Source organism: Myotis nattereri, assembly GCF_964212035.1.
Source record: "Myotis nattereri genome assembly, chromosome: 15".
NCBI lineage: Eukaryota > Metazoa > Chordata > Mammalia > Chiroptera > Vespertilionidae > Myotis > Myotis nattereri.
In genome coordinates, this window is record NC_138090.1 from 50,532,081 (window position 1) to 50,586,503 (window position 54,423).

At 49.8% G+C, this 54,423-nt stretch overlaps 4 protein-coding genes across 4 annotated transcripts in view; 2 read left to right on the plus strand and 2 right to left on the minus strand.

Annotated features, from left to right (window-relative positions):
• The window catches only part of LOC308530256 (kallikrein-7-like), a gene marked incomplete at both ends in the record, with an annotated part of 4,747 nt that extends 1,176 nt beyond the window's left edge, over positions 1–3,571 (plus strand). The window contains 3 exons of the mRNA XM_081106799.1: positions 1–92; positions 919–1,055; positions 3,422–3,571. The exon at positions 1–92 is cut by the window's left edge and continues 159 nt beyond it. Coding sequence (XP_080962925.1) covers positions 1–92; positions 919–1,055; positions 3,422–3,571 — 379 coding nt within the window. The remainder of the gene's footprint in view (positions 93–918; positions 1,056–3,421) is intronic.
• A 15,618-nt stretch (positions 3,572–19,189) lies between these two features.
• LOC308530785 (kallikrein-7-like) lies at positions 19,190–23,402 on the plus strand (the record flags this gene model as incomplete). Its single annotated transcript, XM_081107484.1, has 5 exons — positions 19,190–19,262; positions 19,678–19,867; positions 20,030–20,277; positions 21,042–21,181; positions 23,219–23,402. The coding sequence occupies 5 exons, from the start codon at positions 19,190–19,192 to the stop codon at positions 23,372–23,374; spliced, it is 807 nt and encodes a 268-aa protein (XP_080963610.1). The 3' UTR covers positions 23,375–23,402.
• A 2,936-nt stretch (positions 23,403–26,338) lies between these two features.
• On the minus strand, positions 26,339–30,653 carry LOC308531131 (kallikrein-7-like; the record flags this gene model as incomplete). Its single annotated transcript, XM_081108003.1, has 5 exons — positions 26,339–26,494; positions 28,620–28,759; positions 29,599–29,846; positions 30,031–30,220; positions 30,581–30,653. 5 exons carry the CDS (start codon positions 30,651–30,653, stop codon positions 26,339–26,341), a joined length of 807 nt encoding a protein of 268 aa, XP_080964129.1.
• A 9,896-nt stretch (positions 30,654–40,549) lies between these two features.
• LOC308530663 (kallikrein-7-like) lies at positions 40,550–44,917 on the minus strand (the record flags this gene model as incomplete). Its single annotated transcript, XM_081107359.1, has 5 exons — positions 40,550–40,705; positions 42,816–42,955; positions 43,790–44,037; positions 44,248–44,437; positions 44,845–44,917. 5 exons carry the CDS (start codon positions 44,915–44,917, stop codon positions 40,550–40,552), a joined length of 807 nt encoding a protein of 268 aa, XP_080963485.1.
• Between the last annotated feature and the right edge of the window lie 9,506 nt (positions 44,918–54,423).

Consider the following 54,423-nt stretch of genomic DNA (forward strand, 5'->3'; position numbering starts at 1 on the left):
CGTGAGGACACTCGTCGTTTCTCCCAAATGCACGAGCCCGGGGACCACGTGCTTGGTTTCCGGCTGGGGCAGCACCACCGGCAGCCCCTTTGGTGAGAGGACCCCTGGGCCCCGCAGCCCCGGCTCCAGCGTTCCCTTCCCTCAGACACAGGAGGCCTCTTGTCTCTCCTCCCAGAGACCAAGGCGTCTAGAGCCCCAGCCCTGTCCTAAGTCATGTCCAGGAACCTGGAATCCAGCCCCCCTCCTACCTGAGACACAGTCCACCAGGCTTCAAGCCCCTTCCTTCTCAGAACCGGAGCCCAGACGTCCTGGCTCCCTCACCCCTCAGATCCAGGAGCCCCGGCTTCTGGGGCCTCCTCCCCTCGATCCGGAAGCCACGACACACACACACACACACACACACACACACACACACACACACACAGGTTTCCACCCCATCCCCGCAGGCGTCCAGGATCTCAGTGACCTCCTCACTCAGACCACAGGCTTCTGTCCCGCAGCTGGGTCTGCAGAGGCCTGGGTGTGTCCAAGTTCTAGCCCGTCCTCTCTCAGACACAGGAGTACTGGCCCCAGGGGCCTCCGCCTGCGGACCCAAGTCTCCAGGCCCCCAGCTGCCTCCTCCATCTGACACACAAGAGCCCAGCCTCCCAGCCCCCTTCATTCCTCAGACCAAGGGCCCTGACACCCAGCACCCTCCTCCCTCCCTCAAACCCAGGACTGTCGACCCCTCGTCCTCTTCTTCTTCAGACCCAGGAGTTCCAGACGCAAGGCCCTTCCTCCCTCTGATCTCGAGTCAGAGGACTGGGTCCTTTGCACGGCCCTGGCATTGAGCCCCTCCGGTCCCCCTCTCTCAGGGTCCCGTTAGCAGGTGCGGGCTTGCAGACCAGGCCTCCGACTGTCCCCTCTCTCCTCCTCCAGAGACCTATCCATCGGATCTCATGTGCACAAATGTCACCATCATCCGCCTGGAGGACTGCCGGAGGCACTTCCTGTACCTGAAGAGGCATTACATGGTCTGCGGTGGCACCCACACCAGCAACACCAACGCCTACGTGGTGAGAGCCAGCCCGCCCCTGCCCTGGTCCTGCTTCCTCTCAGCACAGGGCCCGTCTTTCCCACCATCCAGAATCCCCACCACGGGCTGACCCTGGTGCTGGGTTCCCCCTCACACCCCCACACGCCTCACATTTCTTCTTCGTTTCTAAAAAAATATATATTTTTCTTGATTTCAGAGAGGAAGGGAGAGGGAGAGAGAGATAGAAACATCAATGATGAAAGAGAATCATGGATCGGCTGCCTCCTGCATGCCCCACCCTGGGGCTGAGCCTGCAACTCGGGCATGTGTCCTGACCAGGAATCGAACTGGTGACCTCAACTGCTATGCTCAACTGCTGAGCCACACCTGGCCGGGCACACCCCACTTTTCTGACCCTCTCTACTCAGTCCTCTGCCCGGGTCAGCGTGGGAGCCCCTGGAAGCTGGGGGTGGGCACACAGTCCGAGGGGAGGAACTGGAGTAAAAAAACATGGGGAGTGAGACACCGGCTACAGACACAAACTTTTAGGGGACGCCAAGCGCTCAGTCACCGACATAAATTATATTCTAATGGAATGATTAAAAGTAGAATCTGGCCGAAACCGGTTTGGCTCAGTGGATAGAGCGTTGGCCTGCGGACTGCAAGGTCCCAGGTTCGATTCCGGTCAAGGGCATGTACCTGGGTTGCGGGCACATCCCCAGTGGGGGATGTGCAGGAGGCAGCTGATGGATGTTTCTCTCTCATCGATGTTTCTGACTCTCTATCTCTCTCCCTTCCTCTCTGTAAAAAATCAATAAAGTATATTTTTTTTAAAAAAGTAGAATCTATTAAACAAAATCCATGATCAACAGAATATCAGAAATTTCAGCAAAAAGCAATCTGTTTTGACTAGATTTTCCCATCACTTCTGGCTCTAATCTGGTCCAGCACAGCAAGGCAGGAACCCTGTGTTTGTCTGAAGTTGGGATAACCTGTTTGTCATGGTTTTTTCATATGCATTTTCATATTTAAGGGATTGCATTAAAATACTCATGGCAAACCCTGAGTCGTCCCCCCCCCCCCCCCAAGCAAATAGCTTGATTGTTATCTTTGTACCTGGCCCTGGTTCCAGGAATAGGAGCCCCCCTTCCTCTTTGTTCCCCCTTCCCCATCTCTGTATCCTCCTCTCTGAGAATCACCTCCCCTCATCTCTCTTTAAGCCTCATTTTCTCTCTCTCTCTCTCTCTCTCTCTCTCTCTCTCTCTCTCTCTCTCTCCCCCCTCCCTCTCCCTCTCCCAGTGTTCTGCCTGTCACTCTTGTTTTCTCCATCTCCGCCTCTTTCTGCATCCACATTTCTGCGTCTCTGCCCCCCCCCCTCCTTCCCTTTCTTCCCTCTATGCTTGTCTCTGCCCCTCTGTTTCTCTCCCATCCCCAGCCTCTTTGCTCACATCTGCACTCTCAGCTTTCAGCAGCAGGGGCATGGAGTGTGTTAAAAGAGGGGTGTGGCCTTGGCCGGGCACCTCAGCTGATCTGAGCATTTTTTTTTTTTTTTGCTCACCAAAAGGTTGTGGGTTCCATCCATCCCAGTCAGAGCACTTATGGGAGGCAAACGATCAATGTTTTTCTCTCACATCCATGGTTCTCTCTCTCCCTTCCTCTCTCTCTAAAATCAGTACAAACATTCTCAGATGAGGATTGGAGGGAGAGAGACGGACAGACAGACACACACACACACACACACACACACACACACACACACAGACACGCACACACAGGTGATGGTACAGGACTGTGTGTCCCAAAGAACAGTAAGGGCGTTCCCCTTGGCCCCACAGTGAGGCCTGATTCATGAATGTGCCAGATGTTCTGGGACACAGAGCCCCGCCCCACACCGGACCATCCCACGCCTGCCCTAACGCACTCACTCCCCTTGCTGCCTTGAAGTTCATTCCTTTGAATGTGGGGGTCGGCATTTCCATTGTGCACTGGACCCTGTGAACTGGATGGACCACTGTCCCTGCCCCTGGTTTCCAGGACTTCGCTTCCCCCGACCCCTGGGAAAGGGAGTGTGTAGGTTCCCTGGAGACAATGCTCCCTCTCCCACTGGCTTGGGGGAGAGTCTTTGAGGATGGAAAATAGATGAAGCTCTTTCCCGCCCCGTCCCTGTGATTGGTCCCCTTGGCTGGGGCTCAAGTCAATGTCTTCAGAAAACCCGGCTGGTCCTCTGCATGACCGCCTTCATTCCTGCTCTCCCATTGGTCCACAGAGACAAGGAGTGTCCTCCCATTGGTCAGGGAGAAAGACTGTGTTCTGGCAGGACCAAGACCCCATCACCATGGGGTGTAGGAGACCTCGGTGCTGGTTGCTCTGAAGCCAAAACTAATCTGCTCTCTCTCTCCCGTCCAGGGGGACTCAGGGGGGCCACTGGTGTGCAATGGCGCCCTGCGAGGCCTAGTGTCCCGGGGACCTTCGACTCCATCCCTGAACCCCGTTGTCTTCACGGCCATATGCAGATACACCCAATGGATAGAGGACACCATGAGAAGATATTCCTAATCGATCATATGCCCATCTCTCGCTTCCTATGCCCTGAACAGGAAACTCACAGAAATAAAGCATCAATGATATAAAATCATATTGAACTTTAGCATTTTTCTTTCTTTTTTTTTTTAAATGAATTTATTGGGGGTGACATTGGTTCACAAAACCATACAGTAGTGGTTCTCAACCTTCCTAATGCCGCGACCCTTTAATACAGTTCCTCATGTTGTGGTGACCCCCCAACCATAAAGTTATTTTCATTGCCACTTCATCACTATAATTTTGCTACTGTTATGAATCATCATGTAAATATCTGATTTGCAGGATGTCTTTTCAGTGTTACAAACTGAACATAATTACAGCATTGTGATTCATCACAAAAACAATATGTAATTATATATGTGTTTTCCGATGGTCTTAGGCGACCCCTGTGAAAGGGTCGTTCGACCCCCAAAGGGGTCGCGACCCACAGGTTGAGAACCGCTGCCATACAGGTTTCAAGTATACAACTCAATAAAACACCATCTGCACACTGCATCGTGAGCCCATAGCTCCAAGCAAAGTCTCTTTCCGTCCAATTCCCCACCCCTGCCCACCTCCACGTACCCCTACCCCTCTTCCCCCTGGCCATCTCCACGCGGCTATGTCTATGTGTTATGGATATACTTTTTTTGTTAAGACCTTCAACTGTTTTCATCCAGTCCTTCAACTCCCCTCCCCTCTGACAACTGTCAGTCTCTTCCATGCGTTCATGCCTCTGTTTCTAGTCTGCTCATCAGTTTATTTTGTTCATTAGATTCCAAGATAAGTGAGATCACATGGTCTTTGTCGTTCTCTGATTGGCTTATTTCACATAGCATCCAGGCCCATCCATGCTGTTGCAAAAGATAAAATCAACCCCTCTTTTTTACGGCCGTGTAGTATTCCATTCTGTAAATGTACCACAGCTTTTTTTAAAAAAAATATAGATTTCATTCGCTTTTTATAGAGAGGAAGGGGAGGGATAGAAAGCTAGAAACATCGACCAGCTGCCTCCTGCACACCCCCCACTAGGGATGTGCCTGAAACCAAGGTACATGCCCTTGACCGGAATCGAACCTGGGACCTTTCAGTCCGAAGGCCAGTCAGTGCTCTATCCACTGAGCCAAACCGGTTAGGGCACACAGCTTTTTTATCCACTCATCTGCTGATGGGCACTTGGGGTGTTTCCAGGTCTTTGCTAGTGTGGATCATGCTGCCATGATCATAGTGGTGTATCTATTCTTCCGGAATAGTGTTTTGGGATTCTCAGGATATATTCCCAGAGGTGGGATTGCTTGGCGAAAAGGCAGTTCCATTTTTAATTTTTTGAGGAAACTCCATAACGTTTTCCACAGTGGCCGCCCCAGTCTGCATTCCCACCAACAGCGCACCAGGTTCCCTTTTCTCCACATCCTGGCCAGCACTTGCTGTTTGTTGATTTATTGATGGCAGCCATTCTGGGAGGTGTGAGGTGATATCTCACTGTGGTTTTAAGTAGCATCTCTCTGATGATTAGTGACATTATTTTTTCATGTCTATAGGTCATCTGCATATCGTCTTTGGAGAAATGTCTATTCAGGTCCTTTGTCCATTTTTCAACTGGGTTGGTTGTCCTCCTGGGGTTGAGTTGTATAACTTGCTTATATATCTTGGAAATTAACCCCTTATCAGATGTGCCGTTGGCAAATATGTTCTCGCATTCAGTGCATTCCCTTTGCATTTTGTTGATGGTTTCTTTTGCTGTGCAGAAGCTTTTTAGTTTGATGTAGTCCCATTTATTTCTTTTTTTCCTTAGTTTCCTTTGCCTGAGGAGATATATCGGGAAAAATATTGCTATGAGAAATGTCTGTGATTTTACCGCCTATGGTTTCTTCTAGGATTTTTATGGTTTCCTGACTTACATTTAAGTATTTTATCCATTTTGAGTTTATTCTTGTGAGTGGTGTAAGCTGGTGGTCTAATTTATTATTTTTTTTGCATGTACCTGTCCAATTTTCCAACACCATTATTGAAGAGACTATTTTTACTCCATTGTTTGCTCTTGCCTCCTTTGTCAGATATTATTTGACCATTGCCTTTAGCATTTTTTCAAAGTCATATTAACCATCAACAATGTGCCAGGTGTGTAAACAAATCAATATGCAAAAACCCGCAGGCCAAACACAAAGCACAAAACCCTCAGTGCCAATAAAGATGCAATGAGACCACAGCCCTAACTGGTTTGGCTCAGTGGGTAGAGCGTCGGCCTGCGGACTGAAGGGTCCCAGGTTCGATTCCGGTCTAGGGCATGTACCTTGGTTGCAGGCACATCCCTAGTGGGGGGTGTGCAGGAGGCAGCTGAATCGATGTTTCTAACTCTCTATCCCTCTCCCTTACGCTCTGTAAAAAATCAATAAGATATATATATTTTAAAAAAAGATGCTGTGAGACCACAGCCTTCTCCCCCAGAACTGTGAATGGCTACATTTTTATTGGAGGCGGTTGAGCAAGTTGAATTTTAAAAAAGTACCCATCACTTTTGACCTAGGAATAGTAGTAAACCCAAAATGTAAGCAAGGTTTGAATTCACTACACATGGTCGTCGCAAAGCAGTGGGAACTCTGAACTTGTCCCAAAGTATTGGATTGTTTATGTAAACCGTAAACCGATTTAGGACAGGATACTGATAAACGTCTTCAGGAAATAGTGACACGGACTTGTTAGCCATGCCATAAGGTTCAGGCTCTCTGACGTTGACTGAAAATAAAAACATACAAATGTGTAGATGCCTGTTGCCCTTGCCGAGTGAAATGAACTATTCACAGAGTAAAGAGGATGGACCAAAAACCACATCTTCTTCCTTCCATCTCCCTCTCTGTGCCCAGGCACTTTTATAACTGAAAAATACAGGTGGGAACTGGTGAAGGTCGAAGGTTGGAAAAAGGAGGCCTTAAGAGAGAAGGAGAGAAAAGGAAAGTGTATCTGACCTTGAACCCTCACCCTGCCTCTTGACCTCACTTGTCCAGTAATGTGTTTCTCACATTCCCTGGGCCATTTGTAAAATTGGAGAGAAAGAGAGAGAGAGGGAGGGAGGCATGGAGGAGAAGGAGGAGGAGAAGGAGAAGGAGGAGGAGGAGGAGGAGGAGGAGGAGGAGGAAGAAGAGGAGGAGGAGGAGGAAGGAAGAAGAGGAAGAAGAAGAAAGAAAGGAATACGGGAGGAAGGAGAGAAATGCCTACCCCATAAGTGTGCAAAGGGATGAGCGTGGCTCTGAGCGTTTCCCCAGTGACAACAGAAGAGAGGGAGGTTTTCAGGAAGGACAGGCCGGCCACGTGAAGAGGACACGAAGGCCCTACAATGGCCTGTGGCAAGTGAGCTTCCAGGCGCTGGGGTGGGAGAGGCAGATGCGGTGGAAACCCAGAGAGATGGGCACCTGCTCTCGAGGATTTGGGGCAGTGGCCTCTGAAAGGGAGGAGAGAAAAGGAGGTGTCCCTTGTGACTCGGAGCCTGGGGAGGTCCCAGACACCTGGCATCCTGGGCTCCCTGGGCAATCACACCTCACGCCCTGGATCTTCCCCAGGTTCGGACTCACCCCTCTCAATCATCTTTCCAGTTTATCTCCCAGAATTCCCCTCTAGCCAACATTTTCTAGATCCTTCCTCTCCTCATCTTTTCTCCCTCTTGAATCTCCTTTAGTCCCCATACCCCACCTTTCCTGGTATTGCAGAAATTTTGCACCCACCAATACCCTGCACCAACCAACACCCCACCCCCCAAAAAACAGATACAAAATTTCAGGCCCTGGCCTCTTCTCCCTTGGTCCTATAAGTATTAGCCTTCAAGAATCCACCACCCATGTTTTCCTTCAGAAGTAGGCTTTCCTTCAGAAGTGGGCCTGTGCCCAGGCCCTGAATCCTCAGTCCATGGAGTCCAGGCCTCCATCCCCCTTTTCTCCTCCAACCTGGAGTTCAAGCTCCCCAATCCCCTCATTTCTCAGACCCTGGAGTTTAGACCCCAAGAGCGTCTGTCTCAGATTTAAATGTCTGGACTCCCAGCCTTCTCCTCCCTCAGACCCAGGAATTCAAAACCCTTAACTCCCTCATGTCTCAGATCCAGGAGCCTGGACCCCAAGACCCACCTCCCTCAGTTCCAGAACCCTGAGTTTCAACATACTCCTCTCCCAAACCCGGGGGTTAGTGCCTGCAGTCCCCTCCTCCTTAAAACCCAGGAGTGTGGGCCCACAGCTTCCTTGATCCTGCCTCTGGATCAGATACAAGTTGAAGGAATGTGTGGGGTTTGGGGGCACCAATGAGGCTCCAATACCTTCACCTCTCCCCAGCACGCCACCCCAAATTGACATTCAACTGGAACGTTTTAAAAGTAGGAAAACATGGCAGTTGCACTGACTCTGGCTGGAGGTGTCTGGCCTTGCCTCTCAGCTCCTTTGTACACGTCTGGAGGTGGAATTCTGGGCAATGACGTCAGCTCGTCCTCTTGCTGAATTTTTTTTAAGAGTAAAGCCCTGGCCGAAACCGGTTTGGCTCAGTGGATAGAGCGTCGGCCTGCGGACTGAAGGGTCCCAGGTTCGATTCCGGTCAAGGGCATGTACCTGGGTTGCGGGCACGTCCCCAGTGGGGGATGTGCAGGAGGCAGCTGATCGATGTTTCTCTCTCATCGATGTTTCTGACTCTCTATCTCTCTCCCTTCCTCTCTGTGGAAAATCAATAAAATATATTTAAAAAAAAAAAAGAGTAAAGCCCTGATAGCACTTGGATACGAAGCAAAATGGATCGATGCATGTTTCTTTTACAGGCGATGCAGGGCAGTTAACATCTCACACGAACATTTTACCGAGGTGATGCGAGACATGTTGAGGTCATTTCTTTCCAGTATCAACATATTTGATCGAAAGACCTTAAAAAAATATATCATTTTGACGTTTAAAGTATGCTATTATTCCAGAAGCACAAACACAATGGACAGGGCTTGCTCGAGGTAAAGGTTAACCTATTATAAAGGGCGTAGGACGTGACTTCCTGCAATGACCCACTCAATTAGGAATTTTTACAATCAGAACGGCCCCTTGTGGTGACTTTGCGTTCCTGAGCTTGTCAGAGTCAGGAAGTCCCATTCTTGTTCATGTTTCTTCTAATCTCATCGCACTCTCGAGTCTTTCATCCAACCTTCCTCATCTATACTAATAAAAGGGTAATATGCTAATTAGACCTTCCGGACGTCCTTCTGGAAAAAGCCATGGTGGCGGGGCCAAGGCAGAGGCGGTTAGGGGCAATGAGGCCAGGAGGAGAGGGCAGTTGGGGGCAAGAAGGCTGGTCGGGGGGGGACAGTTGGGGGTGAGCAGGCCGGCAGGCAGAGTGGTTAGGGGCAATCAGGCAGGCAGGCAAGCAGGCAGGTGTGCGGTTAGGAGCCAGAGGTCCTGGATTGCGAGAGGGATGTCCTAGATTAGAGAGGGTGCACGCCAGGCTGAGGGACATCCTCCCCTCCCCCGTGCATAAATTTCATGCACTGGGCCACTAGAATTGTATAAGTTCTACAGCCACCGATTCCTTACAGACAGAATATTAAGACCCCTCCTCAAATAAAACATACAAGCCACGTCTCCAAGACCCTGTCCCCTCAGACCCAGGAGTCCAGGCCTACCTGCCCCTAGTCCCACAATCAAGGACCCAGTTCCCTCCTCATTCTGGACCCAACAGTCTGGACCTCCACTGCTGTCCTCCCTTTGGAATCCAGAGAGCTCCTTGCTTTGCTTCACAGTGAAGAAATCAGGGGTCAGCAAGAGAGGCGATGGGATTAATCAGGAAGCTGCAAAATCAGGATTTGGGATGCTGCTTGTTTGACTCTCAGTTCTAGGGAGACCATGGGAAGCTGTGGAGACCCACCTGCTCAAGAAGATCCGTGAAAACCATGGCTCTGTCCCTTTCCTCTGAACAAGTCCCTTCCCATCTCTCAGCCTCACTTTCCTCATCTGGAAAATGGGGGTAACGAAGTAATAGATTTTTAAACTCCATAAGGACATTAGTTATATCTATAGTCTTCATCATGTGTTCCGAGGGGTCAGAATGGTGATCAATTAATATTTGTTGAATGAGTTTGTTGGATGAGTGAGTGATGGAATAATTGGACTTATCTCTCCTCCAAAAGCTCTCGTGGGCTCTCTGCTCCTCCTGTTTGATAGACTGCCTTGTCTCCTGAACGGTGTCAGTCGCAACTCCGAGACAGGATGGTGAAGGTCACAGTAAATAGACTGGGCCGCAGTCAGCACCTGAGCACCAGGTCTGCTTTTAACTCTGGAAAAGTGGGGGTTACTACATCAATGACCCCTTCCTTGACCTCAACCTCACGGTCTATAGGTTCCAGTAAGGTTCAACCCAGGGCAAATTCAAAGGCACAGTCAAGGCTGAGAGCAGAAATCTCGTCGGCAGTGGAAAGCCCATGTCCACCTTCCAGGAAGGAGATCCTGCCCACACTGAATGGGGTGCTGCTGGTGCTGAATATGCTGTGAAATGCACTGGTGTCTTCACGACCTTGGAGGCAACTGAGGGTCCCTTGAAGCTGAGAGCTAAGGGGTCACCATCTCTAACGCTTCTGCAGATTTCCTCACCCATGTTGGCGATAAGTGTGAATCGTGAGAAGTCTGACAACCCCCTCAGGATGGTCAGCAATGCCTCCTGCCACCAGCTGCATGTCATCCATGGACCCCAGGGTACCCATGGCAACTTTGACATCAGAGAGGGACTCATGACCACAGTCCACGCCATCACTGCCACCCAAAACACGGTGGATGGCCCCTCTGGGAAGCTGTGGCATGATGGCCGAGGGGCCGCCCGAAGCTTCATCTGTAGGCGCAGAGCCTTCTGTAGATGCTGCCAAGGCTCTGGGCAAGGTCACTCCTGAGCTGAATGGGAAGGTCATTGGCATGGCCTTCCAGGTCCCCATCCCCAAGGGGTTGGTCATAGATCTGCCCTGCCCCCTGGACAAAACTGGCAAATGTGTTGACGTCAACAAGGTGGTGAAGCAAGCATTGGAAGGCAACCTCCAGGGCATCCTAAGGTAGACTGGGGACCAGGTGGTCTTTTCAGACTTTAACAATGACACACGCTCCCTTTGAACTTCATTGTCCTCCTCGACCATTTGGTCAAGCTCATTTCCTGGTATAAAAATGAACATTGTGCCCTAACCGGTTTGGCTCAGTGGATAGAGCGTCGGCCTTCGGACTCAAGGGTCCCAGGTTCGATTCCGGTCAAGGGCATGTACCTTGGTTGTGGGCACATACCCAGTAGGGGGTGTGCAGGAGGCAGCTGATGGATGTTTCTCTCTCATCGATATTTCTAATGCTCTCTCCCTCTCCCTTCCTCTCTGTAAAAAGTCAATAAAATATATATTTAAAAAAAATAAACTTTGTTACAGAAACAGGATGGTGGATCACAGTGTCCACGTGGCCTCCAGGAGAAAGAGCCCCCTGGCCCACCAGTCCCAGCGAGAGGTGCTCAGCTACTTGGAACTCTTTGTCCCAAATTGATTCATCTGCACACCGAGACTCTCCTGACCTCTAGTTTCCATCCCAGACCCATTGAACAATGGAAGGAGCATAGGGAGCCCTACCTTGTCGTGCACCATCAATAAAGTTTACTAGCCGAAGCCGGTTTGGCTCAGTGGATAGAGCTGGATAGAGCGTCAGCCTGCTGACTGAGGGGTCCCAGGTTCAATTCCGGTCAAGGGCATGTGCCTGGGTTGCGGGCATATCCCCAGTAGGAGATGTGCAGGAGGCAGCTGATCGATGTTTCTCTCTCATCGATGTTTCTAACTCTCTATCTCTCTCCCTTCCTCTCTGTAAAAAATCAATAAAATATATTTTAAAAAAATATATAAAGTTTACTAAACTCAGCAAAAAAAAAAAAGTTGTGGGTGAAGATTAAATGAGATGTAAGCATATAACTTCTGGCACATAGAGGTGCCAGATAGACGTTATCTTTCTCAAACCTACTGGTCAAGCCCTAACCAGTTTGACTCAGTGGATAGAGCGTCGGCCTGCTGACACAAGGGTCCCAGGTTCGATTCCGGTCAAGGGCATGTACCTCGGTTGCAGGCACATCCCCAGTAGGGGGTGTGCAGGAGGCAGATGATGGATGTTTCTCTCTCATCGATGTTTCTAATGCTCTATCCCTCTCCCTTCCCCTCTGTAAAAAAAAAAAAAATCAAATCTACTTGTCAAATGTTAATAAAAAGATAAATTTCCACTTTCAGTCATTAATTTAACACTTACTTGTAAGGCCCAGGGGCCGCATGCCGGGGTGTTATCCGCATCTAGAAGGGTTCAGGAGTCTGGAAAAGGGGCTGTGCATAAATGGATTAAAGAGACTAGACAAGAAATATGAATTTGGAAGGCATTTTACAGGGCCAGATGGAAATAGTTCTAGCGACTAAGCTCCTTGAATCTCTACACCCAGGGCTTTTTATTCACACATTTTGCCCTCTAGCAAAGCAGATATACATATCAAAGGTAAGGCCTGGTAAACAATGAAGGACCATCAGATTGGGGGGACTGCCCTCCCGCTGTCTGGCAGCAGGCGATCAGATGCAGATCTTCAGCCCTGCTGAAGGTGTCCATCAGCCTTTTGCTGGACCTCCTGCATGTATTATGCTAACTTCTGTTCCTAGCCTCCAGCAGCTGCGCTGTGTGAGTTCCTATCCCGATGGAATTGTGTGCTAGCTTGTGAAATTAGGCAGTGAGCAAATGCATATAAAATACATGTTGATGTAGAGTTAAGCGCTGCAATAAAATATTGTGGATGATAAGAAGATGGGGGGGTTGATAGAAGAGTGGCGTTTTATTCAGAATGGTGAGCGAAGGCTTCCAAGAGAAGGTGACATTTGGAAGAAGCAGGATTCAGCAGAGATGGAGAACCTGGTGGTCTGGGAGTAAGAAGATCAAAGAGAGAGGATCAACCTGTCACCAAGGGTCCCCCCCCCCACCTGCCCGCCCCCGCCCCAAGTCCTCCAGTCTTCTGATTGTTAATTTAAAAATGACTCAGCAAGAAACAAAAATGTTTCTTGGTCATATGATCCCACTCTAGCGGAGAAAAGGAAATAGCAGAGGCCTCTGCTTTGTTCCATGGGATGAAAAGGGAGGAGAACCTATCAAATGTATCAGAAACTCCCGGGTGCGGCTGTGGATGAGATCCAGGAGGTGACATCCAGGCAGGTACGGAGGGAAAGGGATGCTTTTGCTGGGAACGTATACCTTTGCCCCCTCAGAGTATTTTCCTAAGGGTCTCAGTTGTGCAGAAGGACAAATCTTTCCCCAGAAGCCACGCGAGGGCATCTATTCTAGACAAGTCACAGAGGATATCATCTTTGCCGTTGGCCGCAGAGGGGCTGACCCAGGCCAGACAAGTGACTTTTGAAACCTCTCTCTTCCCTCATCTCTCGCACCCTGTAGAGCAGCGGTTCTCAACCTGTGGGTCGCGACCCCTTTGGGGGTCGAACGACCCTTTCACAGGGGTTGCCTAAGACCATCGGAAAACACATATATAATGACATATTGTTTTTGTGATGAATCATGATGCTTTCATGATGTTCAATTTGTCACAATGATATGGGGGGCCACCACAACATGAGGAACTGTATGAAAGGGTGGCGGCCTTAGGAAGGTTGAGAACCACCTCTGTAGAGGCTGGAGGAGGGGCAGCGGGTGACTCCCAACAGTTGTCACCAACTGAGGTCTTCCCTCTCTCTACCGAGTGAAAGATTCAGAAGACCTGCTTTCCCTGCGGGGCACTCAGCACAGGAACGGAGGCTGTGGAATGTTTGCTTTGCTGTTCTTGGGAACTCCTGTTAGCAGAATGAGGCTCGGGGAGAGGAGCGTTAACAAGGGCGACGGGGAATGTCAATGGAGGAGAGAGTCCGAGGCTAGAGAGCACACAGCTCCTGCTCTCTTTCTGAGTGTCAGTTCCTGACGTTTATGCTGACTTTGCCATCACGTTGGTTTGGCACCCGACTGGGTTCCCTACCACAGCTGCCTGCTGCTGTGATTGGTTTCTGGGAGAGCAATGCTCTCTTCCCAATTGTCCAGGGAATAGAAACCTGGATTTCCGTGCTCCTTCAAAGATGCCTCCAAGATGACAAATCTTGGGATTTGCTGCTATAGATATAATTCTCTCTCTCTCTCTTTTTTTTTTCTTAAATATACATTTTTTTTTATTGATTTCAGAGAGGAAGGAAAAGGGAGAGAGAGATAGACACATCAATGATGAGAGAGAGAACCATTGATCGGCTGTCTCTTGTATGCCCCCTACTGGGGATCAAGCCCACAACCTGGGCTTGTGCCTTTGACCGAAATTGAACTTGAGACCCTTCAGTCCGCAGGCTGACGCTCTACCCACTGAGCCAAACCGGCTGGGGCCATATCACTCTCTCTTTCCCATTTGCTGCAACTTCAGTCCTCAGGGCTCTTCCTGACTATCTCTCTCTCTCACGGGAGCCCCACTTCCTTTTTCAATGGTCAGGGATAACTCTATGGTGACCTCTCATGGTTGCATTAAGGTTTAGTTTGGCTTATCATTATGGATTTGGGGTTCGAGTTAAGAGTCAAGGTTAAGGTTGGTTGAGGCGTGAGTTGTAGCTTGAGTTGATATTGGAGTCAGGAGCTTGGTGAGGAAACAGGTGCCACGTTGAGGTACAGAGTGAACTTGGTCAAGGATGAAGCAGTACTGAAGGTTAGGAGTAGGTACGATTGAGGTTCCAAGTTCAGACTCAGACTTGTTTAAAGATCGGAGATGAGAGTTGTTCCAAAGTAAAGACTGGATTTGGAATTATAGTTGAAATCGGGGACTGTGGCCTCTCTCACTGTCTCATGAGCTCTTGATCGGATCTGACCGTGTCTTCTCATTGAATGGCACCATGTCCCCCAAGCAAGAGATCTTGAAATCCTGAAATCTCCATCTCCCTCACCACAACTTCCGTTTAACCCGTCACCAGGGCCTGCTGATTTTCCCTCCTTAGTGCACCTGGAATTCATCTACTTATTACCATCTCCATCTCTCACATGGCCTTATCCTAGTCACCATCCTCTCTTATTTGTACAGAAGAAATGGCCCCTTTGTGATTCCGCCTCTGCTCCTTCATAGAGCAGCCAGATTGATATTTTGAAAATACCAATGTTATACGTGATTCCTCTGAATGAAGTCCTAGTTGTTCTTCATCGCCCACAACATAAAGTCCAACTCACCACGACCTACAAGGTCCTTCATTCTCCGGATCTGTACAACCTCTGTCCTTTGAGCTCCGTCTGTAGTCGCCCTCCACCCCAGGACCTTTGCACCTGCTGTTTTCTCTACATGATGCCCTGCAAGTCCTTTACATTTTTCCTAGTTTATGCTTATTGTTCTATCCACGCTCACTATTTGCTACTTCTTAGGTCAAATCCCCCTGGAGATGCTTTCACAATCCTTTGCACCTTTACTTCCGAGCACACACTAAAGTTGTCTATTTGCATTTGTATACAGATGCCTTGATTATTTTTTCTTTTATACTTGACTGTCAGTTTCTCGAGGGAGGGGACTCTCTGTGTCCAGGTCTGTGCACCACTGTATCCTCCACGCCCAGCACAGCCGATATACCGCTGGTCTCTACTGGTATACATATTCTGTAAGTGTATAATTCAGTGGTTCTCAACCTTCCTAATGCCGTGACCCTTTCATATAGTTCCTCATGTGGTGGTGACCCCCAACCATAAAATTATTTTCGTTGCTACTTCATCACTGTAATTTTGCTACTGTTATGAATTGTCATGTAAATATCTGATATGCAGGATGTATTTTCATTGTTCGCGACCCACAAGTTGAGAACCCAATCGTTTACTAAATGATTGGGTTGGAAAGAGGTTGTAGGAAAAGGGCTGGAGGAAGAGCTACCACTGGAGGTAGGGGTGGCTTTGGTGGTTAACTGGGATTCCACATGGTGACCTTAGTTAGAATTTGATTGGGATTTATGACTTGGGATCAAACTCTAAACTGGAAATGAAATTTGCATACAACACGGAGGTCTTAGTAAAATGACTTTGACTCTGGAAAAACCACCACAACAAAACACTTTAAATCAGAAAGGAAGCCTGCAGGGGACATGAGATGAAGGGGCTCCATGGAGCATTAACTCACCAGCTCAGCAACCTCATTAAAGACACTGCCCATCACCATCACTTTCTCTCCGTTTGTCCATCCGCAGAGCTATGGCTCTATCCCCTGACCACTTCCCTCTCCAGTTCCAAGAGGGCTGCCTCCTTTCCATAATTTACACCCAGAAGGGACCCTGTCTAACAGACTCGAGGAGCACTCTTCTCCTGCCTCACTTCGGGAAGAGGAGAGCAGTTCCCTGAAGTAACCCAGGGGTCTTCCCCTCCCTCCTCATTGGCCAACATTGTGTCACATGTTTATTTAGAAACCAATCCCTGGACAGCAGACATGGGCCCCTGTGCTTGGTGCAGTAAAGCTCATTTGTGGTCACGTGAGCACAGCAGGTTGTCCAAAGGAAATCAAGGTTCTGACAAATGGCAGAAGGAGTGCATGCTGGGCAGGCAACACCAATGTCTGTCAAGATGGGTCAACTTGTGGGAGAGAGAAAATGGAATTAAAAGATTGAATTGAGATAACAAGTGGGCTCACACTAAGGAATGAAGCATATTTTGGGGTCTGAGTTAGAAGTGAGGGTCAATTCCACTGTTAGGAATCAACCATCTAGTAGGAATCTGACAATGGTTCCTGTGTTACCCAATGCAAATGCCAAAGTCCTACCTTGGTCCTCAATCCCTGTGTCATCCAAATCCTGTGAGGCTAATATGCTAAGTGTCCGACCGTCCGACCGGTCACTATGACACACACTGACCACCAGGGGGCAGACGCTCAACACAGGAGCCACCTTGACGCGCACTGGCCATTCCCAAAGAAACGGCACCACGGACCTGGCACCCGCAAAGCAACACTCGGCTTCCCCCAAGTAGGACACAGGCCTCGCCACCACCCCAGAGTGACACCCCACCAAATCGCAGCCGACGATGCTGAGACCCGATGGCACAAAATGCGGCCCACAGATTCGTTCAGCTCTAATAAAAAAGTCTTCCTTGTTAGATCCTTCTAGGACACTCCACCTCTTCTCACCTGTCCTTCACTCTGCCCAGGACTCCCTGCTCCCGAGTAGCTACAGGAATCCATCTACCACCTCCTACAAGATTTTATCCAAACGTCCTCTTCACCTGGGGTCTTTCCAACCACCTTTCCCAATATTATAACTGTGGGGGTTGCTGAGATCCAAGGAAACCAATAATCCTTTAGGCCTCCTCTGGTCTTATTTTTCTCCATAGCACTCACTGCCACGTTAAAAAACAACCTATAAATGTGAAGTTCTTGTTTCCTTACTCAAAATCTCCACCTACTGGAATGAGAGCCTCTTTGGAGGAATTTCGCTGTTTTGTGGAAGCTGTGTCTCCCAAGAGGCCAGAACAGATTCTGGCTCAGAGCCAATGCTCAGTGGATACTCCGGGAATGAACATAACGAGGAAAGATGAAAATGCGAAGAAATGCATTCCATCATCATGATAATGAAAGCGGTCCAAATGTACTTCAATGTGAAACAGACGGCATAAGTCAGAATAAAACTACAGTGAAGGACATTACACAACAAGGACAAAGGAAGGAGAAATGATCTAAATGTACGAAGAAGAGCAATTATTCAAGATAATCTAGAGATATACAGAGTAAAAGGTTCCATTAGATAATGTTCAGTACCGACCTTTTTGTTACATATATATAGTATGTATAGAAACAAAAGTATAATATTGAAACAGGAATTTTGGGGGCAAAATAGGACAGGTTTAGAAAATACTAGAAAATTTAGAAGTTAGGGGGATCATGGAGGAAGCACAGAGGAGCAGAAGACATATTTCCATAGAATAGGGGGAGCTGGAAAGCTGCAACACGTACATTTCCATAGAATGAGGGAGCTGGGAACAGCAAAAGCTCTATATTTACAAAATAAAGAGATGGAATCCTTTCATTCAGAAGGAGGAGCAGAAAACCCAAAGGGAACAGGAAAACAATAGGGAAGGAGGGGGAAAGAACCTCACGTGTCCCATGCGAGACTCCACCTTTGAGCCCAGGAGTTACTATAGTAACCAGTCTAAGGGAATAGTGACCAATCAGAGGGGACATCAAGGCACCAGGATCTACAGCCTTTATAAGCCACAGGGAAAAGGAACTCAGTGGGACCCTTTCCCCCTCCCCACCTGGGAGTCTGTACTTGTTCCTCAATGAATCTCCACCTTTGCTATACCCGTTGATTCATCTTCGATTCTGGCGGACAAAGAATCCGTGTTCCAGTCCACAAATTCCCTATCAATATGAGACACCGACTATGTGAAAAACAGTACGTATTTAGTAGGTGAAGTTAAGAAAGCCTTTCTTTAGATCCGTGGTTCTCAACCTTCTGGCCCTTTAAATACAGTTCCTCATGTGGTGACCCAACCATAAAATTATTTTCGTTGCTACTTCATAACTGTAATGTTGTTACTGTGATGAATCGTAATGTAAGTATCTGATATGCAGGATGCTCTTAGGCGACCCCTGTGAAAGGGTCGTTCGGCCGCCAAAGGGGTCGTGATGCACAGGTTGAGAATCACTGCTTTAGATTCATACCCCAATATTAGGGTTGAGTTCAGGCTCAAAGACATGACTGGGATTCAGCCTGACAAGTTCCCACAAGCTGCTCAGAGTCACGGGATAAGGTCTAGGCCACCCCTGAGAGGGGTTGAGGGCAAGAAAAGTGGCCACAGTGGAGGACCCAGGGCACAGTCCATCCTTGACTCCTGTTCCTGCCCCTCAAGGATAGTACCTGGTCACACCCTTCGTAGATGCCAGGGGGATGGTGGAGCTGGGACGTGCTGGGGCCAAGCCCCTGACCTGGCCTCAGGAATGAGGGTGGAGGTAGAGTGCGGGCATATGGGTTTAGCTGCCTCCAGGTTCCAGATAAGAGCAAATGCGGGTAAGGTGACCCCAGAGCTGGGTTCACTGAACTCCAGGACCCTGAGAGTTGGAGTAGGGCGGGTGTGCTATAAGAGAACCACTCTACAAGGGCCGGACACGGTTGAATCCCAACCCAGACTGAAGACCAGACCAGACCAGACCAGACCCCCTGCAGGTGAGAGGAAATCCCATGTGAGGTGGGGCAGGTGCATCTGGAGGGACAGCTGGCTCTTGCTCTTGAGGGCAGAGCAGTAGAGGCCCAATATCTTCTTGTGAGAAGGAGGGGCTGGAGGTTTGGAGTTTGGGATCTTTTACCTAAAAGGAGCTTGGGACATAGAATTAAAATGGGGAGGGAGAGAAAGCCTGATCATTAGGTGCTCGGCATGGAAGGCTGTCTCTGGCCTGGACTTGTGGGTCTAGAGAGGGAGGAGGTGGGTACAGACTGGGGCTCCTGGGTCTGAGGGGGGAGGTGGCAGCTCCTGGGTCTGAGCAAAGAGAAGGGACCTGGAGACCAGGAGTCCTGCTTCCTGAACTCTCTGTCTTTCCAGCCCCAGCATAGGAGGCCCTTCCTCTGTGGCAGCCACAGAGGCTCAGAGAGGGCACATGGCAGGTCCCCTGCTCCAGCCCCTGCTGCTCCTACTGCTGTCCTTCGCCCTGGGATCTGCTGAAGAAGAAGGTGAGGACCAGCCTGGGAGTCCTGCCCCTGCCCCTGGGCCTCACAGTCCCCCGCCTCCCTTCTCCAGGGCCCCCTCTCTCTAAGGAGCCCCTGAGTCAGGACCCTCCGCTGCAGCAGCCTCCTCCCATGGAGACCTGCCCTGGGCTGTGCCCCTTTCTTCCTGCTCCCTCCTGACTCCTGGGCTCTGGGTGCCCTCCAGGCTGCTTCCTGCCCTCAGTTTCTGTCTCATCAGAAGCTGGGGTTGCCTCCAGACCAGCTGCTGCCCTGGGCTTCTGAGCAGCCTCCCTCCGTCTCTCTCCATCTCCGTCTGCAGCAGCCTCTGCCCTGGGCTCGGTGTCTGCCTCTGCCCTTCTCCACGCCTCTCTGTCTGTCTGTCTCTCTCTCCATCACTGTCTCTGGGCATCCATTCCCTGAGGCCTGCTACCCACGCTCTCCCCATGTCTCCATCCAGCCCAGGATACCGGGGAGAGGATCATTAATGGAAATCGATGTCCAAGAGGCGCCCAACCCTGGCAGGTGGCCCTGTACCACAACAATGTGTTCCTGTGTGCAGGCGTGCTGGTCCACGAGAAGTGGGTGCTCACCGTCGCCGACTGCTACTCGAGGTACCGGACAGGCGAGCCAAAGGGATCTCTCTCTCTCTCTCTCTCTCTCTCTCTCTCTCTCTCTCTCTCTCGGCTTCTGTCCCTCTAACTCTGGGTCTCTGTCCCTCTTTCTCAACCCCAGTGTCTGCCGCTCAATGTTGCTTTTTTTTTTTTTTTCCCAAGAGAGTACATTGTGCAAATAGGCACTAATCTTCTAGTGGATAGAAATGCCCAGAAGATCAGGGCCACAGAGTTCTTCCCCCACCCCCGGTATGACGTAACCACAAATGTTCACAACATCATGCTGCTGAAGCTGAGCAGCCCGGCCAAGCTCTCGCCCACCGTGAGGATCATGAAGGTGCCCTCCAGCTGCAAACAGCCTGGCACCACTTGTACCGTCTCTGGCTGGGGCAGCACCACCATGGATGGAGGTAAGGCCGCCCCCTGAGGCCCAGGAATAGCCCAGCCCACGGCTCCCTTTTTGTCTAAGACACACAGGATACAGGTAGCAAACCTAAGATCTCAGACCCACAAACCACTCCTCCCTCAGCCAGACCCAGGAGCCCTGACCTGTAGACACCCCTCCCCCAGTCCCATAAGCCTCGGATCCCAGGCCTCCGTCCCCAAGACCAAGGTTAGAGCCCCACCACGTCCTCATGCAGACCCAGGTGCCCGGGCCCTCAGCCCCCTCCACCATCAGACCAACCACTATTTCTTAAAAAATATATATTTTATCGATTTTTTACAGAGAGGAAAGGAGAGGAATAGAGAGTTAGAAACATCGATGAGAGAGAAACATCGATCAGCTGCCTCCTGCACACCTCCCACTGGAGATGTGCCCGCAACCAAGGTACATGCCCTTGACCGGAATCGAACCCAGGACCCTTCAGTCCACAGGCCGATGCTCTATCCACTGAGCCAAACCGGTTAGGGCCAGACCATCCACTATTGGCCTGCAGATGCCTCCTCCCTTAAACAGAGGAGTCCTGGCCTCAGCACCCCCCACCCTCAAACCCAGGAGTTCAGACACCAGCCCCTTCCTCCCTCAGAACCAGCAGTCCCATGGGACCTTTTCAGGACCATAGTATGGAGTCACCCCGCCCACCCTCCTTCAATAGCCAGGGTCCCCATTCTTTTACATCAGCACCCACAGGTCCACCGGACCCAGCCCCTGACTTCCCACTAACTTCCCCAGCAGTGAGAAACCCATCCGCGCTCATGTGCTCGAATGTCAGGATCATCCCCTACAACGACTGCAAGCAATTTTACCCGACCCTGTTGAGGAAATTCACCATCTGTGCTGCTCCGCCCAGGAGATCCTCCTTCGCCTGCAAAGTGAGTCCCCTCCTCCCCTGCGTCCCCCTCCATCCAGTGTCCCCGGGGGCCAGACCCTGGTGCTGAGCCTTCCCTCACACCTGACCAGCCCCACTTTCCTGGCTCTGTCTACTCAGTTCTCTGCCCAGGTCCCGGTGGGAGCCCACGGGGGGCCTGCATGGTCTTGGGGGCGGGCACAAAGCTGAAGGATAGAAACTGGGGGGTGGGAAATGGGGCTGGGACTAGGGGGAGGGCAGTGAGACACTGACTACAAGCACAAGCTTTAAGGCAGCAGTTCTCAACCTGTGGGTCGCGACCCCTTTGGCGGTCGAACGACCCTTTCACAGGGGTCGCCTAAGACCATCCTGCCTATCAGATATTTACATGACGATTCATAACAGTAGCAACATTATGAAGTAGCAACGAAAATAACTTCATGGTTGGGTCACCACATGAGGAACTGTATTTAAAGGGCCAGATGGTTGAGAACCACTGCTTTAAGGGCACACCAGAAGCTCAGGGACCAGGATACATCATATTCCAATGAAATATATATATATATATATATATATATATATATATATATATATATATTTTATTGATTTTTTACAGAGAGGAAGGGAGAGAGATAGAGAGTTAGAAACATCGATGAGAGAGAAACATCGATCAGCCGCCTCCTGCACATCTCCTACTGGGGATATGCCCGCAACCCAGGCACATGCCCCTGACCGGAATCGAACCTGGGACCTTTCAGTCCGCAGGCCGACGAGCCAAACCGGTTTCGGCACCAATGAAATATTTTTTTTTTTTTTAAAAAATAATAATCCATGGTGAGCAAAGCATCAGATTTTTCAACAAAAAAAGCAACCAGAATGGGCTGGATTTTCCATTTGCTTCGGGCTCCTATATGGTTCAGAACAGCACTGTAATGACCCCGTCTTTATCTAAAACTGGAATAACAGGTTCCTCGTGGATTTTTTGTTTTTTTCGTCTTAAATTTGATTTTTAAAACGTGCTTTAAAAGGCAATCACCGCATGTGCCTGAGGCTCATGTCCTGCTTCTATGTCTGTGTATCCTGTTCTAATTCTGAAGAAAGAAGGAGCCCCCTCCCCTTTGTTCTCCCTTCCTCATCTCTGTAGCCTCCTCTCTGACTCTCAGAACCAGCTCCCCACACCTCTCTTCACACCTGGTTTCCTCTGTGTTGGGATCTCTCTCTCTCTCTCTCTCTCTCTCTCTCTCTCTCTCTCTCTCCTGTCTCTGTCAATCTTTTTATTTTCTCGATCTTTCCCAATCCCAAACAATTCTCCTTCCCTTTCCTCCCCTTCCCTCCCCTTCCCTTCCCTTCCCTTCCCTTCCCTCCCCTCCCCTCTCTCCCGCCTCTTCCCTCTTTGTACCCCCACTATCTTCGCTCACATCTGCACTCTCAGCTTTCAGGGGTGATGAAATGGTGTGTGTTAGGAAGAGAGGTGATGCGACAGGGTTGAATGTTCTAAAAATGGGGGGTTCCCCCTGATCCCCCACTGAGGACCTGATTCATAATTCTGCAAACTGTGCAGGGACACAGAGTTGAAAACTCGGGACAGTCCAGCACTTGGTTTAATGCACTTGATTTTCTTAAACTTCCTATATTTGAACCTGGTGGTTCGAACTTTTATTTTGCACTACAGCCTGTAAATTAGGGCATTGGTCCCGCCCCTGGTTTCCAGGACTACCCTGTCCCCCACCCCTGGGGTAGGCAATGTATGGGAATCCCTGGAGGTAATGCTTCCTCTCCCAGGGGCTTGACAAATTAAATGGGGCACTGACAACCTGGAAGCCCCGCCCCCTTCCTGTGATTGACTAGGGCTCAAGCCAATGTCTTCCCAAAACCTGGTTGGTCCTCTCCTTGATAGCATTCATTCCTGCTCTGCCATTGGTCCGTGGAGACAATGAGTCTCTTCCCATTGGCCAGGGTGAAAGGCTGTTTCGGCGGGATAAAGGCTTGAGAAGCATGGTGTCTGTGGGACCTCATTGCTGGTTATTTTGAAACCAAAGCTAATCTGCTCTCTCCTCTCCAGGGTGACTCCGGGAGTCCGCTGATTTGCCAAGGTTCCCTGCAAGGCCTGGTGTCCTCGGATTATTTCCCTTGTCGTCCACCCTTCGACCCCATCATCTACACGCGTGTATGCAAGTACAGAAAATGGATATATGAAACCATAATAAAAAATTTCTAATCTCTCCAACCCTATGCCCTGAACAGGAAATTCATAGAAATAAAGACATCCATGACTTGCAGCCTTATTGGACTTTATCATTTGTCAAAGTGACATTAAAAATGCCAACAAGCCCTAACCGGTTTGGCTCAGTGGATAGAGCGTTGGCCTGCGGACTCAAGGGTCCCAGGTTCAAATCCGGTCAAGGGCATGTACCTTGGTTGTGGGTACATCCCCAGTAGGAGGTGTGAATGAGGCAGCTGATCCATGTTTCACTCTCATCGATGTTTCTAACTCTCTATCCCTCTCCCTTCCTCTCTGTGAAAAATCAATAAAATATGTTTTTTTTTTAAAATGCCAACGATATCCTAATGAGATAGTGTTTGCTTTCATTTTCTTCTGTGACCTGGGAGATGAGGAGACCTCAGTTCTTAGCTTCTTGAAGGAAAGAATTCAATCAAGAGACAAGGTGCAGCACAGCAAGCAAAGGATTTGTTGGCTGCAGCAAAAGCATAGCCTGGACAGCGACATAAGGAAGGGTTCAACATGGAAGTGGCAGTAGAGCCCAGACTGGGCTGCTCTGGCTCACTGGGAAGTCAGGGCAAAGGGGGGCTTGGAGACAGGCTCTGGGGGGTTAGCCTGCCACTGACCGTTGCTCCCCTGGTTGCAATTCTCATCGGAAACCTTAGAGTTTAGGAGAGTCACGCCTGTGGGGGAAGAAGATGGGAGAGGGAATGTCTGGGGGCATGCTCCCCAGAAGAAGAGGGTACTTATCTACCTCTTGCAGGTGGGAATCTTCTGGGAGGTCTCAGGGGAGGGACTCAATAAAATATTCATCAGCTTTCCAGGTGCGTTCTTTCAGGGTCGTGGTCTCCACTGATTGGTCAGTGCTAGGGCAGGGGGTCCTGAGGTAGCCATGGCATCACTTGTCTGAGTTTTGCTGTTTTTCTGGGCCAGGAACTGAAATACAGCTGAGGCTTAGAAGTTATCCCCAGGGAAGAAAACTACATGACCAGCCATGTGCTGGGGGACCTGGGGGTGGGTTATCCTGAGGGTGAGGTCCTTGTTTTCCCAATTTTGCCTCTTGCTAGGCACCTGGGCTTTCTGCCCTGGTGGCTTTCTGTGCCTGGCTTATTGTCCTTGCTCTGCTCATGTCTGCCTAACTGCCTATCACAGCTGGTTGGAGAAGACCCTCAGTCAGCAGGGTCTGTGGTGATTGCCCAGGGAGCCCAGGGTACCAGGAACCTGCTGATCTTGCCAGGCTCTGAGACACATCGGACTCCTCTTGCCTCCCTCCCCTCCTCCAGAGGCTCCCTCCAGGCACACGTTGAGAATAGGAGCCCACCTACCCCCGTTTCCACTCCCACTGTTCTCTCTTCCTCCGAACTCTGGGTGCTCACTTGTGGCCTGGAGAGATTCTGGTGTCCTGTCTATGTGCCAGCGCCAACCTTTCTGAAAACCTGTTCCCTCTCTCCTCGTTTGTCACCTGTGACGTGCTCAGAACCACTCACACATCTCTTTGCACACGTGTGAAGTAGGCATTTCTGTTTTCTTCTTCTTCTTCTTCTTCTTCTTCTTCTTCTTCTTCTTCTTCTTCTCTCTCTCTCTCTCTCTCTCTCTCTCTCTCTCTCTCTCTCTCTCTCTAACTGAGGGCTGGAAAATGTGGAGGAACACGCCACTGTGTCAGTGGGAGCAGGAGGCAGGGTGAGATTCCAAAATTGGTTCCATTTTCCTTTCCCACCTCCCCCTGTGAAGGTCTCCTCTCCCCAACCTCTGTTCCTCAGAGGTCCCCATCGTATTGCTCAGGTGCTAGAGGTGCACGGGCACAGAAAGGGACATGGAAGGAAGGAGGCACCCAGGACTCCGTCCACAGGCAGTTTGGTACATGCTCTTATTCTGTGACTATTTCTTTTTACACGGTGACGATCGCAGACATATACGATTTTTGTTTCTTTTTTTGCATTTAACAAAAGACAGCATATGCATTCTGACGTGACACTCTCAGTTCTGCATAATTACTATCCTGAACAGCGTCATTAGTCTCCTGGCCTACATCCGTTTGTTGTTGACATGAGCCATGGGATAATTCGGGAGAGATTCAGCATTTCCACTGTTTTGCTATGACAGATAGTGTTGTGTGGGACGCAGATACAGTGTTTGCACAGGTTCAGGCCTTGGACTGAGGAGTGGGCACAGTCCTCTCATGGCCACGTGTAAGTCCCAGCTTGGATGGCAGGGCCCTCCCAGCACAATTATAGCCCCAGCTGTAGTTGTGAGCTTGAACCTATGGTCCGAACACGTGGACCCACGTGCCTGAGTGATGTGGGCTTGATAGAGTTCAGATGCATGTAGTGGAGTGAGATTGAAACCCACAAGAATGTTGTAAACATCTTGACCACGCCCTTACATTGCCTCGTGGCATCTGCTGTAAAATAAAGACACGGCTTGTAGGTGCTGGGGCTGTCTCTCTCCACCTGAGAGGGCAGCGTCCCACCGAGACCCAGCTTTCATCTCTTGTCTGTCTTTTCTAAGCCTTTCACCGCCCCCACTCAGGGTCACTAATGCAGGCTGAGCTCCGCATGGCACATAAGGCGCCCTGGGGCTGAGTATGCCATGGCCGTGCCGGCTCCCCACAATGTTGTGATGAATTCAAACCTTGCCCATGTTTCGGATGGACCAGAATTCCTAGGTCAAAAGCGATGAATGAGATTCCGGACTCACCTTGCCTAACCTTGTGTCATAAAAATTGTTCTCCACTTCTGCTGGAGAACACGGCGGGGGTCTCCCCGCATCTTCACCAGCACTGACGTTTCTGTGTTTGATGTTTAGCTCATAGGTTTTTGCAAATTTTTATTAGAATGTTGTTGACGGTTTCATGTGACTTTGAAAATAATAAAGTCAAATACGGCTGCAAGTCAGGGATGTCTTTATTTCTGGGAAGGCCCTGTTCAGGGCATAGGGACAAAGGATGAAAGCATGGAGAGATTAGGAATTGGCTTTCATGGTTTTATACACCCATTTGCGGTACATGCATAGGCGGGTGTATATCACTGGCTCAAAGGGCGGAGTACAAGGGAAATAGCCGGAGGACACCAGGCCTTGCAGGGAACCTTCGCAAATCAGCGGATTCCCGGAGTCACCCTGGAGGGGAGAGAGCAGATTAGCTTTGATTTCAAAATAACCAGCAATGAGGTCCCACAGACACCAGGTTTCTCAGACCTTTATCCCGCCAGAACACAGCCTTCCACCTGGCCACTGGGAAGAGACTCATTGTCTCTGCGGACCAATGGCGGAGCAGGAATGAATGCTATCAAGGAGAGGACCAACCAGGTTTTTGGAAGGCATTGGCTTGAGCCCTAGTCAATCACAGGGAGAGGGTGGGACTTGCAGGATGTCAGAGCCCCATTTATTTGTCAAGCCCCTGGGAGAGGAAGCATTACCTCCAGGGAATCCTATACATTGCCTTTCCCAGGGGTGGGGGACAGGGTAGTCCTGGAAACCAGCTGCAGGACCAATGCCCTAATTTACAGGCTCTAATGCAAAAGAAAAGTTCGGACCACCAGGTTCAAATATAGGAAGTTTAAGAAAAGTGAGTGCATTAAACCAAGTGCGGGTGTGTTAAACCAACTGTCCTGATTTTGCGACTCTGTGTCCCTGCACAGTTTGCAGAATTATGAATCAGGTCCTCAGTGGGGGACCAGGGCGAACCCCACATTTTTGGGACATTCAACCTTGTCCCATCACCTCTCTTCCTAACACACATCATTTCACCACCCCTGAAAGCCGAGAGTGCAGATGTCAGCAAGATAGTGGGGGTACAAAGAGGCAGAGGATGAAAGAGAGAGAGAGAGAAGGATGGAGAGAAGAAGAAAGGGAAGGATGAAGGTGACAGACAAGCAGAATGTTTGGGGTAAGGAATGAGGCAGGGATGGAGAAAATAAAAGAAATTGACTGAGGTCGGGGAGAGAGGGAGGGGTAGAGGGAGGGAGGAAGAGGAGGAGAGAGAGAGACAAAGAGAGAGAGAGAGAGAGAGAGAGAGAGAGAGAGAGAGAGAGAGAGCTATCACAACACAGAGAGAATACAGAGGGAACCAGGAAATGAAATGAGGTGTGAGGACCTCGCTTGCTTAGCTCAGTGGATAGAGCGTCTGCTTGTCGACCGAAGGGCCCTGCGTTCAATTCCAGTCAAGAGCACATGCCTCGGTTGCAGGCGCGATCCCCAGTGGAGGGCGTGCAGGAGTCAGCAGAGCTATGATTCTCTCTCATCATTGTTGTGTCTATCGCTCTCTCCCTCCCCCTTCCTCTCTGCAATCAATAAAAGTATTAAAAAGAAAAAGAAATGAGGTATGAGGAGAGGTGAGGGGAGCTGGTTCTGGGAGTCAGAGAGGAGGCTACGGAGATGAGGAAGGGAGAACAAAGAGGAGAGGCTCCTTCTTTCTTCAGAATTAGAACCAGATACACAGACTTAGAAGCAGGACTTGAGCCTCAGGCACATGTCAGTGATTGCAATGAACATTTTAAGGCATATTTTAAAAATCAAATTTAATATGAAAAAACCCATGAGGAACCTGGTATTCCAGTTTAATTTTTTTAAAAAGAATTTTCTTTGTTTCAGAAAAGAAATGAGAGGGAGGGAGCGATAGAAACATCAATGAGAGAGAACCATTGAGTGGCTGCCTACTGCACGTCCCCTACTTGGGATGGAGCCTGCTTCTTGGGCATGGGCCTTTGACTGGAATCAAACCTGCGACCCTTCAGTCCGCAGGCCTATGCTTGATCCTCTGAGCCAAACCCGCTAGGGCGGTATTCCAGTTTTAGATAAATACCGATCATTACTGAACGACAGTGTTGTTCTGTACCACAAGGAACCCCATGGCAAATGGAAAATCCAGCCCATTCTGGTTGCTTTTTTGTTGAAAATTCTGATGCTTTGCTCATCATGGATTATTTTTTAAATAGTTCATGGGAATATGATATTTCCTGGTCACTGAGCTTTTGGTGTGCCCTTAAAGCTTGTGCTCATAGCCACGGCCCCACAGCCCTCCCCATAGTCCCAGCCCCATTTCCACCCCCAGTTTCTATCCTTCAGCTTTGTGCTCACCCCCAAGGCCACGCAGGCCCCCATGGGCTCCCACCCTGACCCGGGCAGAGAACTGAGTAGACAGAGCCAGGAAAGTGGGGCTGGTAAGGAGTGAGGGAAGGCTCAGCACCAGGGTCAGGCCCCGGGACACTGGATGGAGGGGGACGCAGGCGAGGAGGGGACTCACTTTGCAGCAGTAGGAGAGCCCGTCAGGGTGAGCCGCACAGAGCATGTATTTTTTCAACAGGGTCGGGTAAAACTGCTTGCAGTTCTGGTAGGAGACGAGGTTGACATTCGAGCACATGAGCTCTGATGACTTTTTTGCTCCTGGAGAAGTTGGGGGGGATGGGGGGGCAGTCAGAGCCTGGGTTCTGTGGACCTGTGGGTGCTGATGTAAAAGAATGGGGACCCTGGGCATGGAAGGAGGAGGAGCTGGGTGACCCAATATGATGGTTATGAAAAGGGTCCTATCTCTTGCACTTCAGGGTCTTCGGAAGGAAGGGACCTGTGTCTGAACACCTGGGTTATAACGTACAGTGCAGAGTGGACCCCTTATAGCACACCCTCCCCGCTCCAACTCTCACGGTCCTGGAGTTCAGGTGAACCCATTCTCTGGGGTTACCTTCCCTGCATTTGCTCTGATCTGGAACCTGGAGGCAGCTAAACCCATATCCCCCCAGTCTACCTCCCCCCTCATTCCTGCGGCCAGGCCAGGGGGTTGGCCTCCGCACGTTCCAGCCCCACCCTCCCTGGTGGCAGCTACCAGGGAGGGACGAGGTGCTGGCATTGAGGGACACCTCCTGGGTAGAAGGGGGCTGGGACCAGGTCTCCTTTCGTCTGAGGGAGAAGGTGCCTGGAGGCCAAGACTCCCGGTTCTGAGGGTGGAAACGTCTGGGACCCTAAACACTTGGCTCTGCGTGAGGTGGTGACTGGGGTTCTAAACGCCTGGGTCTGCGGGATGGGTCCTGGGGGAACCTATGTCTAAAGGTCAGGCTTCCTGATCTGAAGGTGCCGTGCCTGGGGGTCTGGCTTCCTGGATCTGAGAAAGGAGGTGTTTGGGGAGGGATGGGGGCATGTCTGGAACCTTGGGTCTGTCCCCTGTGTCTGCGGCCTAAGGAAGAAGGGAGCTGGGACCTTGGTGACTGGGGTCGCAGGGGCAGCCTCACCTTTATCCCCGGTGGTGACGCCCCAGCCAGACACAGTACAGCTTGTCCCACGGCCTTTGCAGCTGGACGGTAGGTCGATTGTGCTCACAGTGGGCGAGAGAATGGCCGGGCTGCTCAGCTTCACCAGCATGATGTCATGATCATCGGTGCGGTTGTCATACCGGTGGTGGATGAAGGACTCTGTGGCCCTGATCCTCTGGGCATTTCCATCAACCAGAAGATCACTACCCATTTGCACAATGTACTCACTTAAAAAAAAAAAAGTAATGATCACAGGGAGACACTGTGATTGAGTTAGGAGGACAGAAGCAGAGAGAGAGAGAGAGAGAGAGAGAGAGAGAGAGAGAGAGAGAAGGACCCAGGGAGAGAGAGAGAGAGAAAGAGAAGGACCCAGAGAGAGACATGCAGTGGCGCTGTCTCCCCGTCCCATACCTCTGGTGGCAGTGGGCGACGGTGAGCACCCATTGCTGGTTGACCAGCACGCCTGCACATTCGAGCGTATTGTTGTCATACAGGGCCACCTGCCAGGGATGGGAGCCTCTTGGACATACAACTCCATTAATGATCCTCTCCCCGGTATCCTGGGCTGGACAGAGACCAAGAAAAAGCATGGGTAGCGGGCCTCAGGGGATGAATGCCCAGAGGCGTACATGGAGCCCAGGGCAGTGACAGCTGCAGAGGGAGATGGAGAGAGATGGAGGGAGGCTGCTGAAAAGCCAGGGAGGCAGCTGATCTGGAGGCAACTGCAGCATCTGATAGACACTGAGGGCGGGAAGCAGCCTGGAGGGCACCCAGAGCCTAGGAGTCAGGAGGGAGCAGGAAGAAAGGGGCCACAGGCCAGGGGCCGAGTATCCATGGGAGGAGGCTGCTGCAGGGGAGGGTTCTGACCCAGGAGCTCCTTGAAGAGAAGGGGCCCTGGAGAGGGGAGGTGGGGGACTGTGAGGCCCAGGGGAAGGGGCAGGACTCCCAGGCTGGTCCCCACCTGCTTGACCAGCAGATCCCAGGGCGAAGGACAGCAGTAGGAGCAGCACGGGTGGGAGCCGGGGACCTGCCATGTGTCCTGTCTGAGCCTCTGTGGCTGCCACGGAGGAGGGGCCTTCTGTGCTGGGGCTGGAAAGACAGAGAGTTCAGGAAGCAGGACTCCTGTTCTCCAGGTCCCTTCTCTTTGCTCAGACCCAGGAGCCCCCACTTCCACCCTCAGACCCAGGAGCCTCAGTCTCCACCCACCTGCTCCCTCTAGACCCACAAGTCCAGGCCAGAGACAGCCTTCCATGCAGATGAACCTAATGATCGGGCTTTCTGTCCCTCCCCATTTTAATTCTATGTCCCAAGTTCCTTTTAGGTAAAAGACCCAAAACTGAGGACCTCCAGCCCCTCCTGCTCACAACCAGATATTGGGCCTCTACTGCTCTGCCCTCAAGAGCAAGAGTGAGCTGTCCCTCCAGATGCACCTGCCCCACCCAACATGGGATTTCCTCTCACCTGCAGAGGTCTGGTCTGGTCTGGTCTGGTCTGGTCTTCAGTCTGGGTTGAGATTCAACCGTGTCCGGCCCTTGTAGAGTGGTTCTTTTATAGCACACCCGCCCTACTCCAACTCTCAGGGTCCTGGAGTTCAGCGAACCCAGCTCTGGGGTCACCTTACCCGCATTTGCTCTTATCTGGAACCTGGAGGCAGCTAAACCCATATGCCCGCACTCTACCTCCACCCTCATTCCTGAGGCCAGGTCAGGGGCTTGGCCCCAGCACGTCCCAGCTCCACCATCCCCCTGGCAGCTACGAAGGGTGTGACCAGGTACTGGCGCTGAGGGGCAGGACCAGGAGTCAAGGATGGACTGTGCCCTGGGTCCTCCACTGTGGCCACTTTTTTTGCCCTCAGCCCCTCTCAGGGGTGGCCTAGACCTTGTCCTGTGACTCTGAGCAGCTTGTGGGAACTTGTCAGGCTGAATCCCAGACGTGTCTTTGAGCCTGAACCCAACCCTAATATTGGGGTATGGATCTAAAGGAAGGTTTTCCTAACACCACCTACTACATATGCACTGTTTTTCACTTATTATACTTTGATATCCATACATCCTATGAATTTCTAACAAAAAAGTCTGAACATTACCTAATGGGACGTTTTATTTACTCTATAAGAAGTCTTAAAGAGCCCTAGCTGCTCAGTGGATAGCGTTTTGGCCAGCAGACCAACGGGCCCTGCGTTTAATTCTAGTTAAGGGCATGCACATTGGTTGCAGCATCCTCCCCAGCCTGGGCCCTGATTGGGGCTCGTGCAAGAGGCAACCAATCAAAGTGTCACTCTCACGTCGATGTTTCTGTCTTTCCCTCTCTCTTCTACTCTTCCTAAAAATTAATGAAAAAATATCCTTGGGTGAGAATTAACAACAACAACAAACAAATTAAAAATAAATTTAAAAAGTCTTGGACAATTTCCTCTCTTAGAATGATTAGTGCTACCTTTATTCTACACTATAGCTGTCTTCTGACTTTTGTCACTCTTCACCATTGAAGTGCCTTTGATTCGCTTTCATTACAATGATGGTGGGATGAATTTCTTTGCATTTTCATCTTTGCTCATTGTATTCATTCCTGAAGTATCTACCCAGCATTGACTGTGAGCCAGAACCTGTTCTGGCCTCGGACGGCACACCTTCCACAAAACAGCAAAATTCAGTCACAAAGCCCCTCGTTCATTGGGTGGAGACTTTAAATAAGGAAATAAGAACTTCGCATTTATAGGTTGTTTTTTACGTGGCAGTGAGTGCTATGGAGAAAAATAAGACCTGAGGAGGCCTAGGGGGTTATTAGTTCCCTTTGATCTCAGCAACCCCTACAGTTATAATGTTGGGAAAGGTGGTTGGAAAGACCCCAAGTGAAGAGGACATTGGAACAAAATCTTCTAGGAGGTGGTAGATGGATTCTGTGAGGTGGCCCGGAAACGCGGCAAAGAGAACAAAGAGAACCGAGTGAATCAGAAAGAAAAAGGAGAAGTTTATTTGCGTTCTCGGGGGAGACCCACTGACCCAAAAGGTGGGGCCAGTGAATGTCGCACCTCCAGGGAGGGAGGGGGATCTTTTTATTCAGATGTTTGGTGAGGGCGAGGGGCCTGAACTGAGGAAGTCTGCACCGCAGGGATCATCATGACATTCAACTGAGAAAGTCTCAGCTGCAGGGGAGTGGGCAGAATATTCAGGACGAAGTTCTTATCTGTGTGGGGGTATGTGAATTCAGGGAGAAGAAGCTGGTATCTGTGTCTGGCACGTTGATCTGTGAGAAATTCCAGGGGAAGTTCATTATCTCATCACATGCCTGCACGCATCCGAACCTGGGCTCTCTCCGACCTAACAGATTCATGTAGCTACTCGGGAGCCGTGAGTCTTGGGCAGAGTGATGGGCAGGTGAGAAGAGGAGGGAGGCCTAGAATTTTCTAGCAGCGAAGACTTTTTTATTGGAGCTGAACGAATCAGAGGGACAAGGGTGTGTGATGGGTTCAGAGGTTTCACAGGATTTGAAAGACACGGGGATTGAGGACCAAGGTAGGACTTTGGCATTTTTATGGAGTAACACAGGAACCATTGTCAGATGACTACTAGACGGCTGATCCCTAACAGTGGAATTGACCCTCACTTCTAACTTAGACCCCAAATATGTTTCATTCCTTAGTGTGAATGAAAGGGCGAGGACTACGCCCTCCACCTTGCCCCAGGGTAAGGGCTACGCCCTCCACCTTGCCCCAGGGTAAGAGCTACGCCCTCCACCTTGCCCCAGGGTAAGGGCTATGCCCTTCATCTTAACTTGGCCATGTGCTCAGCAAGCTTCTTCCCAGAAGATAGTCAAGGGAAGTGCACGCCATCACTATGATCACATCCTGTGTAATGAGACACCGACTCGCGCCTGGCCAATTGGCAGGGCCCACAGTCCTTTCTCCTCCCCTTACCCCAAACCCCTATAAAACCTCTCTCCACACAGAGTTTTCGCTCTCTCGGCCACTGGAGCTTACCGTTGCATCGGTGAGTGTGGCAGGGGAGCCAAACCTAGGTTTGAAATGAATGACTCTTTGCTTTTGCATCGGACTCGCTGGCTCCCTGTGGGTTCTTGGGAATCATGAAATCTGGGCACAACATGAGTCCATGTGTTATCTCAGTTCAGATCTTTAATCCAATTCTACCTCGGTCCCACAAGTTGACCCATCACAGACATTGGTGTTGCCTACACAGCCTGCACTCCTTTTGCCACTTGTCAGAACCTTGATTTCCTTTGGACAACCTGCTGTGCTCAAGTGACCACAAATGAACTTTACTGCACCAAGAGGGGGAGGGCGGGAAATGTCTGCTGTCCAGGGATTGGCTTATAAATAAACATGTGATACAATGTTGGCCAAGGAGGAGGGAGGGGAAGACCCCTGGGTTACTTCAGAGAACTGCTCTCCTCTTCCCAGAGTGAGGCAGGAGAAGAGTTCTCCTCAAGTCTGTTAGACAGGGTCCCTTCTGGGTGTAAATTCTGGAAAGGAGGCAGCCCTCCTGGATCTGGGGAGGGAAGTGTCTGGGCGATAGAGCCATAGCTCTGGGGATGGACAAATGGAGAGAAAGTGATGGTGATGGGCAGTATCTTTGATGAGGTTGCTGAGCTGGTGAGTTAATGCTCCATGGAGTCCCTTCATCTCATGTCACCTGCAGGTTTCCTTCCTGGTTTAAAGTTTCTGTGTTGTTGTTGCTCCCACTGCCAGAGTCTTTTTAGGTAGACCTTGACGTCATGTAACGATTTTAGTGCAAGTCTAGAATTGGATCCCAAACCATCAATTCCAAATCTAATCCAAGCTGAATCTCCATGTGGAATCCTAATTACCCAACAAGCCTTTCCCAGTCTCCAGGGGTAGCTCTTCTTGCCATCCCTGATATTTCATTATAGCACTTAACTCTGAAACAGAATTTTTGGACTGGAACCCGGATTCTTTGTCTCCCGGAATCGAAGAATGAAACCACGGACAGAAAGTCGCATAGCAAAGGTGGAGCTTTTTTGAAGAATAAGTAGATTCCCAAGTGGGGAGAGAAAAATAGTCCCACAGAATGGACTCCCATGTGGGGAGGAGGAAAGGGTCCCATTGAGTTCCTTTTCCCTATGGCTTATAAAGGCTGCAGATCCTGATGCCTTGATGTCCCCTCTGATTGATCACTAGACCCTTAGACTGGTTACTATAGTAACTCCTGGGACATGTGAGGTTCTCTCCCCCTCCTTCCCTATTGTTTTCCTATTCCCTTTGGGCTTTCTTCTTCTCCTCCTGGATGAAGGGCTTCCTTCCCTTTATTTTGTAAATATATACCTTTTTCTGTTCCCAGCTCCCTAATTCTATGGAAATATACCTTCTGCTTATCTGCAGCCCTGTGCTTCCTCCACGGTCCCCTTCATTTTAAAATATTCTAAAATTTCATAAATCCGTCCTATTTTATCCCTAAAATTCCCATTTCAACTCTGTATCACATTTTGTTTTCTATGCATTTGTGCATTGTCTATTTCCCCACCTTGCATGCGGCTGCAGAAAGATAGGCAATCATAGCCCTGACCGGTTTGGCTCAGTGGATAGAGTTTTGGCCTGTGGACTGAAAGTTCCCAGGTTCGATCCTGGTCAAGGGCATGTACCTTGCTTGTGGGCACATTCCCAGTAGGGGGTGTGCAGGAGGCAGCTGATCCATGTTTCTCTCTCATTGATGTTTCTTTTTTTTTTTCCTCTCTCTCTCTTTTTTTTAAAATTAAATCTTTATTGTTCAGATTATTACATTTGTTCCTCTTTTTTCCCTCCATAACTCTCCTCCTCCCAGTTCACACACACCCTCAGCCCTCACTACCCACCCACTGTCCTCATCCATAGATGCACGATTTTTGTCCAGTCTCTTCCTGCATCTCCCACACCCATTTCCCCCCCAAGAATAGTCAGTCCATTCCCTTTCTATGTCCCTGATTCTATTATAATCACCAGTTCATTCTGTTCATCAGATTATTTATTCACTTGATTCTTAGATTCACTTGTTGATAGATGCGTATTTGTTGTTCATAATGTGTATCTTTACCTTTTTCTTCTTCTTCCTCTTCTTAAAGATTACCTTTCAGCATTTCATATAATCCTGGTTTGGTGGTGATGAACTCCTTTAGCTTTTCCTTATCTGTGAAGCTCTTTATCTGACCTTCAAGTCTGAATGATAGCTTTGCTGGATAAAGTAATCTTGGTTGTAGGTTCTTGGCATTCATCACTTTGAATATTTCTTGCCACTCCCTTCTGGCCTGCAAAGTTTCTGTTGAGAAATCAGCTGACAGTCGTATGGGTATTCCCTTGTAGGTAACTGAGTTTCTTTTGTTATGCCCAGATTTCAAGATTCCCAAGAGCCTACCAGGGAGCCAGTGAGTCCGATGCAAAAGCAAAGAGTCTTTCATTCAAATCCGGGTCTGGCTCGCCTGCCCTCCTTACTGACACAGCAGCAGGTGGCAGAGAGAGACCTAGCCCGATGTGAAGAGGAGTTTTATAGGGGGGTGGAGTAAGAGCAGAAGAGGGGACTGTGGGCCCCACCGATTGGCCAGGTGCAAGTCGTTGTCTTGTTACACAGGATGTGGTCATATTGATGGTGTGCACTTCCCTTGATTATCATTGGTTAGTCCAGAGTAATCCTGGGTGTGGCTAGCAGAGGCTTGGGCTTCCGGGAAGAAGCCTTGCTGAGCACATGGCTCTGCCCAAAAATGGAGGACCCAGGGTAAGATGGAGGGCGTAGTCCTCGCCCTTTCACTTTCTCTTGCTGCTTTTAAGATTCTCTTTGTCTTTTGCTCTTGGCATTTTAATTATGATGTGTCTTGGTGTGGTCCTCTTTGGATTCCTTTTGTTTGGGGTTCTCTGTGCTTCCTGGACTTGTAAGTCTATTTCTTTCACCAGGTAGGGGAAGTTTTCTGTCATGATTTCTTCAATGGATTTTCAATATCTTGCTGTCTCTCATCTTCTGGCACCCCTATAATTCGGATGTTGGTACGCTTGAAGCTGTCCCAGAGGCTCCTTACACTAGCTTCGTATTTTCGGATTCTTTTTTCATTTTGCTTTTCCAGTTGGGTGTTTTTTGCTTCTTCGCATTTCAAATCTTTGACTTGATTCTTGCGCTCCTCTGGTCTGCTGTTGGGAGTCTGTATAATATTCTTTATTTCAGTCAGTGTATGCTTAATTTCTAATTGGTTCTTTATCACAACATCGAGGGTCTCATTAGATTTCTTGAGGATCTCACTATATTTATCGGCGGTCCCACCAGTCTTCGAGGGCCTCACTAAATTTATCGGCAGTCTCACCAGTCTTTTCGAGGGCCTTACTAAATTTATCGGCGGCTTCTAGACAGTTCTTGAGAGACCTTAAAATTGTGGTTTTGAACTCTATATCCTCCATTTCTGACATTTGTGTCCTGTTTCTTTGTCTCCGCATTTTTTATCTTTCTAGGTGCACTCCCTTGTGGTCTTTGTGCGCAGTCTTTTTGTAGTTAAGCCTTGATTGTTGTAGGTAATACTGGGGGGGATTTGACCTGCAGGCCAACTGGCTGTGAGAATCAGCTGTGTCTGCAGTGGGAGAACTTCTGTCCTCTAGGGAGGTGCTAATCTAGCCTTTGCCTGAGGCTATCCCGCAAATACCTCTGTGCAAGACTTGGGCAGGGCGGGTCCAAGAGGATCAACCAAGTGGGCAGAGCGAGCAGTTATGGCTGCTCACAGTCCCTTCCCCAGAGGCTCTGCCTCTCAGAGTCCCTGCCTCTCAGAGTCACAGCAACCGCTGCAAACCTTGGAGAGAAAGCTGGCCTCGAGTTCCGACCAATGCCAGACAGTACCGCTTCTCCCGTTTGAGTCTGGGTCCCCAGAGACTTGCCCAAAACTGGAGCTCAGAGCCTGAGACTCCCTCCCGATTGAAACAGACAACCGTGCCCTCAGCCGCCAGCCCGCTCCGCACGCACATCCGCACCTTTGTATTTTCCTCACTGCGCCTCCTCTGAGTCTCGGTATGCTTTTCTCTTTCCTCCTAGTTGTAGAATTTCCCCTTAGCCAGCCTTCCTGTGGTTCTGGGTGATGTCCATTCTGTCTTTTAGTTGTATTTTTGAAGTGGTTGTGCGAGGCAGCAATCTCTGGTGTTTACCTATGCCACCATCTTGGTTTCTCTCCTCATCGATGTTTCTAACTCTCATTTCCTCTCCCTTCCTCTCTGTGAAAAGTCAATAAAATATGGTTTTTAAAAAAATGCCAACAATAACCTAATGAGATAGCGTTTGCTTTCACATTTTCTGTGACCTGGGAGATGCGGAGACCTCTGTTCTTAGCTTCTTGAAGGAAAGTATTTAATCAAGAGACAACGTGCAGCACAGCAAGCAAAGGATTTGTTGGCCTCAAAAAAAGCCTAGCCAGGACAGCGACATAAGGAAGGGCACAACATGGAGGTGACAGGAGAGCCCAGGCTGGGCCGCTCTGGCTCACTGGGAAGTCAGGGCAAAGGGGGGCTTGGCGACAGGCTCAGAGGGTTAGCCTGACACTGCCCATTGCTCCCCTGGTTGCCATTCTCATCGGAACCCTTAGAATTTAGGAGAGTCACGCCTGTAGGGGAAGAAGATGGGAGAGGGAATGTCTGGGACGTGCTCCCCAGAAGGGAGGGGACTTTTCTCCCTCTTTTAGGTGGGAATCTTCTGGGAGGTCTCAGGGGAGGGTCTCAATAAAATATTCATCAGCTTTCCAGGTTCGTTCTTTCAGGGTTGTGGTCTCCACTGATTGGTCAGTGCCAGGGCAGGGGGTCCTGAGGTAGCCATGACAACACTTGTCTGAGTTTTGCTGTTTGTCTGGGCCAGGAACTGAAATACAGCTGAGGCTTAGATGTTATCCCCAGGGAGGAAAACTACATGACCAGCCATGTGCTGGGGGACCTGGGGGTGGGTTATCCTGAGGGGGAGGTCCTTGTTTTCCCAATTTTGCCTCTTGCTAGGCACCTGTGCTGTCAGCCCTGGTGACCTTCTGTGCCTGGCTTATTGTCCTTGCTCTGCTCATGTCTGCCTAACTGCCTATCACAGCTGGTTGGAGAAGACCCTTAGTCAGCAGGGTCTGTGGTGATTGCCCAGGGAGCCCAGGGTACCAGAACCTGCTGATCTTGCCAGGCTCTGAGACACAGGGGACTCCTCCCTCCTCTCCTCTGGAGGCCCCTTCCAGGCACACATGGAGAATAGGAGTCCACCTACCCCTGCTTTAGCTCCCACTGTTCTCTCTTCCTCCAAACTCTGGGTGCTCAAGTGTGGCAGGGCCTCGATGGATTCCTTTGTCCTGTCTATGTGCCAGCGCCATCTTTTCTGAAAACCTGCTCCCTCTCTCCTCGTTTTTCATCTGTGACATGCTCAGAACCGCTCTCACATCCCTTTGCAAACTTGTGAAGTAGGCATTACTGTTTTCCGTTCCTCCTCTTCCTCCTCCTCCTTCATTTTCTTTTTCTTTTTCTTCTTCTTCTTCTTCTTCTTCTTCTTCTTCTTCTTCTTCTTCTTCTCCTTCTTCTTTCTCTCTCTCTCTCTCTCTCTCTCTCTCTCTCTCTCTCTCTCTCCTCTCTCTCTCCCTAACAAACTGAGGGCTGGAAAATGTAGAGGAATACGCCACTGTGTCAGTGGGAGCAGGAGGCAGGGTGAGATTCCAAAATCGGTTTCATTTTCCTTTCCCACCTCCCTCTGTGAAGGTCTCCTCTCCCCAACCATGGCTCCTCAGAGGTCCCCACCATATTGCTCAGGTTGTAGAGGTGCACGGGCACAGAAAGGGACACAGAAGGAAAGAGGCACCCAGGACTCCGTCCACAAGAGTTTGGTACATGCTCTTATTCTGCGACTATTTCTTTTTACACGGTGAAGATCGCACACATATATGATTTTTGTTCCTTTTTTTTTTTTTTTTTTTTGCATTTAACAACAGACAACATATGCATTCTGATGTGACACTCACAGTTCTGCATAATTATTATCCAGAACAGCGTCATTAGTCTCCTGGCCTACATCCGTTTGGTGTTGACATAAGCCATGGAATAATTCGGGAGAGATTCCGCATTTCCACTGTTTTGCTATGACAGATAATGTTGTGTGGGGCACAGCAACAGTGTCTGCACAGGTTCAAGCCTTGGACTGAGGAGAGGGCACAGTCCTCTCATGGCCACGTGCAAGTCCCAGCTTGGATGGCCGGGCCCTCCCAGCACAATTAGAGCCAACAGGAGTAGTTGTGAGCTTGAACCTATGGTCCGAACACGTGGCCCCACTTGCCTAAGTGGTATGGGCTTGACAGAGTTCAGGTGCATGTAGTTGAGTGGGATTGACACCCACAAGAATGTTGTAAACATCTTGACCACGCCCTTACATTGCCTCGTGGCATCTGCTATAAAATAAAGACACGGTATGTAGGCACTGATGCTGTCTCTCAACACCCGAGAGGGCAGCATCCCACCGAAACCCAGCTTTCATTCTCTTGTCTGTCTTTTCTAAGCCTTTCACCACCCCCACTCAGGGTCACTGACCCAGGCTGAGCTGGCATGGCACATAAGGCGCCCTAGGGCTGAGTATGTCATGGCCTTTCCAGCTCCCCACAGTGTTGTGATGAATTCAAACCTTGCCCACGTTTTGGATTTACCACAATTCCTAGGTCAAAAGCGATGAATGAGACTGCGGACTCACCTTGCCTAACCTTGTGTCATAAAAATTGTTCTCCACTTCCCCTGAGACCATGGCCGGGGTCTCCCCGCATCTTCACCAGCACTGACGTTTCTGTGTTTGATGTTTAGCTCATAGGTTTTTGCAAATTTTTATTAGAATGTTGTTGACGGTTTCATGTGACTTTGAAAATAATAAAGTCAAATACGGCTGCAAGTCAGGGATGTCTTTATTTCTGGGAAGGCCCTGTTCAGGGCATAGGGACAAAGGATGAAAGCATGGAGAGATTAGGAATTGGCTTTCATGGTTTTATACACCCATTTGCGGTACATGCATAGGCGGGTGTATATCACTGGCTCAAAGGGCGGAGTACAAGGGAAATAGCCGGAGGACACCAGGCCTTGCAGGGAACCTTCGCAAATCAGCGGATTCCCGGAGTCACCCTGGAGGGGAGAGAGCAGATTAGCTTTGATTTCAAAATAATCAGCAATGAGGTCCCACAGACACCAGGTTTCTCAGACCTTTATCCCGCCAGAACACAGCCTTCCACCTGGCCACTGGGAAGAGACTCATTGTCTCTGCGGACCAATGGCGGAGCAGGAATGAATGCTATCAAGGAGAGGACCAACCAGGTTTTTGGAAGGCATTGGCTTGAGCCCTAGTCAATCACAGGGAGAGGGTGGGACTTGCAGGATGTCAGAGCCCCATTTATTTGTCAAGCCCCTGGGAGAGGAAGCATTACCTCCAGGGAATCCTATACATTGCCTTCCCCAGGGGTGGGGGACAGGGTAGTCCTGGAAACCAGCTGCAGGACCAATGCCCTAATTTACAGGCTCTAATGCAAAAGAAAAGTTCGGACCACCAGGTTCAAATATAGGAAGTTTAAGAAAAGTGAGTGCATTAAACCAAGTGCGGGTGTGTTAAACCAACTGTCCTGATTTTGCGACTCTGTGTCCCTGCACAGTTTGCAGAATTATGAATCAGGTCCTCAGTGGGGGACCAGGGCGAACCCCACATTTTTGGGACATTCAACCTTGTCCCATCACCTCTCTTCCTAACACACATCATTTCACCACCCCTGAAAGCTGAGAGTGCAGATGTCAGCAAGATAGTGGGGGTACAAAGAGGCAGAGGATGAAAGAGAGAGAGAGAGAAGGATGGAGAGAAGAAGAAAGGGAAGGATGAAGGTGACAGACAAGCAGAATGTTTGGGGTAAGGAATGAGGCAGGGATGGAGAAAATAAAAGAAATTGACTGAGGTCGGGGAGAGAGGGAGGGGTAGAGGGAGGGAGGAAGAGGAGGAGAGAGAGAGAGAGAGAGAGAGAGAGAGAGAGAGAGAGAGGGCGCTATCACAACACAGAGAGAACACAGAGGGAACCAGGAAATGAAATGAGGTGTGAGGACCTAGCTTGCTTAGCTCAGTGGATAGAGCGTCTGCTTGTCGACCGAAGGGCCCTGCGTTCAATTCCAGTCAAGAGCACATGCCTCGGTTGCAGGCGCGATCCCCAGTGGAGGGCGTGCAGGAGTCAGCAGAGCTATGATTCTCTCTCATCATTGTTGTGTCTATCGCTCTCTCCCTCCCCCTTCCTCTCTGCAATCAATAAAAGTATTAAAAAGAAAAAGAAATGAGGTGTGAGGAGAGGTGAGGGGAGCTGGTTCTGGGAGTCAGAGAGGAGGCTACGGAGATGAGGAAGGGAGAACAAAGAGGAGAGGATCCTTCTTTCTTCAGAATTAGAACCAGATACACAGACTTAGAAGCAGGACTTGAGCCTCAGGCACATGTCAGTGATTGCAATGAACATTTTAAGGCATATTTTAAAAATCAAATTTAATATGAAAAAACCCATGAGGAACCTGGTATTCCAGTTTAATTTTTTTAAAAAGAATTTTCTTTGTTTCAGAAAAGAAATGAGAGGGAGGGAGCGATAGAAACATCAATGAGAGAGAACCATTGAGTGGCTGCCTACTGCACGTCCCCTACTTGGGATGGAGCCTGCTTCTTGGGCATGGGCCTTTGACTGGAATCAAACCTGCGACCCTTCAGTCCGCAGGCCTATGCTTGATCCTCTGAGCCAAACCCGCTAGGGCGGTATTCCAGTTTTAGATAAATACCGATCATTACTGAACGACAGTGTTGTTCTGTACCACAAGGAACCCCATGGCAAATGGAAAATCCAGCCCATTCTGGTTGCTTTTTTGGTTGAAAATTCTGATGCTTTGCTCATCATGGATTATTTTTTAAATAGTTCATGGGAATATGATATTTCCTGGTCACTGAGCTTTTGGTGTGCCCTTAAAGCTTGTGCTCATAGCCAGTACCTCACTGCCCTCCCCATAGTCCCAGCCCCATTCCCACCCCCAGTTTCTATCCTTCAGCTTTGTGCCCACCCGCAAGGCCACGCAGGCCCCCATGGGCTCCCACCCTGACCCGGGCAGAGAACTGAGGAGACAGAGCCAGGAAAGTGGGGCTGGTAAGGAGTGAGGGAAGGCTCAGCACCAGGGTCAGGCCCCGGGACACTGGATGGAGGGGGACACAGGGGAGGAGGGGACTCACTTTGCAGCAGTAGGAGAGCCCGTCAGGGTGAGCCGCACAGAGCATGTATTTTTTCAAAATGGTTGGGTAAAACTGCTTGCAGTTCTTGTAGGAGACGAGGTTGACATTCGAGCACATGAGCTCTGATGACTTTTTTGCTCCTGGAGAAGTTGGGGGGGGGGCAGTCAGAGCCTGGGTTCTGTGGACCTGTGGGTGCTGATGTAAAAGAATGGGGACCCTGGGCATGGAAGGAGGAGGAGCTGGGTGACCCAATACAATGGTTATGAAAAGGGTCCTATCTCTTGCACTTCCGGGTCTTCGGAAGGAAGGGACCTGTGTCTGAACACCTGGGTTTGAACGTACTGTGCAGAGTGGACCCCTTATAGCACACCCTCCCCGCTCCAACTCTCAGGGTCCTGGAGTTCAGGTGAACCCATTCTCTGGGGTTACCTTCCCTGCATTTGCTCTGATCTGGAACCTGGAGGCAGCTAAACCCATATCCCCCCACTCTACCTCCCCCCTCATTCCTGAGGCCAGGCCAGGGAGTTGGCCCCCCACATGTTCCAGCTCCACCCTCCCTAATGGCAGCTACCAAGGGAGGGACGAGGTGCTGGCATTGAGGGACACCTCCTGGGTAGAAGGGGGCTGGGGACCAGGTCTCCTTTCATCTGAGGGAGAAGGTGCCTGGAGGCCAAGACTCCCGGTTCTGAGGGTGGAAGCATCTGGGACCCTAAACACTTGGCTCTGCGTGAGGTGGTGACTGGGGTTCTAAACGCCTGGGTCTGCGGGATGGGTCCTGGGGGAACCTATGTCTAAAGGTCAGGCTTCCTGATCTGACGGTGCTGCCTGGTGGTCTGGCTTCCTGGATCTGAGATCGGAGGTGTTTGGGGAGGGGTGGGGGCATGTCTGGAACCTTGGGTCTGTCCCCTGTGTCTGCGGCCTAAGGAAGAAGGGAGCTGGGACCTTGGTGACTGGGGTCGCAGGGGCAGCCTCACCTTTATCCCCGGTGGTGACGCCCCAGCCAGACACAGTACAGCTTGTCCCAGGGTCTTTGCAGCTGGACGGTAGGTCGATTGTGCTCACAGTGGGCGAGAGCGTGGCCGGACTGCTCAGCTTCACCAGCATGATGTCATGATCATCGGTGTGGTTGTCATACCGGTGGTGGATGAAGGACTGTGTGGCCCTGATCCTCTGGGCATTTCCATCAACCAGAAGATCACTACCCATTTGCACAATATACTCACTTAAAAAAAAAAAAAGTAATGATCACAAGGAGACACTGTGATTGAGTTAAGAGGACAGAAGCTGAGAGAGAGAGGGAGAGAGAGAGAGAGAGAGAGAGAGAGAGAGAGAGAGAGAGAGAGAGAAAGAGAAGGACCCAGGGAGAGAGAGAGAGAGAAAGAGAAGGACCCAGAGAGAGACATGAAGTGGCGCTGGCTCCCCCGTCCCATACCTCTGGTGGCAGTGGGCGACGGTGAGCACCCACTGCTGGTTGACCAGCACGCCTGCACATTCGAGCGAATTGTTGTCATACAGGGCCACCTGCCAGGGATGGGACCCTCTTGGACATACAACTCCATTAATGATCCTCTCCTTGGTATCCTGGGCTGGATGGAGACCAAGAAAAAGCATGGGTAGCAGGCCTCAGGGGATGGATGCCCAGAGACAGTGATGGAGAGAGAGACAGACAGAGAGGCGTGGAGAAGGACAAAGCCAGACACAGAGCCCAGGGCAGTGACAGCTGCAGAGGGAGATGGAGAGAGACGGAGGGAACCTGCTGAGAAGCCAGGGAGGCAGCTGATCTGGAGACAACTGCAGCATCTGACAGACACTGAGGGCGGGAAGCAGCCTGGAGGGCACCAAGAGCCTAGGAGTCAGGAGGGAGCAGGAAGAAAGGGGCCACAGGCCAGGGGGCGGGTCTCCATGGGAGGAGGCTGCTGCAGGGGAGGGTCCTGACTCAGGGGGTCCTTGGAGAGAGGGTGCCTGGAGAGGGGAGGTGGGGGACTGTGAGGCCCAGGGGCAGGGGCAGGACTCCCAGGCTGGTCCTCACCTGCTTGTCCAGCAGATCCCAGGGCGAAGGACAGCAGTAGGAGCTGCATGGGTGGGAGCCGGGGAACTGCCATGTGTCCTCTCTGAGATTCTGTGGCTGCCACGGAGGAAGGGCCGTCTGTGCTGGGGCTGGAAAGACAGAGAGTTCAGGAAGCAGGATTATGGTCTCCAGGTCCCTTCTCTTTGCTCAGACCAAGGAGCCCCCAGTTCCACCCTCAGACCCAGGAGCCTCAGTCTCCACCCACCTGCTCCCTAGTCTAGATCCACAAGTCCAGGCCAGAGACAGCCTTCCATGCAGAGCACCTAATGATCGGGCTTTCTCTCCCTCCCCATTTTAATTCTATGTCCCAAGTTCCTTTTAGGTAAAAGACCCAAAACTGAAGGCCTCCAGCCCCTCCTGCTCACAACCAGATATTGGGCCTCTATTGCTCTGCCCTCAAGAACAAGAGTGAGCTGTCCGTCCAGATGCACCTGCCCCACCCCACATGGGATTTCCTCTCACCTGCAGGGGGTCTGGTCTGGTCTGGTCTGGTCTGGTCTTCAGTCTGGGTTGGGATTCAACCGTGTCCGGCCCTGTGCAGAGTGGTCCTCTTATAGCCACCCTCCCCACTCCAACTCTCAGGGTCCTGGAGTTCAGCGAACCCAGCCCTGGGGTCACCTTACCCGCATTTGCTCTTATCTGGAACCTGGAGGCAGCTAAACCCATATGCCCGCACTCTACCTCCACCCACATTCCTGAGGCCAGGTCAGGGGCTTGGCCCCAGCACGTCCCAGGTCCACCATCCCCCCGGCAGCTACGAAGGGTGTGACCAGGTACTGGCGCTGAGGGGCAGGTCCAGGAGTCAAGGATGGACTGTGCCCTGGGTCCTCCACTGTGGCCACTTTTCTTGCCCTCAGTCCCTCTCAGCGGTGGCCTAGACCTTATCCTGTGACTCTGAGCAGCTTGTGGGAACTTGTCAGGCTGAATCCCAGACGTGTCTGTGAGCCTGAACCCAACCCTAATATTGGGGTATGGATCTAAAGGAAGGTTTTCCTAACTCCACCTACTAAATATGCACTGTTTTTCACTTATTATACTTTGATATCCATACATCGTATGAATTTCTAACAAAAAAGTCTGTACATTACCTAATGGGACATTTTATTTACTCTATAAGAAGTCTTAAAGAGCCCTAGCTGCTCAGTGGATAGCGTTTTGGCCAGCAGACCAACGGGCCCTGCGTTTAATTCTAGTTAAGGGCATGTACATTGGTTGCAGCATCCTCCCCAGCCTGGGTCCTGATTGGGGCTCCTGCAAGAGACACCAATCAAAGTGTCTCTCTCACATCGATGTTTCTGTCTTTCCCTCTCTCTTCTACTCTTCCAAAAAATTAATGAAAAAATATCCTTGGGTGAGAATTAACAACAACAACAAACAAATTAAAAATAAATTTAAAAAGTCTTGGACAATTTCCTCTCTTAGAATGATTACTGCTACCTTTATTCTACACTATGGCTGTCTTCTGACTTATGTCACTCTTCAACATTGAAGTGCCTTTGAATCGCTTTCATTACAATGATGGGGGGATGAATTTCTTTGCATTTTCATCTTTCCTCATTGTATTCATTCCTGAAGTATCTACCCAGCATTGACTGTGAGACAGAACCTGTTCTGGCCTCTGATGGCACACCTTCCTCAAAACAGCAAAATTCAGTCACAAAGCCCCTCATTCATTGGGTGGAGACTTTAAATAAGGAAATAAGAACTTCGCATTTTTTTTTTAAATATATTTTATTGACCTTTTACAGAGAGGAAGGGAGAGGGACAGAGAGCCAGAAACATCGATGAGAGAGAAACATCGACCAGCCGCCTCCTGCACACCTCCCACTGTGGATGCGCCCGCAACCAAGGCACATGCCCCTAGCAGGAACCGAACCTGAGACCCTTCAGTCCGCAGGCCGACGCTCCATCCACTGAGCCAAACCTGTCAGGGCAAGAACTTTGCATTTATAGGTGTTTTTTTTTATGTGGCAGTGAGTGCTATGGAGAAAAATAAGACCTGAGGAGGCCTAGGGGATTATTAGTTCCCTTTGATCTCAGCAACCCCTACAGTTATAATGTTGGGAAAGGTGGTTGGAAAGACCCCAGGTGAAGAGGACATTCAAACAAAATCTTCTAGGAGGTGGTAGATGGATTCTGTGAGGTGGCCCAGAAAAGCGGCGAAGAGAACCAAGAGAACCGAGTGAATCAGAAAGAAAAAGGAGAAGTTTATTTGCGTTCTCGGGCGAGACCCACTGACCCAAAAGGTGGGGCCAGTGAATGTCGCGCCTCCAGGGAGGGAGGGGGATCTTTTTATTCAGGTGTTTGGTGAGGGGGGGGCGCGGGGGGCCTGAACTGAGGAAGTCTGCACCGCAGGGATCATCATGACATTCAACTGAGAAAGTCTCAGCTGCAGGGGAGTGGGCGGAATATTCAGGACGAAGTTCTTATCTTATCTGTGTGGGGGTATGTGAATTCAGGGAGAAGAAGCTGGTATCTGTGTCTGGCACGTTGATCTGTGAGAAATTCCAGGGGAAGTTCATTATCTCATCACATGCCTGCACGCATCCGAACCTGGGCTCTCTCCGACCTAACAGATTCATGTAGCTACTCGGGAGCTGTGAGTCTTGGGCAGAGTGATGGGCAGGTGAGAAGAGGAGGGAGGCCTAGAATTTTCTAGCAGCGAAGACTTTTTTATTGGAGCTGAATGAATCAGAGGGACAAGGGTGTGTGATGGGTTCAGAGGTTTCACAGGATTTGGAAGACACGGGGATTGAGGACCAAGGTAGGACTTTGGCATTTTCATGGAGTAACACAGGAACCATTGTCAGATGACTACTAGACGGCTGATCCCTAACAGTGGAATTGACCCTCACTTTTAACTCAGACCCCCAAATATGCTTCATTCCTTAGTGTGAGTCCATGTGTTATCTCAATTCAGATCTTTAATCCAATTCTACCTCGGTCCCACAAGTTGACCCATCATAGACATTGGTGTTCCCTACCCAGCATGCACTCCTTCTGCCATTTGTCAGAACCTTGATTTAGTTTGGACAACCTGCTGTGCTCATGTGACCACAAATGAACTTTACTGCACCAAGGGGGGGTCGGGCTTAGGCATGGAAGGGGAATGTCTTCTGTCCAGGGATTGGTTTAAAAATAAACATGTGATACAATGTTGGCTAATGAGGAGTGAGGGGGAAGACCCCCGGGTCACTTCAGGGAACTGCTCTCCTCTTCCCAAAGTGAGGCAGGAGAAGAGTTCTCCTCAAGTCTGTTAGACAGGGTCCCTTCTGGTTGTAAATTTTGGAAGGGAGGCAGCCTTCCTTGAACTGGGGAGGGACGTGCCCGGGGAACAGAGCCATAGCTCTGGGGATGGACAAATGGAGAGAAAGTGATGGTGATGGGCAGTGTCTTTGATGCAGTTGCTGAGCTGGTGAGTTAATGCTCCGTGGAGTCCCTTCATCTCATGTCACCTGCAGGTTTCCTTCCTGGTTTAGTTTCTGTGTTGTTGTTGCTCCCACTGCCAGAGTCTTTTTAGGTAGACCTTGACATCATGTAACGATTTTAGTGCAAGTCTAGAATTGGATCCCAAACCATCCATTCCAAATCTAATCCAAGCTGAATCTCCATGTGGAATCCTAATTACCCAACAAGCCTTTCCCAGTCTCCAGGGGTAGCTCTTCTTGCCATCCCTGATATTTCATTATAGCACTTAACTCTGAAACAGAATTTTTTGACTGGAACCCGGATTCTTTGTCTCACGGAATCGAAGAATGAACCCACGGACAGAAAGTCGTATAGCAAAGGTGGAGATTTTTTGAAGAATAAGTAGATTCCCAAGTGGGGAGAGAAAAATAGTCCCACAGAATGGACTCCCATGTGGGGAGAAGGAAAGGGTCCCACTGAGTTCCTTTTCCCTATGGCTTATAAAGGCTGCAGATCCTGATGCCTTGATGTCCCCTCTGATTGATCACTAGACCCTTAGACTGGTTACTATAGTAACTCCTGGGCTCAAAGGTGGAGTCTCACATGGGACATGTGAGGTTCTCTCCCCCTCCTTCCCTATTGTTTTCCTATTCCCTTTGGGCTTTCTTCTTCTCCTCCTGGATGAAGGGCTTCCTTCCCTTTATTTTGTAAATATACACCTTTTTCTGTTCCCAGCTCCCTAATTCTATGGAAATATACCTTCTGCTTCTCTGCAGCCCTGTGCTTCCTCCATGGTCCCCTTCATTTTAAAAAATTCTAAAATTTCATAAATCCGTCCTATTTTACCCCTAAAATTCCCATTTCAACTCTGTATCACAGTTTGTTTTCTATGCATTTGTGCATTGTCTATTTCCCCACCTCGAATGCGGCTGCAGAAAGATAGGCACTCATAGCCCTGACCGGTTTGGCTCAGTGGATAGAGTTTTGGCCTGTGGACTGAAAGTTCCCAGGTTCGATCCTGGTCAAGGGCATGTACCTTGCTTGTGGGCACATTCCCAGTAAGGGGTGTGCAGGAGGCAGCTGATCCATGTTTCTCTCTCATTGATGTTTCTTTTTTTTTTTTCCTCTCTCTCTCTTTTTTTTAAAATTAAATCTTTATTGTTCAGATTATTACATTTGTTCCTCTTTTTTCCCCCCATATCTCTCCTCCTCCCAGTTCACACCCACCCTCAGCCCTCACTCCCCACCCACTGTCCTCATCCATAGGTGCACGATTTTTGTCCAGTCTCTTCCCGCATCTCCCACACCCATTTCCCCCCCAAGAATAGTCAGTCCATTCCCTTTCTATGTCCCTGATTCTATTATAATCACCAGTTCATTCTGTTCATCAGATTATTTATTCACTTGATTCTTTTTTTTTTAAAATATATTTTATTGATTTTTCACAGAGGAAGGGCGAGAGATAGAAAGTTAGAAACATCGATGAGAGAGAAACATCGATCAGCTGCCTCCTGCACATCTCCTACTGGGGATGTGCCTGCAACCCAGATACATGCCCTTGACCGGAATCGAACCTGGGACCTTTCAGTCCGCAGGCCGACCCTCTATCCACTGAGCCAAACCGGTTTCGGCAATTCACTTGATTCTTAGATTCACTTGTTGATAGATGCGTATTTGTTGTTCATAATGTGTATCTTTACCTTTTTCTTCTTCTTCCTTTTCTTAAAGATTACCTTTCAGCATTTCATATAATACTGGTTTGGTGGTGATGAACTCCTTTAGCTTTTCCTTATCTGTGAAGCTCTTTATCTGACCTTCAATTCTGAATGATAGCTTTGCTGGATAAAGTAATCTTGGTTGTAGGTTCTTGGCATTCATCACTTTGAATATTTCTTGCCACTCCCTTCTGGCCTGCAAAGTTTCTGTTGAGAAATCAGCTGACAGTCGTATGGGTATTCCCTTGTAGGTAACTGAGTTTCTTTTGTTATGCCCAGATTTCAAGATTCCAAGAGCCTATCAGGGAGCCAGCGAGTCCAATGCAAAAGCAAAGAGTCTTTCATTCAAATCCGGGTCTGGCTCGCCTGCCCTCCTTACTGACACAGCAGCAGGTGGCAGAGAGAGACCTAGCCCGATGTGAAGAGGAGTTTTATAGAGGGGTGGAGTAAGGGCAGAAGAGGGGACTGTGGGCCCCACCAGTTGGCCAGGTGCAAGTCGTTGTCTTGTTACACAGGATGTGCTCATATTGATGGTGTGCACTTCCCTTGATTATCATTGGTTAGTCCAGAGAAATCCTGGGTGTGGCTAGCAGAGGCTTGGGCTTCCAGGAAGAAGCCTTGCCGAGCACATGGCTCTGCCCAAAAATGGAGGACCCAGGGTAAGTTGGAGGGCGTAGTCCTCGCCCTTTCACTTTCTCTTGCTGCTTTTAAGATTCTCTCTTTGTCTTTTGCTCTTGGCATTTTAATTATGATGTGTCTTGGTGTGGTCCTCTTTGGATTCCTTTTGTTTGGGGTTCTCTGTGCTTCCTGGACTTGTAAGTCTATTTCTTTCACCAGGTAGGGGAAGTTTTCTGTCATGATTTCTTCAATAGGTTTTCAATATCTTGCTGTCTCTCATCTTCTGGCACCCCTATAATTCTGATGTTGGTACGCTTGAAGCTGTCCCAGAGGCTCCTTACACTATCTTCGTATTTTCGGATTCTTTTTTCATTTTGCTTTTCCAGTTGGGTGTTTTTTGCTTCTTCGCATTTCAAATCTTTGACTTGATTCTTGCGCTCCTCTGGTCTGCTGTTGGGAGTCTGTATAATATTCTTTATTTCAGTCAGTGTATGCTTAATTTCTAATTGGTTCTTTATCACAACATCGAGGGTCTCATTAGATTTCTTGAGGATCTCACTATATTTATCGGCGGTCCCACCAGTCTTCGAGGGCCTCACTAAATTTATCGGCAGTCTCACCAGTCTTTTCGAGGGCCTTACTAAATTTATCGGCGGCTTCTAGACAGTTCTTGAGAGACCTTAAAATTGTGGTTTTGAACTCTATATCCTCCATTTCTGTCATTTGTATCCTGTTTCTTTGTCTCCGCATTTTTTATCTTTCTAGGTGCACTCCCTTGTGGTCTTTGTGCGCAGTCTTTTTGTAGTTAAGCCTTGATTGTTGTAGGTAATACTGGGGGGGATTTGACCTGCAGGCCAACTGGCTGTGAGAATCAGCTGTGTCTGCAGTGGGAGAACTTCTGTCCTCTAGGGAGGTGGTAATCTAGCCTTTGCCTGAGGCTATCCCGCAAATACCTCTGTGCAAGGCTTGGGAAGGGCAGGTCCAAGAGGATCAACAGAGTGGGTGGAGCGAGCAGTTATGGCTGCTCTCAGTCCCTTCCCCAGAGGCTCTGCCTCTCAGAGTCCCTGCCTCTCAGAGTCACAGCAACCGCTGCAAACCTTGGAGAGAAAGCTGGCCTCGAGTTCCGACCGATGCCAGACAGTCCCGCTTCTCCCGTTTGAGTCTGGGTCCCCAGAGACTTGCCCAAAACTGGAGCTCAGAGCCTGAGACTCCCTCCCGATTGAAACAGACAACCGTGCCCTCAGCCGCCAGCCCGCTCCGCACGCACATCCGCACCTTTGTATTTTTCCGCACTGCACCTCCTCTGAGTCTCGGTATGCTTTTCTCTTTCCTCCTAGTTGTAGAATTTCCCCTTAGCCAGCCTTCCTGTGGTTCTGGGTGATGTCCGTTCTGTCTTTTAGTTGTATTTTTGAAGTGGTTGTGCGAGGCAGCAATCTCTGGTGTTTACCTATGCCACCATCTTGGTTTCTCTCCTCATCGATGTTTCTAACTCTCATTTCCTCTCCCTTCCTCTCTGTGAAAAGTCAATAAAATATGGTTTTTAAAAAAATGCCAACAATAACCTAATGAGATAGCGTTTGCTTTCACTTTTTCTGTGACCTGGGAGATGCGGAGACCTCTGTTCTTAGCTTCTTGAAGGAAAGTATTTAATCAAGAGACAACGTGCAGCACAGCAAGCAAAGGATTTGTTGGCCTCAAAAAAAGCCTAGCGAGGACAGCGACATAAGGAAGGGCACAACATGGAGGTGATAGGAGAGCCCAGGCTGGGCCGCTCTGGCTCACTGGGAAGTCAGGGAAAAGGGGGCCTTGGCGACAGGCTCAGAGGGTTAGCCTGCCACTGCCCATTGCTCCCCTGGTTGCCATTCTCATCGGAACCCTTAGAATTTAGGAGAGTCACGCCTGTAGGGGAAGAAGATGGGAGAGGGAATGTCTGGGACGTGCTCCCCAGAAGGGAGGGGACTTTTCTCCCTCTTTTAGGTGGGAATCTTCTGGGAGGTCTCAGGGGAGGGTCTCAATAAAATATTCATCAGCTTTCCAGGTGCGTTCTTTCAGGGTCGTGGTCTCCACTGATTGGTCAGTGCCAGGGCAGGGTGTCCTGAGGTAGCCATGACATCACTTGTCTGAGTTTTGCTGTTTGTCTGGGCCTGGAACTGAAATACAGCTGAGGCTTAGATGTTATCCCCAGGGAGGAAAACTACATGACCAGCCATATGCTGGCTGACCTGAGGGTGGGTTATCCTGAGGGGGAGGTCCTTGTTTTCCCAATTTTGCCTCTTGCTAGGCACCTGGGCTGTCAGCCCTGGTGACCTTCTGTGCCCGGCTTATTGTCCTTGCTCTGCTCATGTCTGCCTAACTGCCTATCACAGCTGGTTGGAGAAGACCCTCAGTCAGCAGGGTCTGTGGTGATTGCCCAGGGAGCCCAGGGTACCAGAACCTGCTGATCTTGCCAGGCTCTGAGACACAGGGGACTCTTCCCTCCTCTCCTCTGGAGGCCCCTTCCAGGCACACATGGAGGATAGGAGTCCACCTACCCCTGCTTTAGCTCCCACTGTTCTCTGTTCCTCCAAACTCTGGGTGCTCAAGTGTGGCAGGGCCTCGATGGACTCCGGTGTCCTGTCTACATTCCAGCGCCATCTTTTCTGAAAACCTGCTCCCTCTCTCCTCGTTTTTCATCTGTGACATGCTCAGAACCACTCACACATCTCTTTGCACACTTGTGAAGTAGGCATTACTGTTTTCCGTTCCTCCTCTTCCTCCTCCTCCTCCTTCATTTTCTTCTTCTTCTTCTTCTTCTTCTTCTTCTTCTTCTTCTTCTTCTTCTTCTCCTTCTTCTTTCCCTCTCTCTCTCTCTCTCTCTCTCTCTCTCTCTCTCTCTCTCCCTAACAAACTGAGGGCTGGAAAATGTAGAGGAACATGCCACTGTGTCAGTGGGAGCAGGAGGCAGGGTGAGATTCCAAAATCGGTTTCATTTTCCTTTCCCACCTCCCTCTGTGAAGGTCTCCTCTCCCCAACCATGGCTCCTCAGAGGTCCCCACCATATTGCTCAGGTTGTAGAGGTGCACGGGCACAGAAAGGGACACAGAAGGAAAGAGGCACCCAGGACTCCGTCCACAAGCAGTTTGGTACATGGTCTTATTCTGTGACTATTTCTTTTTACACGGTGACGATTGCACACATATATGATTTTTGTTTCTTTTTTTTTTTTTTTTGCATTTAACAACAGACAGCATATGCATTCTGATGTGACACTCACAGTTCTGCATAATTATTATCCTGAACAGCGTCATTAGTCTCCTGGCCTACATCCGTTTGTTGTTGACATGAGCCATGGGATAATTCTGGAGAGGTTCCGCATTTCCACTGTTTTGCTATGACAGATAGTGTTGTGTGGGACGCAGATACAGTGTCTGCACACGTTCAGGCCTTGGACTGAGGAGAGGGCACAGTCCTCTCATGGCCACGTGCAAGTCCCAGCTTGGATGGCAGGGCCCTCCCAGCACAATTAGAGCCAACAGGAGTAGTTGTGAGCTTGAACCTATGGTCCGAACACGTGGCCCCACGTGCCTGAGTGATGTGGGCTTGATAGAGTTCAGGTGCATGTAGTGGAGTGGGATTGAAACCCATGAGAATGTTGTAAACATCTTGACCACGCCCTTACATTGCCTCGTGGCATCTGCTATAAAATAAAGACACGGTATGTAGGCACTGATGCTGTCTCTCAGCACCCGAGAGGGCAGCATCCCACCGAAACCCAGCTTTCATTCTCTTGTCTGTCTTTTCTAAGCCTTTCATCACACCC